The 68,285-nt window shown below is 47.3% G+C and overlaps 2 protein-coding genes and 1 long non-coding RNA gene across 3 annotated transcripts; 1 reads left to right on the forward strand and 2 right to left on the reverse strand.

The window, feature by feature from the left end:
- Positions 1–838: 838 nt before the first annotated feature.
- On the reverse strand, positions 839–19,330 carry ITGAX (integrin subunit alpha X). The gene is made up of 31 exons (XM_074346075.1): positions 19,192–19,330; positions 18,488–18,576; positions 17,757–17,859; positions 17,196–17,299; positions 16,817–16,887; positions 16,559–16,673; positions 14,764–14,894; positions 14,491–14,636; positions 14,098–14,251; positions 13,637–13,787; positions 13,361–13,434; positions 13,065–13,194; positions 12,821–12,963; positions 12,523–12,663; positions 12,221–12,430; positions 9,240–9,370; positions 8,950–9,107; positions 8,655–8,809; positions 7,824–7,955; positions 7,660–7,733; positions 7,300–7,441; positions 5,418–5,534; positions 5,247–5,326; positions 5,073–5,156; positions 3,177–3,255; positions 2,959–3,066; positions 2,766–2,849; positions 2,456–2,569; positions 2,214–2,315; positions 1,828–1,938; positions 839–1,474 (listed from the first exon to the last, which is right to left on the reverse strand). The coding sequence occupies exons 1-31, from the start codon at positions 19,281–19,283 to the stop codon at positions 1,376–1,378; spliced, it is 3,624 nt and encodes a 1,207-aa protein (XP_074202176.1). The 5' UTR covers positions 19,284–19,330; the 3' UTR covers positions 839–1,375.
- Positions 19,331–19,551: 221 nt separating this feature from the next.
- On the forward strand, positions 19,552–57,281 carry LOC141573890 (uncharacterized). Its single transcript, XR_012500288.1, has 4 exons — positions 19,552–20,258; positions 20,667–20,786; positions 41,475–41,585; positions 56,326–57,281. It is a non-coding gene; the product is annotated as an uncharacterized LOC141573890 (long non-coding RNA).
- On the reverse strand, positions 27,972–56,534 carry ITGAM (integrin subunit alpha M). The gene is made up of 30 exons (XM_010972412.3): positions 56,354–56,534; positions 54,628–54,733; positions 52,449–52,552; positions 52,174–52,244; positions 51,917–52,034; positions 47,720–47,850; positions 47,132–47,277; positions 46,283–46,436; positions 45,107–45,257; positions 43,820–43,893; positions 42,383–42,512; positions 41,969–42,111; positions 39,168–39,308; positions 38,866–39,075; positions 36,480–36,610; positions 36,223–36,386; positions 34,237–34,391; positions 34,015–34,146; positions 33,770–33,843; positions 33,439–33,580; positions 33,221–33,343; positions 32,565–32,644; positions 31,610–31,693; positions 31,232–31,307; positions 30,614–30,721; positions 30,351–30,434; positions 30,075–30,188; positions 29,888–29,989; positions 29,557–29,667; positions 27,972–29,089 (listed from the first exon to the last, which is right to left on the reverse strand). Exons 1-30 carry the CDS (start codon positions 56,379–56,381, stop codon positions 29,018–29,020), a joined length of 3,459 nt encoding a protein of 1,152 aa, XP_010970714.1. The 5' UTR covers positions 56,382–56,534; the 3' UTR covers positions 27,972–29,017.
- Positions 57,282–68,285: the final 11,004 nt, after the last annotated feature.

Here is a 68,285-nt window from a genome sequence, read left to right on the forward strand (position 1 = left end):
TCAGTACCAGGCACCATTATGAGCTTTATGCTGAGATGGGTGGCATAATAATTAGGACGACCTTACTGGGGGCATTAGGTCCCGGATAGAGGACTTCAAAGTGCTCTCCAGTCACTAACCATATGCAAACAATGTCCCCTTCAGCACATCCCAGGGTCTGTAAGAAACATCTATGTATTGGTTTTCTCCAAGAACTGTTGCAGCTGGGAGAGTAGCCACTGAGGGCTACCCCTTCGCCTTGTCTCCCTGTCCCCCACGACCACATCTCCATCAACTTTCTACCAGTGATAGACCTGAGAATGGAGTGAGCAGATTAAGAGGCCAGGTTACCCCCAACAAGGGGTAACTTGTTCATAACCCCCACTCTGTTTAACTGTCTTGTCCTGGCCCCAGGCCTCAGGGCTGGCTAGGGTCCACCATAATTAGGGGACACCATGGGCATCATTTTCTAGGACTCATATCCATAAAAGGCCTTAATTTTAAATCTATGACATGTAACCAATAAAGGCACATCTTTTTTTGTGTTTGCAATTGTTAATTTATGAATGCAAACGGTTAAAATACAGAATTATCATCATGTTCTGGCATTTCTTCATTTGCTATATTTGAAGCCTCAAAATTTGAAAGTGACCCGAGCCCCTTTATATCTTTGAGAAACCCTGGAGCTGGTTGAGCCAAACTGGCAATGGGACAACCCCTGCCCCTGGAGGGGCGCCATCCTTCCCTTCCAGCCAGCAATGCCAACCATGCTAGAAGCCAAGTTTACAAGTTACAATGTGCAGATATGTCATTCCCAATTCAGTTTGTGAAACATGAATTCAGATTTCCAAGACAAAACTAAGAACTGACTGGCAATATTTTACTAGAAATGAGAATGACAGAGAGGCACAGAGCATCTCATACTGTGTGTTCTGAAGCCAGCCTTCTGGAAATGGAACTGGCTTCCTAACATCAAGCTGGAGAGTTCAGAAGTTACACTGCGAGTAATGGGGAGCCACTGAAGATGGATGAGGATGAGTGCCTTGTTCAGCACTGTGTTTTTGAAAGGTCACTGGTGGCTACTGGAAGAGGGGAGACTGGTGCTTGAGGCTATTATCCATGTATTTCTAAGTAGAAATTCCAAGTCAAGTCCTCAGAGGGGCATGGCAGGGATCTTGTCCTGGGATTTCCAGTTGGAGCCTTGACAAGACCAATGGCCCTTCCCAGGCAAGATGTTTGTGCACACACACTGCATCCTCCCAAGGAGCGAAAGCAACCTGATCCCAGCCTCCCTCACATGAAATGCTTCTTTCCCATCAGAATTAACTTGGGTGAGAGTGAGAGGGCCAGGAAACCTCTCAGGGAAGAGCAGATCCAAAGAACAGAAGGTAGTTTCTTATTGGGCAGCTTGGGTGTCTGCTGTCCCGTTTTCTGGGACAGTCTGTCCATTTGCTTCCTCCATCATTTCCTTGTACTGACGTTTGAAGAAGCCAACCTGTTGGGGAGGAAGTAGAAGAAAACCAGGAAGTCCAGTGGAAGAGAGGAAAAGAGCCAATGGGGAAGGGGAGCAATCACCATTTCTGGAAACCCTCCTATGTTCCAACACTGCACTAGAAACTTTATATAAATTGTGTCATTTAGGCTTTGCCACAATTCTGTGAGCTGAGTAGAACCACTTTCAGTATGAGAACCAAGACCCAGCATGGACCAGGCACTTGCCAATAGTCAAGGAAAAAATGCAGTGACTTAGGAAGAATGTGTGCCTGATTCCATGGTGAGCTCTTCTCACACTATAGGAAGAGTAGGATCAAGTACTGGTGGTGTCAGGAGTGGGATAAAAACACTCACCTTGTACAGTACGGCTGTGATGAGAGCTAGCAGCAGCAGTCCTCCCACAGTGCTGCCCACAATAATGGGACCAGGGTTGTGGACCTCATACTTCTCCAGCACCAGCTCCGTCTGGAGTGGAGGTGACCTCATCAGAAAGTATCATGCCTCTTGCTGTTCCAGACTCCTCTCGGGTCCCCAATCTTTACCTCCCTCCCCTCCTTCACCAGGCTCTGCTCCAAGGGATGAGATACAGAAGCACTCGTAGGCTGAGGGACAACTGTCCTACCCAGGAACCTCCATCCTTCCTCCGTCTAGGCTTGCAAGCCACCCCCCACCAAGCACCACAGATTTAGCATCAGGAGCCCTCTTGCCAGCCTGGCCACTGCCCACCACACAGTCACTACCTGGGCTCTCAAAAATGCCTCCTGTCCTGGAAGCTGGGAATACACAGATCTGTCAAATGTGATTTCAGCCACACTCACGACTACCACCTTCTTCTGCAATGTCTGCAAAAGAGAAGCAGAGAAATGGGAGCTAGCTCTGGGGAAGGCTCAGAGTTAGAGAAATGCGCTGGCTTGAGGTGGACACAGACACCTCAGGCCCCACCTGAGTCTGGGGAAGGGATTCTGCTCTTGGAACTACACACCTGGCTGACCCAGTCAAAGCTGAGGTTGCCCTTCAAAATGAAGTCAAGTTCCTCCTGGACACCAAAGGAGGGGATGTCACAGCGGAACCTCAGGCAGTCAGCAATGGAGCAGTCCTAGGGACACAAAGTAGCATCAGACTAGAGAAAGATGGGTTTGAAGTTAGAACACAGCATTCAACTGTCTGATCTGAGGGGAGCAGAGGTATCTGAACTCAGACAGGCTGTTCAGCAGATATCAATCTGATGTAACATGGATTCCTGAATTAAATTCTTCTGAAGTGTGGCTTCCAGTGGGGCACACCCTCCTCACCAGCACAGGATTCTTCTGAAAGTGGGTCAGGAAGTCAGACTCTCTGTGCACTATTCTCTCTGAAGAGCACTGAATGAACGGGTTCTAGGAAAATCACAGACAGAAAGCATCTCACAGGGTCATCAGGGATTCATGAAGGACAAGGAGTCCCAGCAGGGCATCAGCAGAGGACCCACACACAGGTCTTGAGTACCTGGGGGTGGAAGACCTCCACATCCTTCCACACTGCCACCCGGTTCAGCTTCACAGGCACTGAGAAATCAATGCTGGCAGGCAGGTCCCTCTGTCCCAGGTTGTTCACCTGCATGGCGGGCAGTGAGGGCAAAGGTCACGCCAAACCCCACATCCGTCCTGAGTCTCTGGCTCCTGGGCGCCCACCCCAGCCCATGCTCCTCAGTCGCCCTCACTTGCCTGGTATCTGTGCTGGGCCCCACGGCTGTCCTTCTCCTCTGAGGCCGAGAAGTTGAGGTACTTGGTGGACTCTTCATGGCTGGGGAGAGGAGGGGCATGGGTGGATGTGGGGTTCCATTAGGGCCCCCTGAGGAGGCTCTGGCTGGGAGCTTGACAGAACACGGGTCAGTGGCCCTTGGGCTGCTCTGGAACGAGGTCTGTGGCTGACATGGGGTAACGGGAGGTTTAGGGAGCAGGGCTGGGCTTCCAGCTGGGCGCAAAGTGCTGGCAGAGGCTGCCCACGGAGGAAGCTGGATGGGCACGGGGACACGGCAAAGGTTTGGGGAGACTCAGGCTGATGCTGTGGACAGAGGTCTCCTGGACCCATTCCCGTCTCATCTCCCACAGGCCTTGTTTCCTTGGCTGCTCTGGGCTTGGGGCCACGAGGTGAGGGAGGGCCCAACACAGACTCTTCTCTGGGTCTCAGTGTAACCGCACCTCCTGAGGCCTGCCTAGGCCCATCTGGAGGCCCCGCGGCCAGCCTGGCCCCTCACCCCTTGGCTGCTCTCACTTCCGCCCCTCCACGCTCCACTCCTTGGGTACCAGTCCTGTGTCGGCACCGTCCAAATTCTAGACCCCGACTCCTACTCTGAAGTCTCCTCCCTCCTTTGTGAGGGGCTCCCCCGAAACATCCCGGCCTTGTCCTGGTGGGAATCCCGAGTGCCCCCACCCACAGACTCACAACTGCAGAGTACAACCAGGCTGTTGGGCCACGCACACCTAGACTTGGCGTGTTGTGCTTGTGGGCCCCCTGCAAGCAAGTGTGAGAACCTCAGGCAACCGAGCAAGGAGCTCCGAGCTTGCTCCTGCGGGGCTGCCGAGAGCCCCCCGCGTGCGGGTGTGAATGAGGGCGGGAGACTCTGGGTGGGAGGAGGAAACCCAAAGAGGCGTGTGGGCAGATCTAGCAGGGAAGGTTCCCAGGCCAAGCCACTGGAGCCCGTTTCACATCGCAAGTACACGGATCTCACAAAGGCAGGGGTTACGTCTGGTGCTGATGGCACATAATAGGGAGGGCGCAGTAAGTCTCTGTTGAATGTGAAATGAATTTACAGAAAGTAACCACAGCACTGTGGCTGGAACATATGATGCTAGGGAGGTATTTGTTGAAGGAAGGTATCTGCTCAAGCCCTTAACTTGACTCCTTAGTGTCAAACAGCCGGTCTACCCCTCCCAGGACAGCATTTTAAGGCCTTTTCTTCCATCCAGCTTTTCCCTGATTCCCAGCCTCTGCCACAAGCAGGTCGTTTCCTCCATCCTTCCCATGGAGACTGGGACAAGGAGGAGGGGTGGTTCTGAAAGCCCTGCAGGGTGAGAATCTGTTCCTTGCAACAAGCAATTGTCCTGCCCAAGGTCTACACTCCAACGTCACGGAGCCCTCAGTGTTTCGCGGAGGTCTCCCCTGACAGCAGGCCCTAGCGCCCACCCCACCTTGGAAACTCACTCAACCTCAGGGTTCAGAACCACAGGGAGGCCCTTGATGAGATTCTGCCTGTGGTCAGGGTAACCTTGCTCCCCAGTGAGGCTGTAAGAACCTTGAAGACAGGGACACGTCTCATACGTCTAGGGAATCCTGGACGATCGTGAGGCTTTTAAGAAAGGTTTCTGAGAACTGTAGCCTCTATGATCCTCTATGAAATGTAGGATGTAATGGGGACAATGTGACAATTCTTGTTATCATCAATAGCCCACTATAAACACTGGATGGATCAGTGAGTGCTGCTAGCAGCAGCATCGCCCAATTGAAAAGGTGGCGGTGAAACTTAAATATGGCAGGTGGCCAGCTGCTGCAGAGACGGAGGATTGCCCGGGCCCTTCAGAGTGACAGGGGAGGACCCTTTTGAGGTCGTGGTGTGGCACCTGCTGATCACGGTGTAGACAGCGTACTTGACCGGGATCTCCAGCTGGAAGGTGGTCTTGCTTGTCCTGGGAGTGTTATTCTCACTGGAAAAAGAGGAGGCTCCCAGTTGGCAAGTGCCCCAGGGGAGGAGGCTGGGCGGGAGGGGGTGATGCCCTAGGCCTGGTCCAGCTCACCTGCTCACATTGGCGGTCAGAAGCAGCCGGTCTCCCAGCACGGCCGTGGGGGAGACATCAAAGGTGGCCATGAAGGTGATCTGAGGAAGAGGTAGGAACAGGGGGGAGGTCACTGGGGAGTGGGACAGGGTGAGTGCAGGGGAGTTAGGGGTGTGCAGAAGCAAAGCTGACCTCGGCGCCCTCACGGAAGATGAGGTGGGTGATGCTACAGCGGGTGCTGATGGTGTCCTGACTCCTGGCAGGGGCGCTGTCACAGGTCAGGCGCAGGGCGCGTGACTGCAGCTGGTTCTAGGGACGTACAGATGAAAAAATAAATATAAATGCAGGCGAGCATTTATTAGTGTTCCAAAGAGACTCCATAAAGTAGTGATGGTTTCCTCTTAAGGTTATGTTTTTAAAAAATCCTTAGACAGTATCTGGTCAAACTTCCTCCTAATGTAGAAATAGCAGATGTATTAGCATTTCTCCATTTTTTATTTATTATTGTTCTTTCAAAAAGGTTTGCATTATGAAAATTTCAAATATATTCAAAAGTAGAGAGACTAATTTAGTAGTGTAGTGTATCCATCACTCAGATTATATTACCATTTTTTCTACTCTTGTTTTATTCAGCTGTTCTCCATTTTTTTCCTTAATAATTTAAAGCACATGCCGTACGTTGCATACCTTCACCCTGAAAGACTTCAGTGTATACCACTAACAGATAAGGGTATTTTTAATCATAAGCACAAGACTCAACAAAGCATAGCCAACAAAACTTTCAATAACTCATTAAGATCTGTTAATATCCAAGTCATGTTCAGTGTTCCGAGATTGTCTCCAAAAATGTTACGTAAAGTTCATTTTTAAAAATAGCCAACAAAAGTCCACACACGGCATCAGGTTGACACATTTAGAAGTACTTCCAGTGACAGGGTGCTCACCCCTCGCACAGCTGGAGTTTGCCATTCCTGGTGTCCTTCTTCATGCATTGATCAAAATACGCTCCCATTGGGAACACTAGCTTAAGAGAGACATGGGAGAGCATCCAAACATAATGTGTGGACCTAGTTTAGATGCTGGTTCAAATAAACCAAATAAAAAAGACATCTTTTGAAAAAATTAAGGAAATCTGGTAATGGTCTGAATATAAAGGAGTCATTCATTGCACTGGATGTGATAATGTCACTGGGTCACGTAAGATGGCCCCACTGTCCAGAACAGTGAATTAGAAAGGTGTGTGATAACCTAACATCTGGGATGTGTTTTAAAATACTTGAGCAAATGTGGTGGAGGTTGGGTGGAAACAGATGAAATAAATGTGGCAAAATTCTGATCATTGTTGAATCTGGGTGATAATTTAGGGGTAAGTTTGTTGAACTAGTCTCTTCTTTTGTAAATGTTTAACATTTTTCATAAAATTTTAGTTAAAAATCTGCTTCTCTTTTACTCCCTGTGATCCTAGTTCTGTCTTCTGGAACAGGGATGGCCATTTGATGGCCCAGCACCAATTTCTATAAATAAAATTTTATTGGAACACAGCCATGCTTATTCATATACATATTGTCAATGGCTGCTTTTGCAGAGTTGAGTAGATATGATGAACTGTATGGCCTGAAAAGGTGAAATACTTACTATCCAGCCCTTTATAGAAACAGTTTGCCAAGCCCTTATCTAGAGTAACCAAGTAAATCAACTCCTTCCTCTACAGAACAGTGTTGTCAACATCTGAAGGCTGAGATATATTTTCCTTTAAAAAGAGAAATATTGGTATGATGTGAAATATAAAGAAGTGTAAAGCAAGGGTCCCCGTTCTCTTCACATTAGTGGCCTCCTGGGAACCCATCCTGACAGTCAATATCCTTCAAATGCAATGCCCAGAGTTGAACATAGAATGAGCCAAGGCAAGCCCCAGCCAACACAGTCACATTCATCCAACTGCAACCAGCCCAGCCCTCTTGGTTTACAAGAGGCTTCTAAGCAATGACAGCTCCTGCCCATGTTTTGAGCCCAGCACGAGAGTCTCTTCTGGTTCCCAGTCATCAGCCTCGTCTCTCCCCAGAGGGGACAATACCTGGCCCACTGCTACACGTCGGTAAGACAGCCCTGGCGGGTAGAAGAAGGTGACTCTGGTTCCATAGGAGTCCTCGCCATCATTCCGCACTGTCACTTCCAAGTTCAGCTCCAGGTTACTCCCCACCACCAGCGTCTTCAAGCTAGGCATTGGGGTAGAGGGGGGGAGATGACTCTGTGACTAAGGCTAGAAATGGTATATGGGGGTGAAAAATAGAGTGGGGGAGTGGGGGAGAGATGGGGACAAAGGTCTGGGTCCTGAGCACTGGGTAGAGATGTTGGGGAGAGCCAGGGGCAGGAGTTCCAAGTTCCAGGAGAGGGGCTTGGGGACCAGGACAGGTCTGAGGGGGTGGACGCTCACCCCGAGACCCCAAAGGAAATGCTGAGGTCATCCTCGCAGACGTGATTGGCACCACAGTTCTTCTCGAAGGGGAGCTGAGAGGGAAGGCAAAGCAGGGTTTCCCCCAAGACCTGGAGCCCACACGCCTTCTATTCTCTCTGGAAGAGCCCAACACCAGGACTCACAGAAGCCGTGAAGTATCTCTGGGCATCCACAGCCAGCACGGGCTGGAGGTTTCCAAAGGAAGAGACGTGCTTGCCCACCAGGGAGAAGTTGAGACGCAAGATGATGGGGGTCACTGAGTCTTCCACACAAGCCTGGGTACGGACGTTAGGGAGAGCAGGTGGCTAAGAAATGCAGCCTCACAGCCACTAGCTGTGCCCCGTCTCCTCATCCATAAAACGGGGTAACAGTGGTAACTACCTGCCCCCGATAAATGCTCATTGCTATGATTCTGCACAGGCAACCTCTGCCGTGGTCTTCCTTCATCTTCAGCTCCCTTCCCCCAGCCCCTCTACAGTCTCACTCACTCTACTCAGGGTCTTCTCAAACTTCACCTGCTCCCGGAGGCCCCTGACACCCTCTCTGTTCTCTCCCTGGCTTTATCTCCCTTCATAGCTCTCATCACTACCAACATCTATTATCTAAGACATTGATCGCTTTTAGTCTTCTTCCAGGGCTTTCTGGGCATAATTGTTTTGTCCACGGCTGGCTCCTGGCACATTGGACAGGGCTGTCTTAGAGGAGTAGCTGGATAAAAGGACTCCAGCCCACTGAAGCAGCTAAGCTCTTTTTCCTGAAATCCAGCCCTGCTGCCTCTGGCAGTTGCAGCCAACCTCATCCATCCATCCACTCACTTACTCCGCTAACATGTATTAAGCATCTCTTGCACGTCACCTGCCTTGCTAGGGCTGAGCCACGGCGAGGACCAGAACACACCTGTTCCCCTCTGCCCAGCCCAGCCCGCTGCCAGCCCCAGAATCGCCTTCATCCCCAGGACTCCAAGGCCCCCTCACCGGAAGGAGCAGCCTCACAGCCTCGCAGTGCTCTGTCAGCCCCAGGACTCGAACACGAGTCAGATTCCAGGTATTTGTCTCCTCGAAAATGGCACGAGGGCTCAAGCGGCCAGGATCGAGGGTAAGGTCAAAGGTCACAGAGCTTTTGAGGTCACCTGTAGGGGTAAGCAAGGGATGGGAAAGGCTGAGAGAATGAAGAACTCCCTAGGTGGGCAAGGGGCCAGGCAGGAGACAGGAATCCTGGGCTAGGGGACGCCCCATCAGGATATCCTCGGTTGGAGGGGAAAGGACTCACCCAGCCTGTTCTTGGGACTTCCGTGAATATGAAGGCAGACAGTGGCACTACCCAGAGCCTGGACAGAGGCCACGTGCTGCTGGCACTCAAACAGAGACCTGGCGACCTCTGCCGGAAAGATGCGAATGGTTGCCTGCACCCTGAGCACAGGTCTGGTCCTGTGGGCAGAACACTGAGCTGAGGACGGGCTCTTGGTACCCAGAGGACAACCTGGGATGAGGGGCAGGGAGGCAGGTGTCCTGGGCAGAGCTAGGACTACCTGGGCAGTTTCTGAGGAAGGCTGTTCTCACCTGAGCAGTAGCGCATGTCCCCGGGCCCCCACAGCCAAGTCCACCAGTCCATCCTGGGTGAGGTCCTGACCCCCGCTCAGTGACTGCCCAAAATACTGAAGCCTGGGAGAGAGCTGGGTACCTGCAATCCTCTGGCCAGAGAGGGAGAAGCAAGTCAGGTGAGTACATGAGGGAAACAAGTTGGACGAAGCAAGAGGAACAGGGAGGTTGGGATGTGGGAGACAGAACGCAGGGGTGAGAAGTAAAATGCTGTCTCCAAGAAGCTCCTGAAAGAGGGTGGGGAAACGGTGACAAGAGACGAGGAAAGATTTCTAGGACATAAATGAAGAAGTGGAGATTGAAAGATTGGCCCGGTGACCTGAGTTTCATTCACTCACTCAGCTGGTTAGTCTCAGGTTCTGATTCTGGCTCCTTCACTGAGCCACGAGACCCTAGGCCAGGAGTCAGTCTTTCTGTGCTTCAGTGTCCTCGTCCCTCACCTGGGTTAATAACACCTCAGAGCATTAAGTGAATGAATGCATGGAGTTCTTAGAACGGCACCTGGCCCAGGTCACTGGTCAATTACTCACTCTGATGAGCATCAGGGATGGAGGGGACCTCAGACCCCCACCTCCCACATCGCAGGCGGTGCCAAAGCCACACGGCCTTTAAGAGGCTGACTTCAGACCCTGCAATCAGATCCTCTGACCCCATGCCCAAGGCCCCTCTTTGCTTCCTGTAGCTACCCTGTCTCTTCAGAAGCCAAGGAGAGACCAAGTCGGGGTGGGGAGTGACTGCACTCCATACACAGTTTCTACACCCCTGGACCTCATCTCCCCTATGGGTCCCTTCCCTTTTATTTCCAGGACTCCTGAAATGACCAGTCCCTTGAAGAACATGCCCTTTAAATCTCTGGGCACCACTGGGACTGGCAGACATTCAGAGTAGTAATAATACAATGAAAGAGAAATTTACCAGTTACCAAGGGAATCTAGCAAGGAAGAGCCCGTAGAGACAGTACGCAGTCAGCAGCCTTGTGCGCAGGAGAACTGATCTCACCACCACATCCTCAGGGGTGTGTGGGCCGGAAGGGGACAAGACAAGCCCTTCACAGCTAAGTAGGTGGTGGGCTATGTTGGGCAGGAAACAAAGTCATAGTGGGCCAATGAATCTGGAGAGACCCCCTTCTTGGGGTCAGGCCTTGCAGGTGTAACCCAAATGATATTTGCAATTGAATGGCTACATAGATAAGGCTCTAAGCTGCTGCAGCACGAGGATATTAAGAAGTTGGTGTGGACGGAATGCAGTTTTATGACAATGGAAAGCTCTTGTCGTTCCGAACAAAGTCTTCCACCCTCTTATTAAAGTTCTAAGTTCTTTAGAACCTCTTCAGTTGATAAACTGCATTAACAATAATTGATTATAAAAATATAACACCTATTATGTGCCAGGCACAGGTGTATACAGGTGCCCTGTAGGTCCTCTATATGTGCTAATTCATTTAATCTTCACGGCAGCCGCCCAGTGAGATTGATTCCATTACTGCCACCATTTTTCAGAGAGGTGAGTCATGACCAAGATCACAAAGTTGGGAAGTGACAGAACCATAGGAATCTTCTTTGACCTTTTTCCTAACAACTTTTTGAGATATAATTCACAGGCTGCACAATTTACCCCTTATCTGTTTCTAGGACATTCACAAGGTTGTGCAACCATCACCAAATCAATTTTAGAATATTTTCATCACCTCAAAAAGAAATTCCAGACCCCTCTGCAGTCACCTCCATGTCCTTCATTTTGCTCTACCACCAACCCAACAACCACTAATATTCTTTCTGTCTTTAACATAATGTTTTCAAGGTTTATTCACATTGAAGCATATGTCAGCTTTTCATTCTTTTCATGGCAGAATAATATTCCATTGTATGGATAGACCACATTTTACTTATCTGCTCATCAACTGATGGGCATTTGAGTTGTTTCTACCTTTTGGTTATTATGAATAATGGGACTATGAACATTCAAGTATAATTTTTTGTATAGACATGTTTTCAATTCTCTTGGGTGAAACTGCTGAGTCATACAGTAAGTTTAACTTTTGAAGAACTGCCAAATTGTTTTCCAATATAGCTGCACCATTTTACATTCCCACCAGCAGTGGTTGAGGGATTCTCCACATCCTCATCAGCAATTGTTATTACCTGCCTCTCTGATTCCAGCCATCCTAGGGGGTGTGAGGTGGCATCTCATTGTGGTTTTGATTTGCTAATAACTGATGATTACTGACGTTGAGCATCTTTGCATGTGCATTTTGGTCCTTTGTATATCATCTTTGAAGAAAAGTCTACTTAGAGCCTTTGCTTCTTTTTTTAAGTGGGGCTTCCTTAACTTTTGCCAGGGATGAAGCCCTTCTTTTTCAGGGAACCCTGTGCCACTGAGTGAAGGGCTCCTGCCTATAGGCATCTGGCAGGATGACTGATGGCAGGAGGGAAAAAAGTCATCGCATCGCACATTGCAGGGAGGGAAGGGGTGAGTGGACAGGCAGACTGGGCCACCAGACCTAACCGACTGAAAACAGGGAGTCTTTAAGAGATGGAACATCGGGTTAGAGTCTGGAAATTGGAACCCCCCCCCCATCACCATTCTTGATTCACTATAAACCTGAGACTAGTCAAGTCACTTATCTTCTCCATGGCCCAGATTTCATCTCTAAAATGGGTTTGCTAATGCCTGGCCTGTGTACCCTGTAAAGTTGCTGGGGATTAAATGGCTGGGATGGAGAAACCATTCAAGCATCAAGTCCCCAGACAAAGCAGAGAACATACCAATCAATGTTTCTATTTGTCAAATTCCACAGATTTTCCTTGCTGCCAACAAGATGCCCAGTGTTGTACAAAAAAGGTAATATGAGAGAAAGGAGAATTTTCCAGGCAGCAGTATAGGAGACAAGGAGAAACCAGGGGGAGGTTCTTGTAGCAACAGGATCTGTGATCTGGCCTCACCTGGCTGTATGAGGGGTTGATACTCAGTCCTGAGGTTCCATGAAACAGGTAGATGGCACCATGGTTCTCCTGCTCTCCTGGGGCCCCGATGGCCACGTCCATCAGCTTGTCCCCATTCACATCCCCCATCACTGTCAGGGCTGCCCCAAAGCGGCTCCAGGGGTGGCCTTGCTCCCCATGGAGAATGACCCCACACTGCCACTTAGCCCACTGCAGAAGAAAACCAGTGTCAGGTACCAACCCGGGCAAGCCCTCCACCCACACCCTGACTCCGCCCAACCCAGGTCCCGTCAGCCACTCACCCCCTTGGGCAAGGGGCACACGGACACCCGGCCCCCCCGGGTCTGCTCATAGTAATGCGGGGCCCCGATGAGGACCAGGTCGGAGCTGCCATCTCTGTCCACGTCCACGGAGCAGAGGGAGGCCCCGAAATAGGAGCCGATCTGCAGGGCAGAGCCCGGAGTCATCCTGCCTGCCCTTGCCAGAGGACCCCTTCTGGGCCAGGTCCCGCTCTCCCCAGCCACCAGCACCTCCCTCCCCGCCCCACACCCACTTCATCTCCCTCCTCTCTGCCCCTGGAGACCCTCCTCCACGCCCAACCTGGGTCCCTGTGACTTCAGCCTTCAGCCTCCACTGCCTGGACACCTGGGTGAAGAGGACAACCTTCCCGGTGTGCTGATGGCGGGGGGCCCCCAGGACCAGGTTCTGTACCCCCTTCCAAAGGGCCAGCTCAGTGGAGTAACCTGAGGGGGCCAGGCCTCAGCACAAAGGCTTCCCCTCCCGCCCCCAGGGCCCGCCCTCCCCGGCAGCCCTGCCTGACCCTCCGGCCGCAGCCCCGTCTCACCCAGGTAAGAGTCCCTCATGTCCCCGTTCTCCTGGGACATGTTGATGAAGGTGGGGCTCATTTTGGGGGGGTACAGGAAGGCCCCTCCAGACCAGCTGAAGCTCCCCACAGCCCCCAGAACTGGTCCATCCTGGGAGGAGAGATTCCAGGGCTGAGCAGGTAGGAAGGAGAAGACAGCCTCTTCCAAAGCACCGCCTGCCACTGGCTCCACCCACTCATCTGACATCCACTCTTGCCTTCCCTTCTCCCTTCTCTTCCTCATCCTACATCAGTGACCTAAAAGGGGCCTCACTCACAGGCGTGAACACAGCACTGAAGCCCTCCTGGGCCATCTCCAATTCGAAGGAGCTACTGCTTGTGGTCTGTGTACCTGGGGAAAGGCATGACACCCAGGTTCCATGAGGAAAGACAAGTTTTGCCAGGTTCAAGAAGGATCACAGCTTTAAGAGGAGCTAATGTTGGAAACTAACACCCGAAGGGAGGGGTTGGTGCCCATGATGTGGGGGTCCAGGTTCTAGAAAGAAAAGCATTTATGGGTGAGGATTTCTGGAGTAGTTCCATCTCTGACTTACCCTCGATGGCAAAGATCTTCTCTTTCAGTTGGTTTTGAATGTCTCTCAAAGCATCAAAATTCTCTACTTTAAATATATGTTCACTGGACGGCTTTGATGCAATGTCCTGTAATTCTTGCAAGGAACGTGCAGTTTGAAAAGCCGATCCCACCTGTCCCCAACAAAGACCAGCTCAGTGGAATAACCATAACTACAACATGCCTGCCACGTGCTGGATGCTGGGAGCCTCCAATAACCCTCCAAGGTTAATGCTATTACACCCGGTGTCCAGGCAAGAAAAACAGGGCTCAGACAGCATCAAGCAGTTTAGGGAAAAGGATTAGGGTCCCCCAGGCTGGAACAGAGTTTTCATCCTGAAGGTAGTAGAAGCTGAGAGAGCTGGGATTTCTGTCCTCAAGAGGGAAGTTGCCTTAAGAGGAAGTGAGGAGAGGAAGCAGTGGGAGGGCAATCCCACATCCTACCCCAATTGCATAGCGGATGATGCCAGCGGCCTCAGCCCTGGGAATGACATCCTTGTAATCCTGGTAGTCCCCTGTTTTGTACCCATCGGTGATGACGATCAGGATCTTGGAGGCATCTTTTCGGGACCCTTTTGAGGCGCTAAACAATTGGTCTCTGTCAGGGGAGATGAGGGTTCAGCGGCCGGTGAACAGAGATGCTCTTGACCCCTTTGTGAGAACCAGGAGATGCCCCTTCCTCTGGGGTGCTCCCATCCTGCCCAGAGGCTCCTGGCTTGGTGAGGAGACCACAGGCTGAATTCCAGTGCTCACCTCTCCCTTCGTCATGGAGACAGTTGGGGCCAAAAGGAGGACCCAGATGTCTGGGGGGAGCACCTGGGAGGAGTCAGGACTCACGTGACCATTCCGATGGCTGTGGCCGTGTGAGTGTACCCTCGCAGCTGCGTTACAGAATTCAGCAGGCTTAGTGGGTCTGAGCTGATTGCAAAGTCTTTGAAAGTGAAGTGCACCACAAACTTGTTGGAGAACTGCATCAGGGAGAACTGGGAGAGCCACGCGGGGCTGGGGGCCAGGCCAGGGTGCTCCAACCCCGGGGCCCCTCCCACAAGCCTCCCTGGGGGCTGGGGCGGGGGTGCCTGTACACTTGCTTTCCCTACCCCGAGGGCACACCTGGGAGCTCGGTCTCTGGAAGTGGCTCATCACAGCCCTCACGAAGTTCAGCATTTTGGCAAAATCTCTGAAGGAGATGCTGCCTGAGCCGTCAATCAGGAAGGCGATGTCCTGCTCCTGCTTTGGGCACTCTAGGGAAGGAGGTGGCACCAGTCCTCTGCGGGACACCCCCAAAGCCCAGCCCTCAGCCTCCTGCCCATGAGAACTCACCCTCCCAGGGGCTTCCTAGAACAGGGCCCTTCGGACTTCTTAAGTCTCAAGAGACCACATCTGTGATTCAGCTGCTCACACCCAGTTGGTAAAAAAGTGAAAACTCCTCCCATGCAGACAGTGAGAAGCTGCGCCTGGTCCTTCCACCTCGGCTGTCTGTGCCTCTCCCCCGACCCCACCCCACCTTCTCCCTCGACATCCCCACCATCCAGCAATAAAAGGACTCTCTTCCAGCCCCTGGCCAGGGTCTGTCCTCATTTGTCAACACCAAATTGTACTTTTGTTAAATATTTTTAATGTCATGCCTGGCAACACCCACACACTGGTCCTATTCAGTTCTCGGCTTCAGTCAGGCCCCACTCTCCTCCTGGGTAGGGGCAGAATCTGTCCTCAGAAGAGGAAGCCCTCCTGGCTCACAGATTCCTGTCTAACTCCCAGCTTCCCCTTCCTGCCACAGACTTCTCACCACAGAGAGAGGTGTCCTGGCTGTTCGGATGGGAGCCCAGAGGCCGGTGGGTGAATCTAAAGCCTAGGGGGTGCTGCTCCAGCACGAGGGGGCACCCCATTCAGGGCCCTGGACAGCAGTATCCCCAGGGGCCTGAATGTGAATGTGAAACCAGGGAGGGGTCTCGGTCTGCCCTGAGCCGGGTCTGAAAAGCTCAGTGTTCCACCTCCTCATGCCCCATCCCCGTCAGCACCAAGGAAGCCGGGCCCTGCGCTTCGACCTGCACCTGCGCACACAGCACGCATATGTACGCACGTGTACACGCACAACACACACACGTACAACACACACACACAACACACACGCACAGACACATATACACACATACGCATATACTCATATACACACATCACATACTCATACACACATACACCAGACACGTACACACTCATACCTACAACACACATACACATATATACACACATATATGCATCACACACTCATACCACACTTATACACACAAACATGCATACTCCTACATACACACATGCATGCATACACTCATACATACAACACACATATACACACACACATTCATACATACAAGACACACACATACATACATCACACACTCATACACACACACACACGTGCACACTGCTCAGACCATCTGCATCTCATTCCCCCTTCCCAGCCTGCTGCACAAGCCAACTGGTTATACCCCAGGGTGCCTGCCCTTCTCTCTAAAAATTAGAGCAGCTAGCTAGAGCAGCTGGCTCAACTGAAAAACTGAGCCCTCACCACGTAGTACCAGGTCCTGTGCTAACCCCTGACCGTGGATCATCGCATGTCGCTCTCAGCACTGGGTGCGTTACTACCCGCAGCTGACAGACAAAGAAGCCGAGGCCCAGAGAGGAAAAGGTCACAGGAAAGGTCCTGCCATGGGAAAGTGATAGGGCAGGTGTCAAGGCAGGCAGAGACCCACTCCCAGCCCGTGTTTGGAATCACTACACCACCCAGTAGATTTTTTTTTCTGGATCCCTCTTTTTTATCCACTTTGGTAAGAGTGTCTCTGCCCCACTGCAGCCCCATCAGAAGTGTGTAGGTTCCTCAAAGGACAAAGCGGCCCCAAACACTCACCCTGCAGGGCAGTGGGGATCCTCTGGGCATGCCAGGATGGGGAGACCAGCAAGAAGCAGAACCCCGTCAGGTGCATGTTCTCCCTGCATGCACGGTGCATGGTGGGGCCACAGGCCTGGGGACAGAGCGGACAAGTAGGAGGGGTTCTGTCCCACCCTCCCATCCCAGCACCTCCACCCGCCATAAGACCTCCAGCACCAGCAGCCCCAGGTCCCCCCTCCTTCCCTTAGGATGCCCCTGTGACCCAGGGTGACTCACCAGCAGCTGAGTGGGGTTGGTGGTGGCCGCCATGGACAAGCCCAGGGACATGTTCACAGCCTCTGGGGGCACTGAGGGGCAGATATGTGCATGGTCACCCTCAGGCCAGAGGAGGCTGTGTAAGATCTGGGCAGGGGTCACGGCAACTCTGGGAAATAAATAGGGAGGTCTGACAGGTGGCAGTGGCTTTCAGGTCTTGATGGAGCTGTGGAGTGAGAGGGCGCAGTGGGCGAGGGGACTTTGAGGGAGTGCGGAAGCCTGTCTGAAGGTCAGGGTCTGCAGATAGAGCTAAAGTTGGGAGGTGGGTCTCCTGTGCTCCTTGAAGGTCCCCAGAGCCTGGGAGCCTGGACCCGGGTCCCCTCAAGGGGCAGAGACTCACCCTGCAGGTGGATGGCCTTACACATCCCTGTGCTGTAGTCACATTGGTAGATGCCACCTGTTTGGTTGGCAGCCTTTATCTCCTGGGGGGCCCCAACCACCACCCTGGGGGAAAAGACAAAGAACACAGCAGCTAAGAGTGTGGACGCTGGAGCTGGGCTGCCACCCGACAAGTTTGCTCTCCTCTCAGAGCTTCAGTTTCCTCATCTGTAAGATGGAAGTTAACAACCATTTAAGTTGCTCCCGGGAGAGATTTTTGTCTGTTTTATTCTCTGGTGCACGCCCAGCTCCTGAGACATATAGTAATAGATGTTCAATGAACATTTGCTGAATGGAGGATTCCTCCATCCTGAGGTTGTTACGGGGACGAAATCAGTGCCTACAGAAAGGATGCCTGGCACTTACTAAGTGCTCAAGAAATAAATAAAGCAGTTATCAAGATGGCAAGATGGCCCTTCTTTCAGTCCAGCTCTTCAGGACATTGCAGGGATGGCCATGGCGTGGACAGACCCAGTACAAGAGAGGTGTTGAGAGCAAAAAGCAGACCCCACATTGTCCTCACCAGTTGGCGTACTGGACCACGCTGTGTCCAAACCCAGCACTGTCCATGCTGAAGGTGGTCGGCTTGTCCATTTCCAAGTTGAAGCAGAGAGAGGAAGGCAAGGCTAGGGAGGAGGGTGAGAAGACAAGCCTCGGAGGAGGGTGAGAAGACAAGCCTTGTAGAAGGGTCTTCCTCCTGCTCCACCTCTCAGGCCCCCAGCTCCCAGCTGTCTTTTCCAGGCGCAAGGCCCCAGCATCTCCTGGTCTTCTGGACCCCCAGGCTCAGGCCTCTTGGCCCTGCTTTTCTCTCCTTCACATGGGCCAGAGATGGGTCTTCTCCCCTCCGGCCTGCTGGCACATTTCAGTTCTCCATTTCCACAGAGCAATGCCCCGGCTTTAAAGATGCTCCTTCCCCAGCCCTACCCCTGGGCTCCTGTGAGGGAGAACCCAGAAAACTGGGGCCAAAAGGATGCTGTGGACAGTGTACAAGATCAACTTGTTCTGCCTACCTGAGGAACCTCTGGATTGTCCAGGCAACTGGCCTCTCCTCCAGCAACTCTTGAATGCCCCCAAAATTAGTTCCTCCATATCCTCTCCCTCCACAAACTCCAGATCCCAAACCTATACATCCAGACCCCAAACCTGTTTAACTGTAGATCCCTGCCCTAATGTGTGAGTCCAAAACATGCATTCCAGCTCCCTCCCTCCCTGGACCTCAGCCCCTCATCCCCTGCATGGGGGCCCTCGGCTCACCCATCAGCAGGAGGAGGAAGATCCCAGTCTTGGGCATGACTGGAGTGTCAAACATAGGCTTCGGAGCACCCAAGCCAATGCGGGAGCCGCTGGACCAAGGTGCCAAGGGAGCAAATGAACAGAGATTGGGTCAGGAGCAGAGGCAGGGAGTGAAGTTGTCAGCATGACTCAGAGGTAGAGGGTGGAGAATACAACTAAAATAAGCAGAGAAAGGGGGCAGGCAGCCCACGCACTCTGTGTCCAGGAGCCATTCTAACCAGAGATGACATGGCTTGCTTCTCTTGTCTCACCAACCTAAACTTGGGTGGATGCAAATCCCCTGCGCTGTCCCACCTCTCCCAGGTTCCCTCATTGTACTGGCAGAAGTCTCCTTTGACCTTGAAACTTCAGTTAACCAGATGCCAGGGTGGAGTCTGGGCCCTAACAGAGAGCCTGGTGGGAACCCTCCACTGTGGACCTGGAAACCTCTGGGCCCAGGAGTCAAGGCTCTGGGCCCTAGGAGGGGTTCAGAGTGGGTATTTGCTCGTTTGTTCATCATTTATTCAACAAGCCTAATTAGAGGCAGATTTTGCAAGCCCTCTGTTAGCAGAGGGAGAAAACACAAACCACAAGGCACCAGCTCTGGGGTCAAGAGAGAAGGAAATTATGTTAACAGCAAGGCAGTTCTATGAGAAGAGAAGCCCATTGGTCATAGGATACCTCACCTATGTTGGAAGGGTGTAGATTTCCAGGAAGGCTTCCTGGAGGAGATGGCCCTTGATCTGAGTCTTGAAGGCAACTGACTAGAGAGGTGCATATGTCATAAGGGGTAGCTAAACACGGAAGAGGCATGAGATAGGAAGGACTCTGAAGAAATCAGTGATAGAAACCAGAGAGTGGGAGGTGACAAAAGATGAGGTCAGTGGGGGAGGAGAGGAAGGGGAAGCAGGCCCCAGGCCTGGAAAACCCCCTTAAGACCTGTCAGTTTATCTTAAGGATAGAGAGAAGGTTAGAAGCAAATTGCAAAGACAGAGATATTCACATTTACATTTCAGAAAGCCAGAAAGAGGGGCTGGGTGGGGCACAACTTCCTTGGGAGCTAGCTGGAGACAGACGGTCAGGAGGGAGAGGATGGGGGCCTGTGGGGTGAGCTGGCAGCCATGGAGATGAACTGAAGGCTGACTGGTCACTGAGGCGTGGACAGTGGTAATGGTCCCTGAGCTAGAGGGTACTAGAGTGGGGAAGGGTGATGGTTGGGCCAAGTTAAGTGTTGAAGAAACCAAAACATAGTGTTTAAGAACTTGGACTCTATTGACCTCTCCAGGTCTCAGTTTCCTCCTCTGCAAAATGGGGGTGATAATAAAAGTATCCCCTATTGTTGCTGGGAAGGTTGAGTTAGTGAGTGTGAAATGCTTAGCAAAGTACGTAAAACCTTTCATTACTGGCTTTTATCATCACGAGGCTATGACGATTATTGTGGTAGGGAAGAGGGTTTCCCAAGGGGAGACATCCCGGAGGGTGTGCGGGGCTGGATCTCAGGAGAAAGTTCTGGGTGGGAGATGAGTTTTGGAACCCCTGGCAGACATGCTGGATGAGGACCTTTTGGGGGCATGAAGAGGAAGGAGAAAAATGGGCCTGGGGTGGGTCGCAGGGAAATGCTGGTGTTGGCCACAGAGTCAGGGCTCAAGAGGATTGGGGAGGAAGGTGCCCTCAGAGGAGAGAGAAGGGCCCGGGGAACAGGCAGCCTGGAGAGAAGGAGCATGGGCTGTGTTGTCGAGTGATACTGAGTAAGGTAAGAAATGGGGAAGTGTTTAGATCTGGCTGCAGAGGCTGTTGGTGACCCTGGAGGAGGCCGTGCCAGGGCAGTGGGGGAGGGGCCCAGGAGGAGGGGTGGGCCGCACCACCGGCCCTGAAGGGATCTCACACACAGTATGGCTGGAGAGAGGCCCTGGAATTCTTGGCGATGAAGAAAATTGGAGAGAGCGAGGATGAGGGGTTCAATTCCAAGAAGGAAATGGTGACAGAAGAACTCAATAAAGAGAAAGAAGAATTGGCCCAGATCCTGGGGAGGATAAAAGATAACTGGCAATGACTCAAATCAGAAGTCTGGGAGACTCAGGACTGGAGTATGGACCGGGCTAGGGGCCGCCGGCCTTGGAAGCACCTTGAACCTGGCCCTTTTGTTGCTCCCTTTCCTTAGGCTTGAGTTTCACCCTTGGTGGGTGAGAGTGAACAAAACAAGAATACTGGATGAGTAAGATTCCATCTCTTCTCTCAAGCCGCCCAATATGCTTCCACGATGCTTCAGCGAAAGACCCAGGTAAGACACTTCACCCTTAGCAAGGATAACTTGGCTCATAAAAGTATAGAATAGAATGTGTCCTTAATTCAACCTGCCCATTTTACAGATGAAGGCAGTGAGACTCCAGCAAGACCTGAGGGTGTCTGAAACTCACAGCCTCATTTCAGGGAATCATGAATTTGACATTTTCAGAAAAAATGATAGCAATTGAGGGAGATGATATAAACAAGGAAGTAACACTCAAGTAACTTGGGTATCCAAGTTACTTCTCTCCTCAGCTCAGTGAGATCATGAGTCAGTCACATCCAGCTTTGTCCACTGGCACCCTAGGGTGTTCGGACCCCTGGCCAAGCCTGTGGCAAGAGGTCAGGGGCAGAGAGAAGGTCTGAGGAGATTTGGAGAGCAGCCAGAGTTTCCCACCACTGGCATTCCTGACTCAGTAAGTCTCTGCTTTATCCCTGAGCCCAGAGGTGCTGACTGAAGAACATTCCAGAAGGATGGTGGAGAGGAAGGGACTGCATCTGATCGGCCATATACTAGGGGTGGGAACAGGGTGATGGAGAAACCAGGACAAAAGCTGCTTTAATTTAGGTCTGCTTTGCCTGAGCTAAGTGGAGCTGAATAAGTTGGGGTCTGTCTCCTGTGTCTCTTCCTTGGGAAGAAGAGAACAGATAACTGCTGGGCAGAAACCCTCAGATTTCTCGTGCATTTCCACCCCATATGCACCCACAGGACCCGGCTGGATTTTCTCTAAAGTTTCTGCCCTTCCTCTTGCTACAAGCAATCCATCTCACTTCTCTATCTTTGAAGATCAATTTCCTATCCATCTTGCCCTCAAATTTTCTCAAAACAGAATTTACTTGAATTCTGTAGTGTAGAAACATATGCAGGCATAGGTAGTCAGGAAGATGCTCTTCTCCAAAAGCATCTGGTCCTCCCTACAGTCCTGGATTCCTGTCCGTGGAATTCTGGTGTAATGCATGGTTTGGAAGCACTGGAGGATTTTAGCCAATGGTTGGTAAGCTTGGGTCCTGGAAGGGAGAAGCAGGCAGAGAGTAGTAACACCTTGATGGCAGAACAAAGAAGCTGTGATAATACTAACATTTATATCACTGTGCACTTTATTTTTTCTAGTTTTATTGTGATATAATTGATATAGAGCATAGTGTAAGCTTAAACTGTACAACATAATGATTTGATTTACATATATCGCGAAACGACCAAAATAGGGTTAATGAACTTCCATCATCTCATCTAGGCACAAGAAATAGGAAGAAGAAACAAAACTGTTTTCTCCTTATGATGAGAACTCTTAGGATTTACTCTCTTAACAACTTTCATGCATAACATACAACAGTGTTAATTATCTTTATCCTGTTTTGCATTACATCCTTAGGACTCATATACCTCATAACTGGAGGGTTGTACATTTGGACTGCCTTCATCTAATTCCCCCTCCTCCACCTCTTGCCCTTGGTCGCCACAAATCTTATCTCTTTTTCTATGAGTTTGTTTGTTTTTGAAGTCTAATTAATTTATAACATTATGTTAGATCCTGGTACACAACATAGTGATTTGATATTTCTATACATTTCAAAATGATCACTGTAAGAAGTCTAGTTGTCACCTGTCACCATACAATGATATTACATGGTTATTGACTATATTCCCCACATTGTACATTTTACTTCTATAACTCATTTATTTTGCAACTAGAAGTTTATACCTCTTAATCTCCCTCGTTTCTCACCTTCCTCTACCCCCTACCACTCTAGCAATCATCTGTTCTCTGTATCTATGACTCTGTTTCTGTTTAGTTCTATTTGTTCATTTGTTTTGTTTTTAGATTCCACATATAAGTGAAATCATAAAGGATGTGTCTTTGTCTGACTTATTTCACTTACCATGATACCCTCTAGGTCCATCCATGTTGTCACAAATGGCAAGATTTCACTATTTGTTTTTATGGCTGAGTAATATTCCACTGTGTATAGATACCTTTTTTTAATCCATTTTTCTGTTGATGGACACTTAGATTGTTTCCATATCTTGGCTATTTTAAATTATGCTGCAGTGAACATAGGGGTACATACATCTTTTTGAATTAGTGTTTTTGCTTTCTTCAGATAAATACCCAGAAGTGAAATTGCTGGGTCATCTAGTAGTTCTATTTTTAATTTTAGGGGGACTTCCATAGTGTTTTCCACAACAGCTTTACCAATTTACATTCCCACTAACAGGGCATGGGGGTTCCCTGTTCTCCACATCCTGGCCAGCACTTGTTATTTGCTGTCTTTTTGATGATAACCATCTAGAGTGGTGTGAGGTGATATCTCATTGTGGTTTGATTTGCATTTTCTGATTACTAGTGACGTTGAATGTCTTTTCATACCCCAGTAGGCCATCTGTATGTCTTCTTCAGAAACTGGGCTAGATCTTGCTCCAGCGAGAGAGCCAGCCACCTTCACTTATGTTTTGGGGACTGGATGTCAGGCAGAGGAGGGGAAAGCTGGACATTGGAGAAAAGGGACGGCTTCAGCTGTGCCCTGATTGGAGGCTGTCAGCTCTAGAAGCTGGAGGAGGGGCACGTATTCTGGGAGCTGGACATCCTGTGATCGGTTGGGGGAGCGTACTTGGCTCTCTCTGGTTGGTCCTAAGTTGGAAGCAGGGACAAAACTTATGGAAGCTGTCAGTCATTAATCAAGACTTGATCATTTTGAGCCAATTATTATACGGGTTATTGTTTAGCTTCCTGGACCTGTTGCTAGAGAAAGTGGTCTTCCTACAAGTCTGATTTACAGGCAGCAGGCTGGCTTCCTGGGCTGGTCCCTCTAGATGATGCTGGTATTTTGAGCTGGTTGCTGCAGATTGAGGGTCAGAGTTCCGTGTCTACCTGTCGTCCATTTCTATAATTAGTCTCTCAGGATTTAGAAAATGTGAAGTAGTCACAAAGAGTCAGATACTATACAGTCCTGAAGAAATGGGTCAGGATGTAGGGAAACAGATGTTTTGCGAGCTCTGTCTTCTGGTAGAGAGCACAGCATAACAGGAAGGTGGGTAACCCAAGCCTATTCGTTCATTTACTCAACACGTGTATTCAGCAATTGTTTGTTCCGTGTTTCAGATATTATCCTAGGGGTTCCTGCCCTCCAGGAAGGTACAGTGTCCAGAGGAAGAAGCACGGGTTACTGTGAGAGCACATGAGAGGTAGAGAGCTTCTCAGCCAGGGAGTGAGGAGGACCTGGAGGAAGTGACCCTCAAACTGAGACAAGAGTCGGGTGAAGGAGGAGAGGAAGTGAGTCTGATCAGGCGGTGCCGCCTGGGCAAAGACCGGGATGTGAGAGCAAGTTCCGGGGGAACACAGGTACCTCCTGATCTGTCCCCAACGGGTCATACTTAGGCCCACATCCTGGTGTAATTACTAATTACACCCTCTTTCACTTTCAAAAAGGTCCTGGTTGGTCACCCTAAATATGGTGCATTTGAGAAATATGAGGCTGAGAGGGAAGGGCAGGGGAGGTGAGCTGCAGAGGTAGGCAGGGGCCAGTGCACACAGGGCCACCAAGGTCACCTCACATACACGGGCTTTGGCCTCAGAGACAGGACAGCTGCATGCAGTGAGCTGGGCAGCCGTGTCCTGCCCAACAGGGTGACTCTGCCGAGCTGTCACCTCATGTCACCAAACGCTCCCATTTTTATAGAGAAGCCGCAAGTCTGGATTTCCCCTGGAAATCTCTCCATGTTTAAATGTGAGCAACTCATCAAAAACAAATAAACAAAGAAAACCATGGGGGTTAAACAAAACCTGAGGACTGGATTTGGCCCAAGGGTTGCCAGTGAGAAATCTCTTTTCTAAACTGTAAGTGGTTAAGAGCTAAGGGTAAAGAAAACAAAAAAAAAAAAAAAAAAAAAAAATAAGACTGAGCGCTCCCTGGGGAAGGGAAATCCACACCACCAGGGCACACATCTCTGGGTCATCCCTCAAGAAGGAAGGAGGGGAAATACTTTCTTAGTACCTTTCTCATGCATCTACAGGGGAAACTGGTCAGTTTATTTCTCTAGTAGGTCATTTTGCCACCAGGAGGAAAGGGATCAAGAGGTAGGTCCCTCCCCGTGGTGCCCTCAGAGGGTGAGGATAAATACTTGGACACCAGACCAAGTGGGCTAATCAGGAAGGTCCTGCAAAGCATGACTGAAGCCCATGACCATCCCAAGGATGGATAGAGGACACCACTCGGGCCCCTCCACTTTGGGTACCAGCCATATCATGAGCCATGATAAGAAGGAAAGACTAGACTGAAATGCTAGAGTTGGGGTAGCAACCCCATCAGGAAGCCTTCAGGCTTTACCACGAGTTTAGTTTTGGGGGACCAAGTAGAAAACGGAATCTTTGGCAAGATTACAGTTGTATCAATTACAATACAGGGGCAGCTGCCTTATCGGAGGCCCAGAATACCAGTGTCTTAAAATATTGAAAATCAACTCCACTTCAATTATTAAAAAAAAAAATCCTCAAAAAAATAGCTCCTTGTAGCTGGTTGGTAGACTCTACCAGTATCAAGATAGTATTTATAACACTAAAATAAAAGAACAGCTGTAATTAAAAAAAAAAAAAGAATACCAGTGTCTTAAACAAGATCAATGGACATTTCTCTCTCCTTTAAGAGCATGAAAAATATGGATTCCAGGGCTAATATGGTGGTTCTACAGAGTTGGAACCTAGGTTCCTTCCGTCCCCTCTGGTATTCTTGGGTGTTGCCCTCATCTGCAAAGTCCAAAACGGTGCACCACAACATTCATGCTCCAGCTGGTAGAAAGATGGCAAGGAGAAAGGGAGGGTGCTCCTTCTTTCAAACGACCTGACTCCAAAGTTGTTCACTCGCTCTACTCGCATCCCCTTAGGCAGAATCCAGCTACAAAGGAAACTGGGAAATGTTCTTTCACTAGCTGGTTGTATTAGTTATCCATTGCAGCATAACAAACCACTCCAAAACTCAGCGGATTGAAATAGCAGCAATTTATTATTTCTCACAGTTCTGGGTGGTGACCGTCTGGGCAGTTCTTCTGTTGAACTTGCCTGTGGACTCAGTCGTTGGATGGCTGGACTGGGCTGGAAGGTCCAAGATGACCTCATGCATGCGGTTGTGCTACTGGTCAGCTGGGGATCTCAGTTGTCTCCTCCATGTGGCTGCTCATTTTCCAATAGTCTAGCTGGCTCTCAGTATAGTGCTCTCAGAAATCTGAGAGGGTGAGAGCAGAAGCTGCAGTGCTTCCGATGGTCTAGGCTCCGGAACTTGCACGACATCCCTTCTACTATGTCCTATTGAGCAAAGCAATCCACAAGAGCAGCCTAGATTCCAGAAGGTAGGGAGGTAGTCCCCACCACTTGATGGGAGGGGCAGTAGGGTCAGCTTGCAAGGGAGTGGGATGTGGAGACACGATTCATCAGGGGTCGTAACTAGAACAATCTTCCATGGTGGCCCAGAGAAGAACCTATTGCTAAGTAAGAAAAGGAGGGTGGAGACGGCAGAGATTTGGTTTATTCTGAACCAAGGGATCCCAAAAAGTAAAAGCTCTACTGGGTTTGGCTTCTTACCCGAGGTTTCTGGCCTTGTTTATTAGTAAATCTGTGGTCCTGCTAGGGTAATTTGTCACTAGACAGGATTGACTTTCTAACATCATAAAGCTCCTATCTGCTGAATTCAGCACAACTTTCCAATGCAAAGAGGCTGATGTGGACTCTGAGCCTTAATTGCCCATCCAAGGACAATTGCCTCCAGGTAACAGAGGCCCTCGCCTTTCCTGGGACAGTTAAGGGCTTCTGGAGATCTTGAGGTCTTTCGACTTAAGGAAGGCAAAACCATTTTTAACAGGTTTTGCAATCAGAAGAGGAAATTGTGTAGAACCACTTAAAGGTGGCATGTGTTGCAACACTCCCAAGGACATAAGGGCCATTGTCTCACTAGTCACCCTTAGATGACATCTTATTGCACTTTGAATAAAAGTGAAACTCGTCCCTCTGGCTTACAAAGTGCATATGCGCAAGCTTCTGCCCAGTCTTCTAGACCCACCTGTGCTGCCCTCGGGCTGGAAGACGCTGCCTCTGCTTGAGTCCGTGTCACCTCCCCCAGGACCCTTCCCTCACCTTCCCTCCTTCCTATCACATCTGGAACAGGTGTCCAATTAAGCCGTGACTTTCTCTTCTTTCAATGACCTCCATGCAGTTGCCATTTTTATCAACAAACATGTCAGCGATTTCCTCTGTTCCCTTGATATTATCACAGCTAGACAACAGCCGCCCTCTCCCCCCACATCCCCCATGCCTGCTGCAGGCCACTCCTCTGAGGCCTTCCGGACAGGAAAAGAGAAAATCTTTGGAACCAGACAGAGCCAGGTTTGAATCCCAGCTCCGTTCTTTTCTCATCTGTCCAAACTCGGGCAATTGGGATGATCTCTCTTAGCCTCAGCTTCCCCGTAAGTGAATTCAGATACTATTAAATAGCCAGCAGTGGCCACTTAGCTGGGCTGTTGTGAGAATGAGTCCAGTTAGAATTAGACTCTGCTAAAGGCAGAGTCATATTTACTGCCTTGACAAAGGTCGGGAGACAAGCATTGGCCCCAGCTCCCCCAAGGAGGGCTGGCTCCCTAGAAACAGCTGTCAAAACTTCACCTGCACAAACTCTTGGTAGTAAGTACTGCGGGTGCCTTGCCCAGATCCCTGTGGTCCTTGCCAGCCACTATGCTCATCTGCTAGACTTCCAACTGGCAGCAATCTGTATCCCTTTCTCTGGCCACCAAAGCCCGCTCTGCCTACATTCAGGGCCAGCCAGAAGTGCCAGGGAATTAACACTTCCCTCCCAACCAAGAGCAGCCCTCAACAACTAACTGTGTGGAACTGGTGTATATATACCCCGGCTCCTTCCCTTCCTGGGTGAGAAGCGTAGAGAAGTGCGTGTTCTACTTAGTCTCCCAGACATCTCCTGTGGGCTTACACTCCAGGAGCTCATGTTACCTCTGTTGATAATACACGCCTTAACTGGCTGCCTTTCCTTCCCCAATTCATGTCCCACCCCCTCATTGGTATTTCCTGGGGCCGCTCTTAAATAAGCTTCTTCCACTCAAATTCTCCTCTTAGGTTTGCTTCTGGGAGAACCCAAGCTTCTGGGAATACATCCTATAAATTATTTTACACATATGCAAAAATGACACACATTCAATTTATTAATTCACCATTGTTTGTCGTCTTGAGAGGTTGGAAATAATATATCAAAGGGAGACTGATCAAGGACGTTATGATCCACCCACACAATGGACCACTGTGCCACTATGTAAAAGAATGAAAAAGTACTTTATGTCTTGGTATGAAACAATGTCTGAGCTACATTACTGGAAAGAGCAAGATGCAAAACAGTATAAATAACGCGTGCTGCCATTAAAAAAAAATTGTGTGTGTGTGTGTGTGTTGTATATGCCTAGAATCCTTGTGAAGGAGACCCCAAAACACATAACCTTGACTGTCTTTTACGAGAGAACTGAATGGCTCAGGGACTGGGATGGAAGGGAGATTTTTCACCACATATCCATGCACATCTTTGGATTTTTGTACTATGGGCAGATTTATCCATTCAAAGCACAAAAGTAGCACTGAAATAATAAATAAGTGAATATATAAAGGGAGGTGCACCATTGCTCATTGGACCTATCAGCTCTAGTGCGGGACAGGCTGGACAGGCTCCCGATGGCTGGCCAGACCCTGGTTCAACCATGGCTTCTCTGTGTGGACTCAGCCCCAGCTGCACAGGCCCCTGCAGGCCTGCGTGCTCGCCCACAAAAGGAGGTCTCGCTTCCTTCAGCCTGGGGAGGATGTGCTGTGTTCCCCTTTGTGTTCGCCCACATGAGCTGCCAGCACCTCTGTACCAGAGGAAGGACCAGTGGCACCTTCGCCCACGCATGAGGAAGCCCAAGCAATTCCCTTCTGCCCAAGACATGGTGCTGAAGGCCCTTGTCCTCATGCCAGAGACATCAGGACCACACACACAGTTCACACACACACACACACACACACACACTCACCCACACACACACACACACCCCCCAATGGAAACCCAAACAAGTTGCTCACTCCTGAGATATCCCCGCCCCGGTCTCCTAACAGACGTGTCTGTCCAGCAGCCTGGGGACCTGCTTGCTCACTGGCCCAACCACATCCTGTTTGCTTCAGGAGAGGCCACTCGGTGGTGAAGGTGCCATCACTGGGGCTCAGCCGCCTGGGGACCACCTTCACTCATCATGTCCTTGTACTGCCGTTTGAAAAAGCCGAGCTGTGGAGGCAGAAGCAGAGGAGTGAGGGCACGGAGGCCAGGAAAGCGGGTAGTGGCAGTGCAGACCAGGAATGGAGACGGAGGGACCGAGAGACACAAAGAACTACATGGCAGAGCTTAGAAGAGACCTGGGGGAGTAGGGCAGGGAGGGGGATGGCATCAATACTGGGGAAGAAAGGGAAGAAAAGGAGCAAAGAAATATAAAATACAATATTAAGAAGAAGAACTACTTGTATAGTGGTTGCTCTGTACCAGGGACTGTTTTAAGTGCTCTAGACATACCAACCCAATTATCTTCACAAAATGGGTATTTCTAGTCTCATTTGACAGCTGAAGAAACTGAGGCTCTGGGACTTGCCCAAGGTCACCCAGCTGGCAGCACTGCTGGGAGTCGAACCCAGGAAGGAGCTGCTGGGTGAGAAGCAGCGATGGGAGGGGGATGGGCAGGAAGCAGCCTGAGGGGATACCTTGTACAGAGCGGCAGTGATGAGGGCCAGGAGCACCAGCCCGCCCACCGAGCTGCCCACGATAAGCGGTACAGGATTATGTACTTCGTACGGCTCCACCTTGGTCTCGGTCTGCGGCAGGGAGGGGGACGGGGTGCATCAGGGGAGAAAGATTCTGGACTTCTAGGGGTTCCCCAGTCAGACCTTGTGCGCTCCCTGAACCCAATGACCAACCCCTCCCTGAGCCCCCCAACCCCAGCCCTCACTCCACCTCCCCACCTCTCTCTCTCTCTCCCCCAAGCCCAGCCTCCTCTCCTCCCTCCAATGGTCCCTCGGTGTCCAAGACAGATACCTGGGCCCTCACAAATGCGCTCTGGCCTGCAAGCAGGGCAAACTCCGAGTCATCAAACACGATCTCCGCTGTGCTCACAACCTGAAGGTGATTATGTGAAGTCTAGGGGAGAGAGATGGTGGGAGCTGGATCCGCGGCCCCAGACACAGCAGGTCTGTGCCCAGCCGAGCCTCAGGCCCCCACACACCTTGATGTACCAGTCAAATGAGAGGTTGCCCTTGAGGGTGACACTGAATTCTTCCTGGACGCCAAAGGACGGGATGTCACACTGGATTCTCTGGCAGACAGCAATGGAGCAGTTCTGTGGGAGGGAGGAGAGGAGACAGATGGCCGAGAGAGCTGGGTGCAGAAAACACCCTGAGCCGTGTGCTCAGCCCACTCAGCTGAGAGGCGGTCCCGGGCCCGAGTAGCGGACCGCGCGGAGTCCGCACGCAGCCCCGAGGGTGGTCAGGCTTCTTCTCACCAGCACTGGGTTCTTGTTCAGCTCTGCCTGGAAGTCGGAGCGCGGTGGGGAGACCTCCTTGGTGTAGCACCTGCTGGAGAGGTTCTGAGGAAAGAGAGAAGTGATGGCTCCTGGGTCCACCCTCCAGGAGGCCAGATGGGCTGGTCCAGGAGAGGGATGGGAATGGCTCCACGAGCCAACAAAGGAAACAAAAGCGATTTTTGGAAGGAACAGGGCTGAGGAGGGAGGAGTTGGGCCCACTCCTCAGGTCTGGCTGGGCTTACCTGGGAGAAGGTCACCTGGGGCCGGTCCCACACAGTCATCTGGTTCAGCCGGATAGGGACCCAGAAGACCACACTGATGGGGAGCTTCTTCCGGCCCAGGTTGTTGAACTGTGTCGGGGGGGAAGGGGCAGATATGAGGGCTATGGCCTCTCCGCCTCACCAGCAACTAGAGTCAGCTCTCTGCTCCCCACAGCCGCGTGCTGAATAAGGCCTCGCAGACCCCAGGCGCCCACCTCCTGATGCTCTCCGGGAGGCAGGAGAGTGTGCTGGTTAAACACTCATCCAAGAGCCAGACAGACTGCTCCTACAGTGGCTCTTCCACTTAAGGGGAGTGAGACTGTGGGCATGTTCTGTTAACCTCCCTGAGCCCCAGTTTCTTCATCTGTAAACTGGGGATGATGAGCGTGCCTCCATTACAGAGTCGTCACGAAGATAAAGTGAGTTACCTCCGTATGTATGTATACACACAGAACGTAAGTGTGTGCGTGTGTGTGCAGAGTCAGAGCGAGCTTGGAAACGAGCCTGGCACAAAGCAGGCTCCTCAGGCAGGCTTCCCCCCATTCCTTCCGCGTCCCCATCATCTTGATTTCCCTCCCCGGCTCCTTCTCGGCTCCCCACCTGATACTGATGCTCTATAATGTGCCTGGTCTTCTCTGAGGCTGTGAAGTTGAGATACTTGGTGGAGACCTCGAGGCTGGTGGGAGAAAGAAGAAGGGGCAGGAGGTGACAGAACATCAAGGGTGTCCTGGGAGAGGGGTTCGGCCTAAGAGTATAAGGGGGTACGAGCGGGACAGTGTACAGGGACGATGTGTATCCGACACACAGCGTGCCAGTTTGGACCCCTCACACACACACACACGCACGCACAAGTACACACCATGCTCATAGCCTCAGACTCACACCCAGGCACACGTGTACAGACCCGCACACACACATACGCAGCGGACCACATCCGCCCTGTGGTGAAGGCAGAGCAAAAGCCCCAGAAGCCAGCACCTGTTGACCAGCACGTAGATGGCGTATTTCACAGGCAGCTCCAGCTGGAATTCGGTTTTGTTGGTCCTGGGCATGTTGTTCTCACTGAAGGGAAGCAGAGAGCTCTGACCAGCTCTTGAGAACTGAGAGTCAGCCTTTCCTTCTCCTTCTTCCTCTCCCTCCACCTCTAACCGACCAACAAGTCCTGTCCTCCCTGCATCCTAAACACTGTTCTCTAAATCCAACAGAGGAGACAGAGCTGTTCAGAAAGACCAGGGCTGCCCCTCTGCAGCCCGGCCCATCTCTACTCGGCTGGATGTCAGCAGCACCTTCTTCTCACTGGTCCCCTGAATTCAAAACCACTCCCACCCCAATCCCCAGCCCTCCAGGGGAGTGGCCTGTCTAGCTGTCTAGCATACAAATGTGAGCGGGTCACCCTCAAGTTAAACTGCAAATTCCCCGGTGGCCCCCATCACTTGTTTTATGACACGGCCCATTTCTAACCAATGCCTTAAATCCTGCATTACGCACTCAAACACAGCCTGGTCTTTGCAGTCTCCAGGACTTGCTTGGTACACATTGCCTTCTTTCTGCCTTCATGCCCACCTTCAATCTGTGCCTTTGCTTGGCTAACTCACAGCCTGAATGTATCATCTTCGGGAACCTTCTCTGAACACTAAGCTGCCAAGAACACTGGACATTGTTCATTTCATGCTGTGTCGTAATCATCAGCTTTCCTGTCCACCTTTGCCACTAAATTATAACCTCTGTGAGGGCAGGAACCACAACTATCTCACCCACCACAGTCCCACCAGCGCTAGACACCATGCCTGGCACATGGTGGGTGCTGAGTTGGTGTTTGCTGAGTGAATGAATGAGCTGAAGGGAGAACCACAGGAGAGGGCAATGGTCCACCTGAGCAGGTGACGGGGGCCTCAAAAGGGAGGGTGCCTGTGGGAGGCTGGGCAGAGCACACCTGGTGACATTGGCCTTGAGAAGCAGTTTTTTTCCCAGCGAAGCATCAGGGTTCACATCAAATGTGACATTAAAGGTGACCTGGAGTTGGAGAAAGGAGAGACAGTGACAAGACTAAGAGAGAAGCAACCCAAATGTCCACCACCTGAAGAATGGATAAATAAAATGTGATACGTCCATACCACAGACTATTATTCAGCAGAAAAAGAATTGGAGTGTTACTACAGGCTGCAACATGGATGATCCTTGAAAACATGATGCGACGTCAAAGAAGCTAGTCACAAAGGCCTGCATAGTGTGTGATTCCATTTATACAAAATATCTGGAATAGGTGAATCTAGAGACAGAAAAAAGGCCAGTGGCTGCCCAGCACTGGGAGAGATGGGAAGACATGGACTGCTGCTAAGGGAGCAGCGTCTTTTCTTGGGATAATAAAATACTCTAGAATGGCTCGCACTGAGGGAAGCACAACTCTGTGAACATACTGAAAGACACGGGGACTGTACACTGGAAATGGGTGAATTGTATGGTACATGAATTTTATCTCAAGAAAGCTGTTTTTCAAAAAAAGAAACCTCTACTTTAAAAGAAGAAGAAGAAAAGGAGAACAATGCAGAAGACAAAGGAGGAAAGGGGAGAAGGAGGCAGCAGACTGACCTCTGAGTTGTCTGGGAAGATGGGGTGGTTGATGCTACAGGGGGTGCTCTTCAGGGTTCCAGACCCTTCAGTGAAGACGTCAGACTCGCAGCTCAGGCGCCAGGACCTCTGTGAGCGTTGGTTCTGGAAAGCAAGCAAGGCCGAGGTGGTGATGTCAGCCACCAGCCATGGGGACGGGGAAAGGAAAGTCAGGCGGAGCCTGAGAAGGGTTTGGCTACCTGGGCACCTGACACCCTCCGATAGGACAAGCCAGATGGGTAGAAGAAGGTGACCTGAGTTCTGTAGGAGTCCTCGCCCTGGTTTCTTACAGTCAGCATGACGTTTAAGTCCCGGGGACCACCCACCACCAGGGTGTCCAGGCTGTGGAAGGAACAAGCCAGGCCATGAGATGCTGAGGGCTTTCCTGCAACAAGTCTGCTCTGACGGGAAGGAGGCACGGACACTTGGAGAGAGTGGAGGGGGCAGCCACGCAAATGTTTCTGAAGCAACTGCTCTAGGCCAGAATCCCTTGGGTAGGTTTGGAGGTAGGAATGAGGACCAGAAACTCACTTCATAAAACTGAAGGTGATGCTGAGGTCATCCTGGCAGATAGTGTCATTACCACAGTTCTTCTCAAAGGGGAACTGCCAAAAACAGAAGATGAGAAACGGAAAGGAGATCACAAAAAGGTATGAAACGAAACAAGAAAACAAAATATTGAAAGAAAATTATGTGAAATGAAATAAAATGAGCTCCAATCATCATGGCCGCTGGTCCCTTCCAGGCCCCTGCAGGACCCCAACTGCTGGACTCACCGAGGCTGTGAAGAGTCTCTGAGCATCTACAGCCAGCACTGGCCTGAGGTTCCCGAAAGAGGGCGAGGGATTCCCCACCAGAGAGAAGTTGAGGCGCAGGGCAATGGGGGTCACTGAGTCATCTACACAGTCCTGAGAGATAGTGGGGATTTGGTGGTCTGCCCTCCTCAGCCTCCCAAGCCCACCCCATACTCGGAGGACCACCCCTGCTGACCCACTCACCATTAACCGTAGCTGCAGGGTCTCACACTTCCTACTCAGCCCCAGCGTCTGCACACGTCTGCGCGTGCTGTTCTTTGTCTCATCAAAGATGGCCTGGGACTGTGGGCGGCCTGGGTCCAGAGCCAGGTCATATGTGATGCTGCTCTGGGTATCTCCTGCAGGGGCAGGGAAGAAAGGTGCCTGGCTTTGCCTCCAGCTCCTGCGCTCCTCAGTTGGATGACTTTGAGCATATTAGCTGACCTCTTGGTGTCTCTTATTTTTAAATTGAAGATAATAATTTTTTAACATCCCAATGGTGAAAATGAAATCGTGTCTATAAAGCACTTATTATAGAGCCCGGCACATAGTAAGTGCTCAGTGAATAGCAGCTATTCTGTTACATACTAGAAAATTAAATATCTTTTTTTTTCTGACTACTTTTAACATTTCTCTTTGTCTTTGACCAGTTTGTGCCTTGATATGGTACAATGTCTAATGTTGTGTGCATCAGTATAATGTATCAAGTTATGAGTTCCTTTATGTTTATCCTGCTTTGATTTGGTAGAGTATCTTGATGTCTCTCCAATTGTAGAAAATTCTTTACTACCGTTTTTTTAACTATTGCTTCTTTCTTATTCTCTCTCTCTTCCTTTTGGAATTCCAATTACATGTGTGTTACATCTTTTGCCATGTCCCATATGTCTCTTATAATTTTTTTCTGTATTTTTTTCATCCTTTTTTCTCTGTGTGCTCATCTGGGTACTTTCAATTTATTTACCTTCCAGCTCACTAACTCTCTGTACTGCTTCTTCTTTTTTTTAATTGAAGTATAGTTGATTTACCATATTGTGTTAGTTTCAAGTATACAGCAAAGTGATTCAGTTACATGAATTTTTTTCAGATTCTTTTCCACTATAGGTTATTACAGATATTGACTATAGCTTCCTGTGCTATACAGTAAATCTTTGTTGTTTATCTATTTTATATATAGTGATGTGTATCTGCTTGCTTCTAATCTGCTGTTAAATCTATTTATTGAATTCTCAATTTCATTCAGTGTATTTTTTAGTGCTAGTGTTTCCATTTAACTTTATTTTATGAATTCAAGGTTTTTTATGAAGTTCTCCATTTCCCTTATCATCTTAAAGATGTTCATTGTAGTTATTTTTAAAATTCCTACCTGATAACTTTAATTTCTGAATCACCTGTGGGTCTATTGTCTATTGTTCCTCTTGGTTGCTGGTCTCAATGGAGCATGTCCCAATAGAAGAACCAAGGTGGTTTTCAAAGCCCCTCTCAAATCTCTTCTTCCCTAGCAATGGAAAGCTGCTGAATTTCTGTTCACCTCTTTAGCTCTACAGTTCCTGTCGTCCACTGAGTTTCTGGGAGCATTGGCCTGGATATGCATGGCTTAAGAGTTGGCCAGTGACTTGAGAGGAATTACTGTGTAGATCTGGGGGCACCCTCTCTATAATTCTCTATTCTCCAAGACTTTGCTCTCAATTTTTAGCCATGCTGCCTGCCCCAAACTCTGAGTGCTGTCTCCTCAGCTCAGTAAGATTACTGCTAGAAAGCTAACTGTACCCCCTCCCCATTTCTCTCTAGTACCACCACTACTCATCTCCACCCCAAGCACAGTGCCACTCTTTGAGAATAGAAACAAGGGAGGAAGTCGTTAGTTGTGATAAAATGTATACCTGAATGCTTTGTGAATTTGTGTTTGGGGTCATCAACTCAACTTCCCCTTTAGATGAGTTTAAAAAAAAAACCCTGATTAGTTTACAACTGTGGGGCCCTTTGTTCGCTGGAGAACCAGGAAAGTAAGGGAATGCCACATGCTCACTTTTTTGGTGGGGTTTCCTGGGCCTTCTCACCCAGTAGAGGAACCACTTGTTCATTCCATCCAAGCTTGAAAAAGGTTGTTGGAGCCTGTGACAACTTCACTCTGGGCCACCCATCGATGTCCCCAGTCATTTAAGCTGTTGAGCCTCACCCACCCAGCCTCACCTTCTCCTAGCCGGTCCCACGTGCTCTTGCGGACTTGGAGGCAGATCTTGACCTCCCCAGCACTCCGGCTTTTCACCACCTTTTCAGTACATTCATATACACTCCTCGCCACTTCCCGGGGTGTGAACTCCATGGTCACTTCAACTCTCAGCACAGGCTGGGACCTGGGGGAACACCAGAGGGCCATCAGGGCCTTCATACAGCAAAGCCACTCCTTAAAAAGAAGATACCTTGTGTGCTCTGAAAGAGGCTCTCACCTGAGCAGCAGCACGTGCCCCTGGGCCCCTACGGCCAGGTCCACCAGTCCATCCATTGTGAGATCCCGGCCTCCACTCAGTGATTGACCAAAATGCTGGAGTCTGAGGGAGAGCTGAGAGCCTGCGATCCGCTGAGGGTAGTGAAGAGGAAGGGAGACAAGGATGGGAAAGAACTCAGTCTCCCAAGGCGACCCAGGGAGAGACTGGGCTCCACTCAAGTCTCATCTCCCACAGCTTCTCAAGGAGTCAGGGATCAGTTTTTAGATCACAGCCTTGAGATGATACCCAAAGTTTCCATGAATTTTCTGGGTTTTCCAGGGAAAACAAGAAGTTTCACAAGAAGGAAGTGACAGAGTATACTATTTGACTCAGCTGAATCTCATTTACATGGTCAGGGTCATGAGAACACTGAACGCCAATCTAACCAAAAATATCCTATAAATTTAAGGAAGGGGAAGTGGGATGGAAGGCATGTGAATACGTGATAAGACAGGTCTGTAAGAGAGCTCAGTTCCCCCTTCCAGGGTGGGAAGTCAATATGGAAACAAAAGTCAAGAAGAAGCAAAATAATCGTATTTGGGGGGAGTACGGAGAATCATTGAGAGGGCTCAAAGTGCTGTCCTGAGAGAAGGGGAAATGAAGAGGAGATCACAGTGTGGGTGTGGAAATGGCTGTTTTTCATAACGAGCCGTTCAGATCAGTTTTGACTTGATGTGCAACAGTAACACTGAAAGGATAACAGCCAAGTAAGTTAAGAAATTTTAATGGTGATTTTGTCATGTACTTAGTGCCACTGACGTGTACACTTAATGCTTAAAATGGTGAGTTCTAGGTCATGTACACTTGTCAACTGAAAAGAAGCAGGGAGAAGCGTGGGACGCTGGAAATGTGCTATATCTTAATCTGGGAGGCGCTTCCTCGGGTTCACAGATGTGAAAATTCATCACTTAAGATTTGCATGTTTACTGTACGTACGTTATATCACAAACTGTTTTTTAGAAAAATATATCATATTCTGTTGGGAAGTTTTGCTTTGAAATTATATGCTATGGTAGTTGGGAGACCCACAGCATGTTTGCTTGTCCAAACACTGACCATTCCCAGCCACAATCATAGGAAAAGAGCAAGTGAAAAAGGCAAACAGTAGAACATTAGAATTGTATGATCCTTTTTGCATCTGTTTTTCTTTCCAAAGCCTGTGGTGGTGAGGGGGGCTGGGTGGGTGTGTGTCTGGGTGGGGGTGGGTGTGTGGGTATGTAGTTGTGGATGGAGGTGGGTGGGTGTGTGGACTCTCCCCTTACCCTTGTTTTCTGTTTCAGAGTGAGTTCCGGTGCAGGGAAGGGAAGGGAGCAAGGGCTTTCACTGTTTACTTTAGATGTTTAAATTTGTACAAGTGTGTAAACCTCTTGCAATAAAGATAGAATAAAACTAGAGCCTTCTAGTTTTTCCCATTATACAGAGAAACAACAGGTGCCAATGAAAACAGGCATAATTACAATATTCACACAATTGTGGGAAGAGGTTCCATGACACAGACAGAAGAAGTACGTCAGGCAGTGATGCTTAGAATAAGTGTTGGTAGGACTGAACCTCTGGGGTGAAGAATTTGGCAGGAGAGAGGAAGGACGTAAGAAAAATGTGAGCATGGAACAAAGCCGGAGACCAGAGGCCAGAAGGCTGGATGGCTTCAGCGGGCTGTGGTGGGGAGAAAGCCAGATCGTGGAGGTTCCTCCAGACAGCAGATGTCATCCAGCAGGAAACAGGGAGCCACTTTAGGGAGGAAACCAGTTGTACTGACTAGCATTTTGAATGGCTAACTGTCAGGATCAGCTACATAATTTGCAGGACCCAGTAGGAAAAAGGATGTAGGACTTTGTTCAAAATGTATTAAGAATTTCGAGATGGCAGGAGCAGAGCATTAACCCAAGCACAGGGCCCTTCTGAGAGAGGGGCTCTGCGTGACTGCACAAGTCACAAGTCCATGAAGCATGAGGTCCTGGTGGGGTGGCCGACCATAGGGGCTTCCTGAGCTGTGGGACTTTCAGTGTTGAAACGGGGACATATCTGGGCAAATCAGGACTACTAGTCATCCTATCAAGACAGAGATTCAGAGGAAAGGAATGGCTACATCCTAACACTTTCAGCTTACCATTTGTCACCTCTGTACCTTAATTTTCTCGTCTGTAAAGTGGAAATGACGATGGCCCCATGTACCTCCTATAGTTGTAGTAAGAATGAATCTTTTCTGTGAAGTATGTGTCATTTTTGAAGGTTCTGAAAAGGGCTACTGGGAGCACTGATCAGGCAGCTGTGCAAACATTGAATTAGAAAGGGACAGATGAGCACAGAGGCTGCTGCTGTGACAGGCACAGTGATCGGGCCTCACCTGGCTGTGGGAGGGGCTGATGCTCAGTCCTGAGGTTCCATGAAACAGGTAGACAGCACCCTGGTTCTCCTGCTCTCCCGGGGCCCCGATGGCCACGTCCATCAGCTTGTCCCCGTTCACATCCCCCATCACTGTCAGGGCTGCCCCAAAGCGGCTCCAGGGGTGGCCCTGCTCCCCTCGCAGAACAGCCCCACACTGCCACTTAGCCCTCTGCCAAACAAAACCGGTGTCAGGTCCCAGCCCAGGCAACCCCTCCACCTACACCCAGACCCCACCCAGCCAAGGGGCCATCAGCCACTCACCCCCTTGGGCAAGGGGCACACGGACACCTGGCCCCCCCGAGTCTGCTCATAGTAATGGGGAGCCCCGATGAGGACCAGGTCAGAGCTGCCATCTCTGTTTACATCCACAGAGCAGAGGGAGGCTCCAAAGTAGGAGCCAATCTGAAAGAGATAAGGCCAGGATCACATACCTCTGAAGCAGAGTGTGGCGGTTTTCTCCCTGTGGTTTTCAAGCCAGCCGCAGAAAATCCTTTGGAGGAGATGCAATCCTCTATGCAATTCGTGATAAATCCTTGTTTGAATATACTGGCAGCTAGAGGAGCATGTTACATCCCCGCCAGCAATGTATCAGGGTTCCAATTTTTCCACATCTTCACCCACATTTGTTATTTTTCTTTTTTTTCTTTAAGTAGCCATTCTAGTGATATCTTTATTGTGTTTTTGATTTGCATTTCTCTAATGACTAATAATGTCAAATATCTTTTCATGTGCCTATTGGCCATCTGTATGTCTTATCTACAGAAGTATCTATTCAAATCCTTTGCCTGTTTTTAAATGAGGTTATTCATCTTTTTATTGTTGAGTTGTAAGAGTTCCTTACATATTCTAAATACTAGACCTTTATTGGATATATGATTTGTAAATAGTTTCTCCCATTCTTTCCATTTTCTTGATAGTGTCCTGTGATGCTCAGGAGTTTTTAATTTAATGAAGTCCAATTTATCTATTTTATCTTTAGTTGTTTGTGCTTGTGGTGTCATATCTAAGAAATCGTTGCCAAATCCAAGGTTACAAAAATTCACCTATGATTCCTTTTAAGAAGCTTATTATAGCTTTAGTTCTTACACTTAAGTCTTTGATCTATTTTGAATTAATTTTTGTATATTGTGAGGTAGGAGTCCAAATTTATTCTTTTGCATGTGGATGTACAGTTAACCCAGCAACTTTGTTGAAAAGATTCTTTTTCCTTATCGAATGAACCTGGTACCTTTGTTGAAAATCAATTGACCATAGATGCATAGGTTTATTTCTGGACCCTCAGCTCTATTCCATTGATCTAAAGGTCTATTCTTATGCTGGTACCTGTCTTGATTACTTAAACTTTGTGGTAAGTTTCAAAATTGGGAAGTGTAAATCCTCCAACTTAATTCTTCTGTTTCAAGATTATTTTGGCTATTCTGGGTCTCATGCATTTTCATATGAACTTTAGAATCAGCTTGTCCATTTCTGCAACATTGTTGAACAAGCCCATATTCCTGGGATAAATCACACTTGGTCATGATCCGTTATGCTTTTTATAGATTGCTGGGTTTGATTTGCTGATACTTGGTTGAGAATTTTTAAACCATTATTGGATATTGGTCTGTAATCAGCAAAGGGCCTTAAACTGAAGACTGATATGTAAACAGTTGCCCATTTAGAAAGTTCACCCTCTCTCTATGGACTAGAGGAGGGAGGCAGCGTGGGATTTAGGGAGACTGACTAGTAAGGAAGCTACAGCTCGGTCCATAGGAAAGATGTTGATGGCCTAGACCAGGCTGATGGCAGCAGAAATGGAGGGAGTGGATAGATTTGAGATCAGTCTGTTCCCTACACTTCTTCCCAGTGTTTTCTCCCACACTGCTCCCACCCCGGTACACACACATTCTGAATTTTGTCTCATGCTGTCTCCTTCCTCTGACCCTTTTCTTTCCCTGCTCTTCACTTTTCTAGCTCTTCTACTTTAACAGTCACTTCCTCCAGGAAGCCTTCCCTAATGCCCTTGTGTGGGTGCCCCTCTCCTTTGCTCTCATAACACCCAGACTGCCCCAGTTTTAGTATTTATCATCCTGGTTTGTAATTTGCGTATATAATATCTGGGGATGGGGAGTGCTGACCACCTTGGGAGCCAGCCTTCCCCATGTGATCCTGGACCACACACACAAAACAGAGAAAGTAGCACCACATCCATACTTGACCTCCTGGAATTCCCTTACACATTCTCCGCCCCCACCCCCTTATATGTTGCGGGCACTGACACCACTAACCTTCAGTATGTGTTGGTTAAAAACCTATGGAAAGACCATATGGAGAACTTGACTCTGGGCCAAAAATTTTGACAAAGCAATTCAGGTGTCAGAGCTAAGTGGTTTCATTCACACATGATGCATTAATTGCAGGCCCAAGAAAACCACTGATGAAAATTAAAGGAATACACACAGAACTACAGGCACAATATCATGAATGCAGTCCTATTTCAAGAATTTGCAAAGATGACTCTGACTAGATTTTTGCTTCACACACCATGGAAGATGCCTTACTTAAGATGCAACCACTCTGCTTTTGCAGGAGTGATATTCAAAATATGGGATTGCTCAGGCACTGACCGAGGCTTAGCTGGAGTGGGTCCCAGAGGTCCCCTGAGGTGCCCCGCCTGACTTCACAGCTGCAGGATCATGGGTAAGATCAAGGAGTACTGGGGGAGGGGCCAGAAAACATGATGCGGGGTGGGGATGTCTCAGGGAAGCAGCTATTTATTGACAGGTAGAGAATTATTTCAATATTTTAATAACTAATATGGCTATACTGGTTATGTACTAGTCAGATACCAGCTTTGTGTACAGGTAGACTTGTAGAGAGCTCTGTACAGGTCAAGTGCTGTGACTTACTGTTATTAGAACACAACGCCCTCAAATGCAAAGTTGGCCCCACAGCTCTCCAGCTCAGAGCCCTCTGAAGTCTCCTTGACATAACTCTGCCACACGTGGCACCCAGTGATGCCCATCCTAGAAGCCCTCAGAACCCAGGACCCAGGACCCATGCCCCACACACTCTGCACTCACCTGGCTGCCCTTGACATCGGCGATTTTCTCCCAGGCACCAGTATCCTGTCTGAACATCACCACCAGACCAGTATGCTGATACCGAGGCGCCCCCAGAACCAGGCTTTGCACCCGGTTCCGGAAAATGACGTCGGCAGCATAACCTGAAGACAGTGAACTAAGAGAAGGGCTTTCCCCCAGAGACCCTCCCCGGCTCTAGCAGGCCTATCCCTTGAATAGAGGCAATGGGCCAGCCCCATGTGTGGGAGGACCCTGCACTGAATTCCTGTTTGTTAACATAATGAAAATGAAGCTTTGAAATTTCTGTCTTTAAACCTATCCTAAGGGTTTGTAAAAGATCCAAGGTCATCTACACTAGTCGATTTAGGCCATATTCTGACCCTTTCTTAGAGAAACCCTGCCCTCTCTACTTACCCAAGTAAGCATCATTCATGTCTGAATCTACCCTGGTTGTGTTGATGAAGGTGACTTTATCCTTTGATATATACAGAAAGGCTCCACCAGCCCAGTCAAAGCTCCCCACAGTGCCCAGCAAGAGACCATTCTAGGAAAGAAGGTAGAACAGAATTAAGCAATCTAGAGTTTTCATGCACTCCCTAACAAAACCCCAATGGCATTGCCCGCAGAAGTAGAACAAACGATCCTAAATGTGTATGGAACCACAAAAGATCCCAAGTAACCAAAGCAATTTTAAGAAAGAAGAACAAAGCCAGAGGTACCACACTTCCTGATTTCAAACTATATTGAGAAGCTACAGTAATCAAAACAGTATGGTATTAGCATTAAAACAGACACATAGATCAATAAAACAGAATAGAGAGCCCAGAAATAAACCCACACATATATGGTAAATTAATTTATAGTAAAGGAGTGAATAATATGTAACAGGGAAACGACAGTCTCTTCAATAAATGGTGTTAGGAAAATTAGACAGCCACAGGCAGAAGAATGAAACTTGACCACTATCTTACACTACTGACAAAAATCAATTCAAAATGGATTAACAACTTGAACATAAGACCAGAAATCATAAAACTCTAAGAAGAAAACATAGGTGGTAATTTCCTTGACATCAGTCTTGGTGATGATTTTTTTTTTTTTTATTTAACACCAAAAAAACAAAATAAGCAGTGGGACTACATCAAATTAAAAAGCTTCTGTTTAGCAAAGGAAACCATAAGCAAAATGAAAAGGTAACTTACAGAGCAGGAGAAAATATTTGCAAATCACATATCCAATAAGGGGTTAATATCTGATATATAAAAAGAACTTATACAATTCAAAAAAATTTTTTTTAACCTGATTAAAAAATTGGCAGAGAATCTGAAGAGACATTTTTCCAAAGAAGACATACAGAAGGCCAAGAAGTACATGAAAAAAAAAGTGCTTAACATCAGTAATCATCAAGGGAATGCAAATCAAAACCACAATGAGATATCACCTTATACCTGTTAGAATGTCTGTCATAAAGAGAAGAAATGAAGAGTGTTGGCAAGGATGTGGAAAAAAAAGGAAAGCTTGTACGCTGTTGATAGAAATGTAATTGGTGCAGCGACTACAGAAAAGAATATGGAGGCTTCTCAAAAAGTTAAAAATAAAACTACTATAAGATCCAGCAATTATACTTCCAAGTAAATGCCCAAAAGAAATGAAAATACTAACTTGAAAAAATATTTGCAACCATGATCATTACAGCATTATTTACAATAGCTGAAACATGGAAGCAACCACTGTCCATCAAAGAGGTGCCTCCCAGCAAGTACCCATCAGAGAAGAGACCCTAGATCCTTGCACCTCTTCTTCCCCCTCATCTAGCACCCCCCAACACCAATTAAACAAAAGACCACTTACAGAGGTGATGGCAGCACTGAAGCCTTCCTGAGACATCTCATACTCAAAGGAGCTGGCACTTCCTGACTGCGTACCTGTGAGGGAAGAATGTTCTACATTAGAGAAGGTAGAAGAGCCTAGAACAGGAATGAGAAACTCAAACACTATGGCTGCCAGACTATGGGAGACTCAGATGGGAGCCATAGGCCCCCACGTTTTTGGTTTTTTTTTCACATTTCCTCTGTTATGCTTTTCTTTCTTTTTTTCTTCATTGATGTATAGTTAATTTACAATATTATGTTAGTTTCAGGTGCACAGCATAGTGATTCAGTAATTTTTGCAGATTATACTCCATTACAGGTTTTACTAGTATAATGGCTGTAATTCCCTGTGCTGGACAGTATATCCTTGTTACCTATCTAGTCTATACCCCTTTTAAAGGGATGGTGGCTATTTGGCTCAGCTAATTTTCTCCAGGTAAGAATGTGGTCCTCCACTATGAACTCATCTACAAAACAGAAACAGACTCACAGACATAATAAACAAATCTTATGGTTACCAGGGAAAGGGGATGGGAAGGGATAAATTTGGGAGTTTGAGATTTACAAATATTGGCCATTATATATAAAAATAGATTTTTTTAAGTTCCTTCTGTATAGCACAGGGAACTATGTTCAATATCTTGTAATAACCTTTAATGAAAAAATACGAAAATGAATATATGTATGTATTTGCATGACTGGGACATTGTGCTGTACACCAGAAACTGACACATTGTAATTAACTGTACTTCAATTAAAAATTTTTTTTAAATAATAATTTCTCAAAAAAGAATGTGGTCTTCAAGGTGTCTAATCTTCCAAATTTTCAAGAGAAGCCACAAATCCAGACTGTATATGAACTTCCCCCTGTTTTTAAATTCTTTTATTCAACAAGCATTTATTGAGCCCTCTCTACGTACCAGGCATTATTCTAGGCACTGGGGATACAGCATTGAACCAAACAGAAAAATGTTGCCAACACATCCAAATTTGGGGAAAACAGTGTGTGGGATTTGGTTTCCCTACCCTCCAATCCTCAGCTTACAGCCAAGACTTGGAAAATTAGAGATGAAAGTCTTGATCCTTCCATTTCAAAGGAATTGAGCAAGTGAGACCAGAGTCGCTGGGAACTGGAGCGAGAAGAGGGTTGAAGCCGAGGGTCAGGATAACAAGGGCAAGGAGGTTCTAGTTTCTAGAGGGGAATATATGTTGGGGGGTGAGGGGCTGCCTTTGGAACTGCTCCGGGAACTACAAAACTTTAGCTCACCCTCAATCGCAAAGATCTTCTCCTGAAGCTGGTTCTGAATGGTCTTCAGAGCTTCAAAGTTATCCACCTGGAACACGTGATCACGAGACGGCTGGGATGCAATGGTATTAAGCTCTTTGCGAGATTTCTTACTGTTAAAGGCATCGCCCACCTGTTACCAACAAACAGAGGCCGAATCAGACACTTTCTAGGGGAACCACTCTCCTCCAGCCAAGAAAATTCTACAGGAAAAGAACCAAAACGATGTTTGTCCAAGGAAGGAATGCACCCGAAAGCCCCCGGGACAGGGCTGCCAGGTATGGTAGGGCAGGCTGTACACTCTACATTGTGTCAAGGGAGAAATTGGAGCTGAAATCCAGCCTTTGGTCCATTTGCTGTGCCAGGCCTCCCGGTGTGGGACTGACCTCTCTCAGAAGGAGGGGAGACTCTTCCTTCGTATGAAGGTGTTTGCTACTGGCCAGACCAGACCCCCTTGGTGATTCCTGTATCTATGTCATACAAGATACAGTGGTAGTTTGATTACACTGATGTTCCCAACCCTCTACCCATCCCTGTATCCAAGCCCTTTCCCCAAAGCTGTGCTGTGCCCTCCTCCTCCTGGCAGGGCTTTCTGTCCTGCTCATCGTCTCTGAGCTCAGTCACGTGTACTGCTTTAGCCTGTGTGTGTTATCACATGCGATACAAACAGAGGCTTGAAAAAGTGCTTGTGGTATTTCCACTTGCTCTTTTTGTTCCTCTGCCTTCACCACGAGGACACGGCCAGGCTAGCCCACTGGAGGATGAGACACAGGAAGCAGAAGAGCCAAGTTCCCCAGGTTGTTCCAGCCCAGCAGACTGACGTGGCTGGTGACCCTCGGAAACGGAGAGAGAGCCCAGCCAAGATCAGCGGAGCTGCCAACCAACCTGCCGCTGATTACAGATGCATGAGTCCAGCTGGGACCAGAAAAACTGCCTAGCTGACCCACAGATTCACTTATTGTTGTAAACCACTGAATTTAGGGATAGTTGGTTACATAGGGTCGTTATGACAATAGTTCACGGAGACGGGGGCATACGCGCTAGCAGTGATGGCCCTTGTGCCACTCTGATGCGACTGATGTTTGCAAACTGAAAGGAGGGTCTATCCAAGGAGAAACCCTCCACAGAAACATCAGGCCGGGGAGCCACATTTCCTACCCCAATGACATAGCGAATGACTCTACGTCTATCTGCTTCAGGGATGACATCCTTGTACTCCAAAGGATCACCAAACTTTTCTCCATCTGTGATGACAACTAGGATCTTAAGGGCGTTCTCTCTGGCTCCTCTGCTGCTGTGAAACAGTTCTCTTCTGTCCAGGGAAGAAGAGGGAAAAGTTAAATTCGAGCAGACAGAGATGCACTTGATGCTAGAGAAGGAACATCAGCAGTTACAGATGCAACTGGGCCCTCTCTAGTTTGGGGCTTGGGCTCCCACTGAGACACAGCTGCGCCATGACCTGGAAGGGCAGCAGGAGAACAGGAGAGCGTGGAGAGAGAGGAAGGCCTCATTGCTTTCAGATTCTTTGGTGTAGGTTGTTTGGTTTTTTTTTGAACAGGGTATTATTCCTTTTAAATTTAAAAAAATTAATAAGCTTAATTGTGCCCTCATTAAACCTCTCCTGATTTGACACAATGGCTGTTTAGCTCATCTTCCTGCACTTTTGTTCCAGTCCCCACTCTTGCCTCTACACACACACAGAACAGAATGAACTTTCCAAAACAAGATGTGGTGACGTCACCCCACTGCTTAAAATCTTCAATGGATCCGCTGGCTTTTCAGTTGCCTTGGTGACCTGGCCTCAGCTGATCTTTCTAGCCTCCCTCCAGCCTTCCTCTCACTTTCCCGCTTTACTCCCACCATTCCTCACAACTTGCATTTCATGAACACGCCAGGCACCATCTCTCCTCCACCCCAGCCCTGTCTGAACAGCTCCCCTCATCCTGCAGAGCTCAGCTCAAAACAAAACCTCCTCCTTCCACCCTAAGCAAAGCGGGAGGAGCTTACACCACTTTGAGGATTCCTGTGGCAGTATGTGTCCTCCCAAGCAGCTGTATTATTGGCCTCACCAGCAGTTCTGGGTAAGGGTTTCTCTTGAAATCGTTGAAGGTGAAGTGAATCTGGAAGTCTTCAGAATACTGCATCAAAGAGAACTGGGAACAGGCACCTCGTATTACACTGGAGAAGGTGCCCCTCCTCCCCCTTAAACAGCTCCCGGCAAGCCCTCCATAAATCTTGAAACACTCCAGCCTCCAAATTCCTCCAAATTCCACACTGCCCCCAGACCTTCTGCCTCACCAGGACAGAGACTGACCATCAGCTCCCACTTCTCAGCACTAGAACTCAGCCAGAGATGACATGTGGTTTTCATCTCCCACGCCAACCCCTATCAGTGGGTCTGCCTGCTTGACAGAGGGCTGGAAGAATGCTGAGACTGCATCCAGACAGAGCAGGAAAGCAAATCATGAAAGAAAATGATGATCAATTGGCAATGTGGCATCACCTGCCAACAGGAAGGGAACATGTGGCAGCCTGGTTGCCATATATGTGCCAGCCTTATACAGGCTGTTCCCTAACCTACCCACTGGCCCTCACCAAGGTTTTGGACTTTTGGAATTGACTCATCACAGTTGAGACAAACTCCTTCATCCGCTGAAAGTCTCTTGGGTTGATACTACCAGAGCCATCAATCAAAAAGGCGATGTCACTGTCCTGCTGAGGGCACCCTGGGGAAAAGGGAAAAGAACATGACATTGATTAAGTACTAGAGACCCGGGGTTCGTTTTTTGCACATCAGCCCTCTGGTGAGCAACGAGAATGAAAGGAAAACAAGACGCAAGCCATGCTCCTAGCTAAGTAAAAACATGGGACAAAGCGGGATGGAGAAACTGGGTTCATTCTGCTCAAGGCTGTCAGAGAAAGCGGTTTTATCACAGCTACCTCGTGAAACATGAGAGAGAATTTGCCAGAAATACAAAGGGAGAAATAAATTACAGGGGAAGAAAGGAGTAGCATATATAAAGGTATGCTGGATGTCCTCCCCTCCTCTGCTCCCAGCCGCAAATCCACTTTCTACTTTCCCCCCCTCTGGAGCTCAGCCCACATGGACCACATCAGCAGGTCTCCTTCACCCTCTGGCTTCTAGCTGTGTTTGCCTAATTGGGAGCCTCAACAGGAGACTGGAGGGAGGGAGGAGAGTGAGATCAGAGTACTCTCCCTTCGGCTCCCGCCCAGCAAGGCTGCTTTGGGCCAGCCGTGTTCCTTAACAGATCAGGGCTCCTCTCAATGACACCGGCTTCCCATGACGCACTCTCCTTCCAGATTCTGGGAACTTCTTTCTCTCCCTGGCTCCTCAGCCTAGCGTGGCAACAGCTCTGCTGCTGTTCATCCTGGGTCCCTGGGCTGTCCCTTGTAGTTCCTTTAGATCCTTTCTAAATACAGTTGACCCTTGAACAACGCAAGGGTTAGATGCCCCCATCCTCCGTGCAGCTGAAAAGCTGGGTATAAATTTACAGTCTGGCCTCCATATCCGTGGTTCTGTATCCACAATTTTGCATCCGTGGATTCAACCAACTTCAGATCTCCTAGTACTGTAGCATGAATTTAGTAAGGAAAAAAAATCTGTATATAGGTGGACCCATGTGGTTCATACGAGCCGTTGTTCAGGAGTCCAGTGTAGAAAGGGACAGCATGAAGGATTTTTTTAGGGGGTAAAAGAATTCTTTTGTATCTTGTTCGTGTTGGTGTTTACACAAATCTAAGCATATCTTTTTTTTTTTCGTTTTTTTTTTTCACTGGCCCCCAACCTCATCCCTAGGCTACCACTAATTTACTTTATAGATTTTGGAGGCAGTTTTTTAAAAAAAATTTTAGCTGTACTTTTTTTCTGTGGGGGGAAGATATAAGCATATCTTAAAATTAGTGAAACTGTATACTACAAGAAAAAAAGGTCAACTTGACTTTATTATCAGTGAAAAAAATAGGATAAAATTACCCAGAAAAAGTATTGGATTTTTTAAAAATAGATAGGCAGATTCAAACATTTATATGGAAAATAAACAGAGAAGATTAGCTAGAAATTTTCTGAAAATCTCAAAGATGTGCTAAGTGAAAAGAATCTCAGTACAGTGTGTGCAGCACACTGCCATTTATGGTCCTAAGTGAAGTATTCGGGTGCATATGTCAGCAAATCCATGGAGCACCCCCAGAAGAATCCATGAGAAACTGGTAACAGTGGCCATTGTCTCCCAAGAAGGAAACAGGAGGCTGGGGGACCCAAGAGGAAGAGATTTTTACAGTCTATCCTTTAGTGCCTTTTGAATTTTGAGCCAAGTGCATGTATAATCCATTTTTAAAGAAATGAAAATGTTTTTAAAAAGATGAGTCTGGAATGCCTAAGGGAGAGGACTGAAGAGGGAAATGTGGGAGTGGGAGCTGAAGCCACAGAGTGGGATGCGGTCAGGCACGAGGAACATGTGGGCAGGAACGGAAGCTGTAACTCGGTGCCCTTAGGTGGGCAGAGAAAGCAGAGGAAGGCAGCTTGGAGCTGAAGCTCTGCAGAAGCCCTCAGTAGGGGAAGAGGCAAGAGAAGAGAGGAAGTGAGATGAGGGAAGAAGAAGAGAGATGTCTGACGTCAAGCTGTTTGGGGAAAGAAGAGGTGATCTGCAGGTCACATTGGAAAAGTCACTGAACGTGAGGACAGAAAAGAGATTTGGCATTTAGAGGGTCACAGATGCCATTTGCAAGTGCAAGGTCTATATGATGGGTGTGCAGAAGCCAGAGGTCAGAGGGTAAAGAATCATGGCCTGGGGGCAATGGAGACAAAGAGAGAGAATTCTTCCAAGAGGTTGGTGGTGAAGGGAAGCAGAGATGGCAGAAGCCGGAGAGGAGAACAGAGAGGGAAGGTTATTTTCATTGCTATCAGTTTTGGTGGTTGATCGTTCTTAAGATATGGGTAGCACGAACATGTCTACATTCACAGGAGGGGGACACAATTTATGCTTCTGCAGAGAATGAGTGATTAAAGGCGTGGGTGGCCTCAGGAGTTGGTGATATGAGAAAGCCTTAAAAGCCCAGATGGAAGAATTACTCATGGAAAGACAGAAACAGGTCTTCCTCTACCCATTGAGACACTGCCAAAAGTGATGACACCGAGGAAATATGGACAAGGAGAAGGGAGGAGTGGAGAGGCAGCCTTGGTTTATTCTCTTAAGGAGGGAAGGTTATCCATTGAGAGTGAAGGACAAAGGAGTAGAGCTTGAGAAAATTAAAAAAAAAAAACTATTACAAGAAGACATATCTACACCAGAAATTGACACAACATTGTAAACACTATAATTTAATAAAAATATATATACCAAAAAAAGACATATCTGCCTTTGGTTCCAGAACCAACTTGGAGATAAGCAAAAAGGTGGCCAAGCAGTTAAAGAAATCACTGTCAGAAAGCAGCTGGAAGAAAAGATCAACTCACTCTTTTTCAATCAATAAATGTTTGAGGAACAAGGGTGTGGCAAGCAGCCACCAAGATGGTCCCCAAGATTCCTGCCTCCTAGTAATAAGACCCTTGCACAGTCCCTTCCTCTTGATTGTGAGCTGGACTTTTTAGCTCAGTTCAAAGAAATATGGCAGGAGTAATGAGCTGTTTACTTCTGAGATTCGATTATGAAAAGACTGTGACTTCTGTCTTCGGTATTTACTCTCACTCCCTTGTCCACTCACTATGAAGGAAGCCAGCTGCCATGCTGTGAGCTACTCTACGGCGGGGCCCATGGGCTAAGCAAGTGAGGAAAGACTTCAGCCAACAGCCAGGGAGGACTGAGGCCCTCAGGCCAACAACCTTGTAAGTGAGCTTGGAACTGGACCTTCCCCCAAATCAAGCCTTCAGATGAGACCACACCTCTGGTTTGACAACTTAACATCAAGCTCATGAGAAACCATGAGACAGAAGTACCCAAATAGGCCATGTCCAGATTCCTGATTCATAGAAACTGTAAGATAACTAATGCTTGTTGGTTTTGTCTATTAGGTTCAGGGCCAATTTATTAAGCAGCAATAGATACAAGAGCATGGAGCAGTGAACCAGCTAAGCAATATCCCTGCTATCATGGAGCCTACATCCCAGAAGAAAGGACATATTAAAAACAAGCAAAATATGGATATATAGATATGAAGATGGTAAAGTAGGGCAATGTGGCACAGAGCAATGGTGGAAATGATTAGAAGAGCCACTCAGGGAATGCCTCTTTGAAGAGGTAACATTTGAGCTGAGATGACAATAATGGGTTGTCAGCTAAGATCTGAGGGAAGAGTCTGACAGGCTAAAGGAATGGTAAGTGCAAAGGCCCTGAGGCAGAGACAGCTTAGTGTGGTTCTTGGAGAAGAAAGGCACCCAGAGTGGCTGGAGCACAATGACTCAAGTAGAAAGGATGGGAGAGAAGTTGGAGAGGTGGACGGGAGCCATACCAGCTAAAGCCTCAAAGGCTATGGTCAGGTTGAGACCCACTTGAGACAATGATTGAGGACAATGGTTGAGACATTGGTTGAGGACAATGGTTGAGACATTGTTTGAGGGCAATGGTTGAGACATTGTCTCAGAAAGATGAGTGGCTACATCAGAACTTTTCTCAAAGTGCAGAAACACTCCAACCTCTCCATTGACTCTCTCTCCACTGGAACTCAGTTCCCTCACCCTTCTGCACCAAGACCTCTAAATCGAGCCCCCAGCCCAGTCCTGCCTGTGCCCTCTGGTCTCACACTGCTTGTCTATACTCTCTGCTAAAGGCAACCCACCTCTGAAGGTCTCTGGGAACCTCCGGGGCTGCTGCAGTAGGTTGGATCCAAACAGGAAGCACATGCCATTCACATAAGTGTTCTCCTTGCAAGTTTGGTGCACAGTGGGGCCACAAGCCTAGGGGTCAGGGAACGGGTGAGAGGGGCTGTCACTGCTTCCTATCCTTTCACCCTGGCACCTCCGCCCTCCAAGACCCCAGGCCTAGCAGTCTTGGGCCCCCATCTCCTTCCCTTGGCCATGACCCAAGACAACTCACCAGCAGCCGGAAAGGTTTGGTGGCAAATGCCAGAGACAGGCCTAGGGACATGTTCACAGCCTGTTGAGGGACTGGGGGAAAGATATATACATGGTCACCCTCAGAGGGATGCAAGGGGCTGTGTAAGAGCTGAATAGGAGGCCAGGAGCCGGGCCCCTGGGCCCCCAACCACAGATCCCTCCCACCCCCGCAGGACAAAGGCAATGCCTGGCAAGTCCAGGTGTGTGCACAGGTGGAACCTTAGCCTTGGGTCCCCGCGAAGGGCAGGGACTCACCCTGCAGGAGGATGGGCTCACACGTGCCCATGCTGTAGTCACACTGGTAGAGGCCACCTGTTTGGTTAGCAGACTTTATCTCCTGGGGGGCTCCAACCACCAGCCTGAGGGGAGATGAGGGAACAGATCACCACAGAGACAAGAGAAAACTGACTTGTGAGGAGAGGAGGAGAGCATGGAAGTTCCACCATCCAGAGTAAAAGCTGGGGCACCACCCTCACAGGGATTCCCCAGCTCCCAGAAATAGGAGGAAGATTCAACAAAGGAGAAAAGGGGAACTTTTTTTTAACCATCGATTGTTTATTGTAAATATTCTTGTAATCCAGTCATTTGCATTTATGGTCCCAGAGATTATTTCACTAAATTCAAGAATTTCTAAATCCTGAAGGCCAAACCATGAAGACAAACAGTCTACACGCCTAACTTGAAATTGCTTCCCCATTCCTGCGTCATGCAGGAATGCAGTACTGCAGGGTGGACAGGAACACAGGCCTTGGCATTTTGCTGCCTGGGATTAAAATCTAGTCCCGTTGTCACTTCGGTGTGACCTTGGGCAAGTCAGTTAATTACCTTATTATGCTTCAATTTTCTCATCTCTAAAATACGGATAATAGCATAGCCGAGGGAACTATATTCAATTTTTTTGTAATGAGCCATAATGGAAAATAAACTGAAAAATATACATGTATGTATGTATGTATACATATAACTGAATCACTTTGCTGTACACCTGAAACTAACATTGTAAATCACTTACACTTCAATTTTTAATTAATTAATTAAAATATGGATAATAACAGTATCCACTTCAAGGTTATTATCAGAATTAAATGGGTTAATCCATGTACAATCCAAAAATGGGAAATTTTTAATCTTGGAGGGGGAAGGGCCTCTCTAAAGATGACATAATATCCAGAGGTCACTTAAAAATGAATACATTCAACCACACGATCACTTTAAATAAATTTCTGTATGTGATCAACTAAAGTCAAGTCAAAAGACAAAAGATAAACTGTGGAGAGGGAGGTTAGCGACTCATACCCCAGACTACTTTCCTCAGTATAGTCAGAGCTCCCACAAAACAATAAGGAAAAAAAAAAGAAAAAAATGAAAAATGGGCAACAGATGATAAACAGTGTTCACAGAAAAGGGAAGAAATTTCTCTTTAAAAAGAAATACAATTTAAGATTAAATTGAGATACCATTTCTCACCTATTCAGTTTACAAAGATTGTAAGTTTGATAACACTGATAACCTGCTGGCAAACGGGTGAGGAAGTAGATGTTTGCATAAGTTACTACTGTGAGTGTACACTGTTGCAACCTCTGCAGGGGGTAATCCAGAAAACTGTATTAAAATTACATATGCACATATATCCTTGGATCCAGCCATCCTAGTTCTAAGAATTTACTTCCAAATGTACTTGCCCACTTACAAAATGTCAGCATTGTTCTTATAGTAAAAGTCTGGAAACAATCTAATGTCTATTAAGAAGAGATTTAAATGTAATACAAATGTAAATTACAGTACCTCCAAATAACAGAATATGATGTAAGCACAAAAAAGAATGAGGACGCTCTTTATGCATTTATCTGGTAAAATCACCAAGCTGTATTAAATTTTTTTAAATGCAAAGGACAGTATAGAGCAGAGGCCAGCAAATTTTTTCTAGAAAGGCAACATTATTTCCATAAATATTATTTCTGCAAAAGTAAATATTTTACGGTTTACAGGCCGTAGATTCTCTGTCTCAGCCTCTGCTGTAGTCATTCTGTTGCTGTAGTTCCAAAGCTGCCATAAATGATAAATGAAAAGTTAGGTGGGGCCGTTGTCAATAAAATGTATTTACAAAAACAGGCAGCAGGCTGTAGTTTGAGGATAACGTGCTACAAGCTGCATGCAGGATTGGGGGTTAGGAAAACGCGGAGGTCTGTGCAGCGCAGAATCTCTGTGAAAGAACATTCAAGAAACCATTTACCAGGGTCTCTGCTGGGGACAGAAGTTGGGGAGACCATGAAGAGGAAACTTTTTACTATCATATTCTTCTGTATCTTTTGAAATTAGAACGTTGACAAATCAAGAAAAACAAAAATCAAGGAAATTGTGAATTTTTTCTTCAGGTATGTTAAGTCTGGGAAAGAAAGCCTGTGAGACATGGGATTCTCCCCACAGCCCTTACCGGGATCCTTCAAGCTGGACCACACTCTGCCCGAAGCCCTTTGCATTGTTTTGGAAGATCACTGGGTTTTTAGTGTCCAGGTTGAACCCATGACTTAAGGCCAAGGCTGAAAGGAGAACAAGAAGGTGGCGGTCAGGAGGATATAAGGAGATAGTTAAGAAAGAACTTGCCTTTCTGCCCCAGGCATCTTCCTGCTGGGATTCACCCAACCCAGCAAGGAGATGAGTGCCTCCCAGGTCCAGCTCTGACAGCCTGGAGCAGAGATGGCCACAGTTTCTATAAAGGACCAGATAGTAAATATTTTAGGTTCTGTGGGCCAAGAGGCAAATAGAATATATTACACAGGTACTTATATAACAAAAGAGAAAGTGCATTTCCACAAATTTTTCATTAAGGAAATTCACAGCATAATAATTAAGTACAATTTTGGGGTAATACAAATTTACTGATGAGACAAATGGATTCTTCGGGGGAGATAACATATCCCTTCACTGGAATTCAAAGTTAGTGTTCCCTGTCAAGAATCAATTATAAATGTTCATCTGGGACCTATGACTCTCAAGTTGTACAAAAACCCACAGTGGAATCCTTGCCTTTTGCCCACAGACACACATTTTGCTGATTCCTGGGCTACGGCTCAAAGTAGAGTGTCACGGAAAACGTTTTCACACATTGTATGGGGAAGTCATTCTGGCTTACACATAATTTAACTTGAATTTTATGCTAACTAAAATAGCCTGTTTGTAGCCAAACATGCATTGTGCATCTGCTTTCATTGCTAAAGGAAAGGGTACACTGGCCACAAGTAAAGAATGTCCATGTTAAAAATAAAGGTTAAATGCCTCCCTTGCTGGGACACCAATGCTGGTCCTCCTTTGATGATGACACCCTTCCCAGGTGCCAAGGCCATCCTGACTCGCTGTGTACGTGCTGATCTGTTGGATTTTTTTTTAAACCTTGAAGGAACGTATCCCTGACTTGTTTGATGTTCTTTGCTCTGACAAGATATAAAACTATGCTGAAAATCATGCTTCACCAGAGCAATTCCTCAGAGTTATCTGAGAGGCTATCTTCTGGGCTATAGCCTTCAGTTTGGCTCAGATTTTCTATTCCTATTATAGATTGTTTATTGATTATTTCCATCAACAGGTGTGTTCAGCCCTTCTCTGAACTGCAACCTGTGTTCCCACCCCAATGATTTGCCCAACAATGAAGTTCCTAAAGACTCAGGCAATTTCCTTCCTATGCAATGCTCGAGCATTTCTTTCCCTTCTTTGGTTCATACTCCGCAAAACACAGACAAAAAAGGAAACAAATTTGAACCATCAGCCATTCAACAAACATTTACACCTGGGTCCTTGGAAAATAGGAGGCAAATAGGAGGGGGTGAGGCAGGAGCCAAGAGGAAATTCTCTAAGAAGAGAATCCAAGACCTACTGTGCAGCCTTGGGCATATCACATCACCTCTCTGGGCCTCGGTTTCCTCATCTGCAGAGTGAAGGGGCCAGCCAAGTCCCCTCATAGAGTCTATGAACTGACTCACTCACCCAAGCTTTTCTGGCCATCCCAGGTCTACTCTGCTGCTTGAATCCCTTAACCTTCCCCAAATCCCCTTTGTCTCTCCCCAGTCTGACTTCTAAATACTCTGTACCTTTTCTTTCCACTCCCAAACTCAAAAACTCCCCACCTTCTTCTCAGCCAGAAGACCCCCCAGCTCCTGGCGCACCTGTTAACAGAAGGACTCTGTGAGCCATCGCTGCAGAGAGAAGGAATGGTGAGGCTGCAGGCACCACTGAACCACTTCAAGAAAGCCACCAAAGCCAGAAAGGACAGAAAAAAAAAGAAGTAAGAGGCAGAAGTTGTCAGAGACTCAAAGGAAGAAGGCGGAGGCTCAGCGACCACATGGCCTGGCTGGACTGTCCTCCCTGGCTACTCACAGCCCGGGCTGCCTCCCCACCCAGTCACTATCCCAAAGGTGTCTTTGTTTGCTCACCTGCTTCTCGAGTTGGCCAAAACATTATGAAAAGCAAGGAACAGACTTAGGACTTGCCTCCCGGAACATGTGTTCTAAACATCAACGCAGACCAGGCAAGGGAGGGGGATGACACTACGTGACGCCCTGGAAGCACTCTTTGCCAAATGTCCCTCCCTCCTGCCCAAGGAAACAGGAGTACCATGTAACCATCAATGAGGACAACTCAGGTTCAGGGAAATCCAGTGGTTTTTGAATATTATTTAACATAACAAAAGTCTCGAACCTTTTTACCCAGGAATTTCACTTCTGAGAATTTATCCTAAGAAATAGCTGAGAAGTACATTCAAAGATGTCTGTATAGACTTGTTCACTGCAGCACTGTTTTTACTAGTGAAAAACTAGAACAGCCCAAATATCCAATAACAGAGGCGGCTTTATATTCCGTAGTGTCTAGTTATTTCTGAATCTGTTTTCAAAGACACAGGAGTATATTTTCATGAAATATATAGAACACCAAACCGTACCTTGTATGTGTCTGCCAATGTCGTTCCCAAGCCAACCATTTTTCAGTCTCTAACACATTTTCTCTTGCCCCTGGTTCTACTTGCTTAATAACCAGAGCAAAGAAATGTGTGCTCTGTAAAAAGTCCATTAAAATTCTGTACATTTTGTTTTTAAATTACTGGTTTAAAAATATGTGTGTATGGGGCGGAGGGTACAATTCAGTGGTAGAGTACATGCTTAGCATGCATGAGGTCCTGGGTTCAATCCCCAGTACCTCTGTTAAAATAATAATAATAATAATAATAATAATAATAATAATAATAATAATAATAATAATAATAATAATAATAAAATTAATTAATTAACTAATAACCTCTAGCACCAAAATATATATGTGTGTGTATAGGAAAGCCAAAATGTTGACAGCGGTTGTGTCTGGTAGGCGGGACTACGGGTGTGCTCCACTCTACTGCAGCACAGCAGACCTCTCCAAATCCTAGTGATTTCAAACAGCAAATTCTTACTGTTTCATGGTCCTGTGGATTGTCCAGCCTCATTAGCTCTCACTACGGAATCTCATATGGCTGCAGTCAGATCATGACTGGGGCTGGAGTTCTTGAAGGCTCAGCTGGGCCTTTCTGACTTTTAAAATAGATCACTCCCATGGCTGAAAGTTGTTGCCAGCTGTAGGCCAGGAGCTCAGCTGGGACAGTCAGCTGGAGGACCTACTTGTGGCCTCTCTGTGTGGCTTGAGCTACTCACAGCAGAGTGGTTAGATTTCAAGAGCAAGTATTCCAGCAAGCATTGCAAGCTTCCGGTCTCTTAAGGTTTTGATCTGGAAACTGTCACAGAGTCAAGTTCACCTGACTCTACTGGCCACACAGTCACAGAGCTTGGCCACATTCAAAGAGAGGGGACATAGATCACACTTCTCAGTAGGAGGTATGTCAGAGAAAAGTGGTCAGCTTTAATCTGCCACAGGATGATTTTAATTTTCTTCTATATTTCTTCTGTACTTAAAACTTTTAGACAAAAAAAGAAAGACTTTTATAATCAGAAAGAAAATAAAAACACCAATAAATAACTTAAACAACAAAGTGCCTATACTTGTTAGCAGGAAAAGGGGCTGAGCACAAACCAATAAGGCCATCCGCCCAGAATGAATAGGTACCAGGGTGTGGGGAGCAGTTTAATAAACAACCTGGGTTTGGGGTTTTTTTCAGGGGGGGATCTTTTTTAATCCCTTTATTGCGTGGTTCCTGTACAGTAAACTACACATGTTACAGATGTACAATTTGATGAATTTTGATAGAAGTATAAGCTGGGTTTGCTTTTGATAAAAAGCTTTCCCACACTGACCACCACAAGAAGTTGCTATAGCTCGGCCATCAGGGCCCCTCCTCGCCCTGAACAGTGGTCAAGAGCCCACTATGTTTAAAGGCATAGGCAAAATCTCACTGCTCCGCCAATAGTGTGCACCTGAACAGGTGCCCACAAGTGGGTACCTAGATGTAGGCTTTCAGCCATCCCATGCATCCCCTGTTCCTACTCTTGATAAAATCTTAGCTTAGGTTCCCCTATAAATGGACCCTTAGACACGGATTCAAGTGGAAGTAATTTATTTGGGAGGTGATCCAGGAAACACTAGTGGAGAAATGGGGGCAGAAAGGAGCCCATAAAAGATGTGTGATGAATCAAGTTAGTTACCACTGTGGACGATCGGAGCTCAACACACTAAGGAACTCTTGAAGCCAGGGGAGAACATGCCTCAGAGCTGTCCACCTGAGAGGCGAGGGGGCTAGATCCTTATTTACAACTCGCATCAACTATTAGCTATTAGCTGAAGGCTTCTCTCCAGGGAAGCCTCACTTCTCTGGTGCCTCCAACCTGCCCTGCACCCAGCCGAGGAGGCTTCAGGAGACAGAAGGAGCCCACAGGTAGGCAGCTGCAGGTGCTGGCAGCTAGAAATCTAGCCAGCTTGCATGAGAACGATAAAAGCTGATGGAACGTGAATGGCAGTGTCTGCTACAGATATGCAAGTATTTTTTCATAGCACTTATCATTACATGAAATTATATATTCATTTAGTTTATTGTCTGACTCTCCAAATAGAGTACATAAGCTCTGGGAGAGCAGAGATTCCTGTCTTGCTCATCACTCTATTTCCAATGCCAAGAACGGTGCCTGGTTCATAATGGACATCCCCCTGGAAATTAACTGAATCAGAGAGAGAATTCCAGGGAGATGGCAGAGTAAGAAGCATCAAGAATCCTTCCTCCCCACCTAGACAGCAATTGTCCTGGCAGAATCTGTCTGATGTTAACTATTTAGGAGCTCTGGAGTCTATTCAAAGATCTGTGGTTAATTTCAGTGTATTTCAGCTCTTAGCAAGGTAGCAGCTACCAACCCCTCACTCCGTACAGCCCCATAGCAAACGTTCTCTGAGCAGCTTGCATCCAACTTGCAGGAGCCAGTGTGGGCACTAAGGAACCAATCTGTTCTTGAGGCTTATCACGGCACTCTAACTACAAAATCTTTAAAACTTGAACAAATTTGAGTGAACCAGTGTTCCTAACATCAAATCGATCTAAATAGAACATAAGGAACCTCGCTGGTGGATTCAAAGGTAAAAGCAACCACCACTTGCCTGGCAATTTGCAAGTCACTTTCACAGACAGAATCTCCTCTGGTAGTCACACTCAAGCTATGAATTAGATGCTATTATTAATTATAATTGCCATTTCTCTTGGACAGAAAGTCTCCTGTTTGATGTGGCCAAATTTACTATTAGCCTTTTCCAGGACTTTAAGAAATCTTCAAAGTTAGAAAAACTTTTATCACCAATATATTCTTCTCAAATACTTGTTTTACTTGCTCTTTAATTTCTTCCTTTGTGTAGAGTTGAATGTTTGGTGTGTGGTGTGATATAGGGAATCCAATTTCATTTTTGTCCATGTGAACAAATAATTTTCCTGTTCCATTTATTGAAAAGATTTTAAAATAAGCTTTAGAAAGAAATTTTGCTTTCACTTCCCTATATTGTCAAATATTTTCTTTACTGCCTGTCTGTTTTCTACCCAAGTCAATATAATGTAAGATTCGAGGATTACACATCACCCCCGTGCAATTATTTTCTCTTTAAGTCTGAGTAAATCTGGGTATCCAGAACCCACAGCCCAACTCTGTGGAAACCACTTCAAAGGGAGGAAACTTTTGTTGCCTCCCCAAGAGCAAAAATGGTGGGTAGTAGTAACATCCAATCATAACTCTATTTCCTACCGGCAGACAGGTTCAATGGACAAAAAAGTCATCATCTGCGAAAGATGAAAATCCAAGATCATTAACTGACAACTTGTTAGAACTAATCTTATTCAGCAAGATCAACAGATAAAAATCTAATCCATTTCTTCTTCAGCTAAGCCTAATTTTCTAATTAGAAAATACAATAGGAAAAACACCATTCAAAATACCAAAAAGCTATAAAACACCTAGGCATAAATCTAACATGAAATATGGAAGAACCATTTTTTTTAACTGTTAGGCTTTCCTGAAGGACATAAAGGAATAGAGAGATACACCATATTCATGAATGACAAGGCTTAACATTACAAAGATGTCAATTCTCCATCACATTACTCAGTAATTCAATGTAACTTCACCAAACAGGATTAGTATCAAATTTAACAGACTGATTCTCAACTTCACTTGGAAGAGAAAACACACAAGAACAGCCTAGAAAACTATGAAGCATATCTTATTACATAACTCCATTCCATAGGCAGACACTCACATCACAGCAGTACCCTAAAGGCTGAGTGAGCGAAAGTATGATGTTGGTTCTGGAATAAATACTTAGGACCAACAGAATGAATACTGGGTGTAAATACTGGAATCTGAGATTCGCATCAGAACTAATATATTTCTCTTAATGAAAAAGCAAACAAAATTTCTCCGATCCTACTTCCCCCACCAGTCACTGCCCCATTTTATTGCTTCCCTTTTGCAAAACAGGTTCCAGAAAAGTTGTCTGTACTTGCTGTGCCCAGTTCTGCTCCTCCCACTCGCTCTTGAATCCACTCCAATCAAGCGTTTGCCCCACTCCAGCCTCCACTTCACCAAAATTGTTTTCGTCCAGGTCACCAAGGTTACGTGGTTAAGTCGATTTTTGATCTTCATCTTAAGGTATTCCGCAGCAGCTTTTGACATCTGCCCACTCCTTCCTGGAAGTAATTTGTACATTGGCCTCCGGGACCCCTGCTCTTCTGATTCTCCTTCACCTCTGTCCCTCCTCCCAGATTCTTTGGCCAGTCGCTCCTTTTCTCCTCGACCTCGTAAGGGGATCCCAGAGCTCAGTCCTTGGGCCTCTTTTTCACCTACTCTCTGTCTGTAGGTGGCCTCAGGACTGTAAACATCATTTATGTGCTGTGATCCTAGGTTTCTCTCTCCATCCCAGACCTCTCTCCTAAGCTCCAGACTCAGATAGCCAACTGCCCGTCCCACGTCTAACAAGCTTCTCAGGACAAGTATGTGTAGAACTGAACTCCTGCTCACTCCCCATCCTGCTCCCCTCACCTGGCCCATCTCAGCTGCAAGCAGACGAGACAAGGCCAGGCCAGGACCTGACTGTAAAGATACAATGAGCCACTTGTAGATTCACACAGTTTATTACTTCCATAGACAGCAGAACCACATTTCCCCATGGTTCTTGTCCCACACATCAAAAAGGACAGTACCATCTCTTCCTCTCAAAAAAAAAAAAAAAGGCCCACGTGGCAATGCCAGGTAGCCAGGGCACCACCATGGAGCTATTCCCTCACATTCAATCAATGGCCACAGCATCCTCCCAGCTGCTCCCACCAAAAGTCATAAGGAAATCCTACGGCTGTACTTTCAAATATGGCCAAAAATATGACCCCTTCTAACCAACGCCACTGTTACCAAAATTGTGGAAGCCACCAACATCTGCCCCGGACTGTGGCAGCAGGCCTTGTCTGGGCCCCCTGCTTCTCTACTTCCCCACAACACCTGAAAGTCAGTTTTCAACACAGTAGCCAGAAGGATCCTTTCAAAACACAAGGTGTATATTATTCCTCTTTTCAAAAGCTTACAAAGGCACGGCACCTCGCTAGGAGTCCAAGCCGGTCCTTTCCATAATCTTGCAGGCCCTACGTGATCTCTCATCCAGCCACACCGGCCTCCAAGCTGTTCTTCAAGCCCGCCAGACACACTTCCATCTTAAGGCCAGCACTTGGCTGTTCCCTCTGATTGGACTATTCCCTCATCTCCTTCCAGCAAGCAGCTTTGTTGTGCCATGTTTCTTCTCCCAAACTTTTCTGGCTTTGCCCTCAAGAGAACGAAGGCAGCAGGGTCTCCATCTCCCCTTGCCCCACAGGATTATGGCTCCTCCCTTCGCCACACAATCTCTCAGACTAGTCTCTCCAAATCTCTTTCCCCTCGCCTACCCAGACAATTTACCTCTGTCTGAACTCTCCGATTTGCCTGACGTACCACCTTCAAAGGAACTGGCCGCGCAGGATCGACCCTCCTGAGAAGGTTCTGGGAAGTATCAACAACAGAATGTTGTTTTTCCATTACACTGAATTGCCAAGAAAAGTTCCATCTGAATGTCATCCTTAACAATCTTGTTTAGCCTTTGATGTTTGGGGCCAGACTTGGGGGGTTAAAATCCCAGCTCTATAAGCCTGTGACCTTGAGCAAGTTATTCTCTGGACTTCACTGTCCCCGTCTGGGAAATGATGGCAATAATAGTACTCACTGCTCGGGACTGTTGTGATGATTAAATGAGATAATAGGTGTCAAAGTACATGTGGGGAATATTCAGTCAACATTAGCTATATTATTCTACCCACAGTGTCTTGGATTGACTACATGTTTGGCATGGCCTCAATGACACATAAAGGGTATATTGGCCTCAAAGTTGCCTGTTGCTCTGTTGGAAGCATTCTAGACTTTTCCACCTGCTCCTTCAGTTATCCAAGTTGAGGGGGGGAGCAGTCAAATGTCAGGCAGGTCAGAGAAAAAGCCCTACCATAGGTTGCGTGGGAGTCTTACGTGTTTCTACCAAAATCACAGACAGAGCACAGTTGGCCAGAGGTCACTTGCAGGGCAGGGACAAGCGTTCATTCCCATCACCTGTGAAATACTTTCTGCTGCTTCCTATTCTTGAAAGCAGAAGTAACTCAGGACCTGACCTGGGCAGAACAGGGGTGAAAACTACTAATCTTGGACTAGAACAGAAAGTTGTACTTCCTACTCAGGAGGAGAAGAACAAGAAGTTCTTTTATGCAGATTCTTTTGCTCCTGGAAGTGAGAGGGATAGATGCAAATGTCAAAGAGCAACCACAACTCCCCAGCCCTGCAGGACAGGTTATTTCCAGAGAGTGTGTCATATATGTCCTAGGAGCTGACTCTGTTCAACCTCTGAGAGGCCGGGGCAGGCCTAGGAAGACACTGTAATTATTTTTTTCTTCTAACTGTATTAACTATACAAACAGTATTATGGCAATATTAAAGAAAACAACAACAACAACAACAACAACAAACACACACAGTCCCACCACCAAAATATATCAGCTTTTCAGCACAGATATTATTTACAAACGTGTCATTATAGGGTAGGTTTGATTCTGGATCAATTTTGTCACTTAATATTTTAGCACAAATATTTCACGTAGTTTTACAGTACTTATCATTTTAGTGGGTATAAAAGATTCCATTAATAAAATATATAAACAACAAAGACCTACTGTATAGCACAGAAAACTATATTTAATTTCTTATAAAAACATACAATGGAAAAGAATCTGAAAAATATATATATATATATAACTGAATCACTTTCCTGTACACCTGAAACATTGTAAATTAACTACACTCCAATTTTTTAAAAATCTAAAAAAACAAAAACAAAAACAAAAAAACAAAATTCCATTAAGTTGAGAAACTTTAGTATCTGGCTATTTTAGGGCAATGCTTCATTAAACAACTTTCTACATACAGCTTTTATATATCTATATCTAGATCTAGATACAGATATAGACATAGATACAGATATAGATCTTCCTACATCTTTAGAATTCTTTTCTTCAGGTATAATTTTTAAGATGAAATGGCTGGGGCCAGTTAGATGCACACTTCCGGATGGTTCATAATGCCAAAAGACTCCCCAGATGGATTGTACCACATGCGTTCTATTTTGAAGCCAATGTTTGCAGAGTTTTATAGTTTTGAGCCATTTTATAAATTTTGTCTCAACCACCCGGGGAAGGTTGGTTGGATTTCCACCTCCAGAGCAAGGTGCTTTATAGCAAGTCAACTCCATCCCGCGTTCCTGTGTTTCTCTCCAATGGAGGCCGGAACAGCTGTCTACCGGCTTTCCCAGCCCGCCCCGCAGCAAGGGGCCATGCGACCCCATTCTGACCAATGAGAGGTAAGGACGGCTTTGATGGACAGAGCGCCTGACACCTCCCTCCGTGAATGCCCCGCCTAGAATACGGGAGCACTGCCTGCGGCAAACTGAGTTACAAAGGGGCAGAAGTAACAGAAAGGGCACGGAGCCTGTTCACAGCGAGGAGTAGAGATGCTGTGAGGGAGCACAGCCTCTGAGAAAGAGGTGAAGAACAGCCTGGTTCTGGGGGTGCTTTTCAGTTATTAGTCCATCCCCCACACATCCTCACACCTGAGCCCCAGGTATCTTCACACCAAGCCCCCATCTTCCTGTAGAAATTCGGACAGGTCTCTATTCTTGGCAGACAATCAAGCCTGCAGGAAATGCAGCTGTTCTTCTCACAATTACTATTCCATGTTGGTGGATTCAAAGGATCCCGGCAGTTAACGGGTTTTGTTCTTTGCCAAGCACTAGAGAAGAGGAACGTGTTCATACACCGGGAGCCCATTGATCGCTGTCTGGACCACGTGTATCCTTCCAGGCGGTGTTTAAGATAAAGCAGCCTGTAGGAATGACAACCACATGTCCGTGATTCAACAATCCCCACTTCAGGTATTTCGTTCTGTTGTTAAAGCGTGCCCCAAGTGTGTGGCCAAATGAGGCCAAGAATCAACAGGGAAAAGGACTCCATTAGATCCACGTTTATACCCTCTTCCAAGCACCATCAGTCAGTGGAAAGCCAACTGGGCACAGAACTGCTCTGTGGAGAGTGAAACACATATATACCTGGTCAGAGTCAGCTGAAAGCCACATGGCATCATGGCTAAGAGCATGGCAGTTGACTCTGGTTCATTCGCTAGCTTTGCTTTCTACTAGCTGTGTGACTCACCTCTCTGAGCCTCATTATCCTTACAATACAATTAGAAATTATATTACTTACCAATAGTGAACATTTGTTGTTTTTAGGCTACTCAATATCTATTCCTTCTTTCTTTAACTAATAACACCCAATTTTATGTTGGCCAATTACCTCTCCACCATTGTATACAGTCGTAGTGCGACAGCAAGTCAAGGTAAGTTAAGGTGCCTCATACTTCCTTAACTAAATGGGTAGTCTCTTGACCAAAGCTCAGCCAAGCAGACTCTCTTTTTTTTTTAACAATTTTGTTTTTCAGTGGAGTTGCTGGGGATTGAACCCAGGATCTCATGCATGCTAAGTGTGCGCTCTACTGAGCTGTTTCTCCACCCACCCCCGCCAGACTGTCTAGTTTTAATTTGAATTTTGAGCACAGTGATGCAACGGTAGAAAATAACATTTGGTGTATTCCTCTCCTGGTAGGACCTCCAAAGCCATGGTTTCTGTCCTCTCTGAGTCTGTCTTTTAACCCTCTCTTCCATTCTTTAAGTCACCCTATTTCCTTCCATTTTTTTCTTGTTAGTCTGTTTCTGTTATTTTTGCCCCAAAGGCTCCAACTGATGCACTACATAACAACAACAAAATTGTAAGGATAAAATTAAATAATGTATGTGAAAAGCTTAGCACAGTGCCTGGCATGTAGGATGTGCCCGACCAGTGGTCATTGTATTAGTTGAGGGTGAGATTCAACTGCTGTAATAAGACCCAAAATCTCAGAGGCTTAAGCCAGACTGTCCTGTTGACAGTCCAGGGAGGTAGAGAGGAGCCACAGTGTGGAGAGCCAGGCTCCTTCTAGCAAGTTGCTCCCAAGGTACTTTCTTCATCTACCCCATCAAAGATGGCCCACCACCATGTCCACCCTTCAGCTGGCAGGAAAAATAGAGAACGTGGTGGGTGTGACTCTTTCCTTTAAGGGTGTGACCCAACAGTTACACATATCATGTTCCTTCCCATCTCTTTGTCCAGAATTTAGTCGCGTGGCCACACACCGCTGCAAAGAAAGCTGGGAAATATAGTCTTTATTCTAAATAGCCACATTCCTGGCTAAAATTTGGAGTTGAATTACTAAAGGAAGACGAGGAAGACAGCTACTAGGAGACAACTAGCTGTCTCTGCCACATTATCATTACCATTTTACTAAATATCTTCTGGATGAAACATCTCGTCCCCTTTGACAAATAACCTTGTTCCTGACCTGATCCTTGACCCGATGCTGTAGCGTTACTGTCACATTCGGCTTCAGGGCCTCCATATTCAGGGCTTTGGGGTTTGAAGAAAGGCTCCATGTAAAAGAGGTTTCCTCCAGAAAAGTTTTGTGTGGCTTAAATAAGACCAAGAAACAGGGAGAAATGGGGACTTCATGGTTCCAAATGAAGGAACAAGGGTTAGAGAATGGCTCAGCCTGGAGAGGCAGGAATTATCCACTCCAAGCAGCTCCTCAGCAAAGAAGGGGCCTGTGGTAAAGCTAAATATCACCCCCAGGAACACCGTGAACCTCGGATCCTGAGGACCATGAGCAGATGGACCCAGCCTGCACACAAGTGAGACTGGGGGCACCTCCGACCACCGATAGGCAGCCCGGCTCATGAGGAACTCTCTGCTATCTCTCCAACTCTTTCCTCCCAGTCTCTCACCTGGAGGAGCTACACCAGAAGAAGGGAGACAAGAAGGAGGAGAAGTGAAAGAGTAGATCACAGCCCTGTCCTCCCAAAGTCCCTAGAGCCAGAGCTGGATCTTATATGGTATGGTGAATTACACATACATCTATCTTTCCTCCAGACTATTTGTTCAACAAATATTTACTAAATACCTACTAGGTGCCAGGTGCTGCTCCAGGCTCTGAGAACATAGATGTGAATAAGACAGGAAGAAATCCCTACCCTCAGAGAGTTTATGTTCCCAGAGAATAATATACTCTACCTCACTTGGATATTGGCTCTATCCAGGGCCCAATATTATCTTTGGTGTTCAGTACATGTTGTTTAGATGACCCACATCACAGTTTTGATTTTGTGTTGGACACTTGTGTTTGCCTCCTTAGTGTTCAGTTTCCCTCTTCTCAGCAACTTTCAATTCCCATTTGGAGGACTATGTGGTTTTGGAAAAAATGACTTCATCCCCAGTTCCAAGGGTGGAGCATGTGAACTAAACCAAGCCAGTTTGTATATTCCACATCCTTGACTTCTGTGATTGGTTTAGGGATAGTCAGGTGACCTAAGAGAGACCAAAGTGGATCTGAGAAAGACGCTGCTTTTGCTTTCCAGTGTAATATTAAACTTGGAATGACTGTGGCCCTTTCTGCTACTGTAATGAAAGTCCACCTGAGGATGAACCAACACATCACAGAAATAGAGCCAGAATCTTCTTGAAAATATGAAACTGGATCAAACCACACCTGAAAGCCTCTCCACTGCTAGACTTTCCAGTTGCATGACTCAATGAATTCTTTTCATTCCTTAAGTCATTTTGAGTTGAATTTTTCATTTGTAACCAAAAGTACAGAGATTGATACAGAGATTTTAAATTTTATCTAGTGGGAGAATATCCAAGCAGATACATGACACAGTTTCCAAAAGGCAGTCCAACCCAAAATTGAAAGACAGGATGTGTGTAAACCTACATGAGGTATCAAACAACCCAAAGAAAGAGCAGAGAATATCAGGGGTCTTATTTAGACTATTGGACAGTTCTTGTTGCCAAATTTAGATAGAAAAAGGACAATTCAACCCTCTACGTGCCTTCTTAAAAATCTTTCAATATTTCCCTACCACCAACAGCTAAAAGTCAGACTCAGTAGATCCTGACAATTTAGTTCACAAATAGCTTTCAGACTCATTTCTAATCATTTACACCCC

Source organism: Camelus bactrianus, chromosome 18, assembly GCF_048773025.1.
Source record: "Camelus bactrianus isolate YW-2024 breed Bactrian camel chromosome 18, ASM4877302v1, whole genome shotgun sequence".
Taxonomy (NCBI): Eukaryota; Metazoa; Chordata; class Mammalia; order Artiodactyla; family Camelidae; genus Camelus; species Camelus bactrianus.

Excerpts from the sequence above, each read along its gene's own strand:
- ITGAX (XM_074346075.1), bottom strand. The coding sequence starts at position 19,283 with ATGCACCTCTCTAGTCAGTTGCCTTCAAGACTCAGATCAAGGGCCATC. Across the intron at positions 17,860-18,487 it reads CTTCCTCCTCCTGCTGATGG|CCTTGCCTTCCTCTCTCTGC; the intron begins GTGAGCCGAGGG and ends CCTCCTCCCTAG. Across the intron at positions 13,435-13,636 it reads GAAGATCTTTGCCATCGAGG|GTACACAGACCACAAGCAGT; the intron begins GTAAGTCAGAGA and ends GCCTTTCCCCAG.
- ITGAM (XM_010972412.3), bottom strand. The coding sequence starts at position 56,381 with ATGGCTCACAGAGTCCTTCTGTTAACAG. Across the intron at positions 52,245-52,448 it reads TGAGCCCATCCTCCTGCAGG|TCCCTCAACAGGCTGTGAAC; the intron begins GTGAGTCCCTGC and ends TCTTTCCCCCAG. Across the intron at positions 29,668-29,887 it reads GCGCATTTGTGAGGGCCCAG|ACCGAGACCAAGGTGGAGCC; the intron begins GTATCTGTCTTG and ends TCCCTGCCGCAG.